Source organism: Symsagittifera roscoffensis, chromosome 3 (genome assembly GCF_963678635.1).
Source record: "Symsagittifera roscoffensis chromosome 3, txSymRosc1.1, whole genome shotgun sequence".
NCBI lineage: Eukaryota > Metazoa > Xenacoelomorpha > Acoela > Convolutidae > Symsagittifera > Symsagittifera roscoffensis.
Window position 1 is genome coordinate 73,879,075 of NC_087064.1, and position 72,089 is coordinate 73,951,163.

At 34.6% G+C, this 72,089-nt stretch overlaps 1 protein-coding gene across 2 annotated transcripts; it reads left to right on the forward strand.

Annotated features, from left to right (window-relative positions):
- The first annotated feature begins 30,043 nt into the window (after positions 1-30,043).
- LOC134842185 (uncharacterized) lies at positions 30,044-46,154 on the forward strand. Of its 2 annotated transcripts, XM_063858403.1 has the most exons (8): positions 30,119-30,137; positions 30,332-30,596; positions 35,931-36,454; positions 37,278-37,403; positions 41,647-41,817; positions 43,149-43,360; positions 44,091-44,440; positions 44,944-46,154. In XM_063858403.1, exons 2-8 carry the CDS (start codon positions 30,333-30,335, stop codon positions 45,094-45,096), a joined length of 1,800 nt encoding a protein of 599 aa, XP_063714473.1. In that variant the 5' UTR covers positions 30,119-30,137; position 30,332; the 3' UTR covers positions 45,097-46,154. The 2 variants fall into 2 exon arrangements, with proteins under 2 accessions (XP_063714472.1, XP_063714473.1); XM_063858402.1 differs by having other exon boundaries at positions 30,044-30,596.
- The last annotated feature ends 25,935 nt before the right edge of the window (positions 46,155-72,089 follow it).

Consider the following 72,089-nt stretch of genomic DNA (forward strand, 5'->3'; position numbering starts at 1 on the left):
CAGTCTTGAGCTATTATCAGATATTGATTTGTTGCTTTTTCGTGAGAAAGCCATTACGGGCAGGGGGACAGAATTGCATCGGAGAAAAACGGTTCACGAAAGCGATTAATATATGTGTACAAGATTTTGACCGAACCAGGACATCGACATATGGACTGTTTTTGGATGTTGTCAACTTGTACGGCGGGACTGTGACAAAGCACATGTCAATAGGAGGTTTCAAATGGTTAAACACATCTTTAAGCGAGTTTCTTGACGAACCAAACAATTTGACCAGGGACAGTTCATTATGGTCGACTTGATGGTCCCCAAGATCTGTACGATGATCATAAGGATTTTCCGCTGCGAGCAAAAAACTAATACTTCGCAAAAAAATTTCTTTCAAAGAACTAGAAGCCTATCACCCGCCAGGAAGCAAAAACAGAGAAGTTATTGGAGACACTGTTGGACAAAAAAGACTATATCTGTTATGGTTCAGTCTTGAAGTTCAGCAAGATTTGAAAGTAACGAAAATCAGTAAGATGCTTCAGTTCAAACAGTCAAATTTTTTGAAGCCATGTGTTGAAATAAACACTCGATTGCGGCAGGAACTAGATATATCGGAAATTCGAAACAAATTTTTTCATGTTTTTTCTGGTTTCTTGTGTCGGGAAAACTATGGAGAATCTGAGACGCAGGATACAATTAACTATGGCAACAGCAAGCTAAGTTTCACTGCAACAAGTTCAATTTCAACTGTTCAAAAACCTTTTAAGGGGGGTATGGTAGCAGTAACAATGCTTAAAAAGTCTATTCTGTGGAACAAACCAATTTACCTTGGAGCTGCTATAATAGATGTTTCAAAGCTTCAAATACATAAATTCGAGTGCCCAAAAATACTCCTAATCTATGGGAAAAAAGCACGAGTGATGTACTAGGACACAAACTCCCTTTTTTATGAAACTGAAACCAAATATGTATATGAAGATCCGAAGTCGCTGAGAGAAGACTTAGATTTCAGATCCTATCCAAAAAACAATTTCCTATTCAGCAACAAAACAAAAAAGTTCTTCCAAAAATTGCTGACGAGTTGAAAAGGTGTATCGTTACCGAAGCTGTTTTTCTGAAAACCAAAGCATACTCAATTGCATATAATCTTGATATTTGTTAACGGAGATTCACTAGAAACAAATCGGAGCGCAAAGGGGTAATCAAATTTGTTAAAAGCACGCTACACCATGTTAAACTCAAGTCGACATTATTTGACATCAAGATTATCAGGAAACCTATAAAAACATTGTTAGCTAGGAACATGTGGTGTCAATCAACGAAGTAAACAAAACAGCTCTATCTCCTTTCGACACTACGCGATTTTACCACGATGATGGTATCAAGTCTTTAGCTTTCAGACATTACAAAACTGGGCAAACTAGAAAACTATGTATTGATTTGAGAGAGAATACTTTTGACAAAAATGTTAATTGCGAGCAAATTTACACCAAAATTTTTGATGGAGGTTTTGCTTTGGAAGGTCAAAAAGAGGATGCATTGCAAAATATCGAACAAAAACCCGGCAAAGATAATGAGTATAACTCTGACTATTCATCTTCTGGAGAATCTTGTTTTTTCCTTCATCAGATCGAGGACTTGTTGCAACTGCTGATATCACCAGTGATGAAGGCAATACTGTCGATTGGAACGCTACGATTCACGAAAAATCATACCCTATATGTTCTTATGTTGTAGATATACCACCGAGAAAACGATATGAAAAAGACAGTTTCGAAAACCAATGAAACAACTCTTAATGCAAGCTCGCTTTAGAGATGTGGAAGACTATTCATTCAACGCAATCTTATTTCAGAGCTGCGAAAGATCAGTGTCAAAAACATATTTGTTGACTATTTTGTAAAATTAAAACAGTTTTAATGATTTTATATTTATTTCTTTATTAAAGTTTCTTCTAACGGATTAGAAATAATAGTTTATCGCAATAATTAATTGAACGATTCAGAATAACTTTTTATCTGAAAAGTTATTAAATTTAAAATTTACCTCATAATTTTTGTAGCGATGGTTGAATTTCATGATTTTTTTAGAATAAAAATATCAAAAAAAAAGATTAATGCTCTCGATTTCGTCTACTCATGTCCTCGGGAAATATTAGACTCAAACATGTCACTTTCCACGCTTCAAAAAAGAAAATTTTGAAAAAGTTATAATGTATGTGTTTACTAGGGGCAGGGTATGGAAGTTCTATACTAGTCAAATACCCAATTGTGCTACAAAACAATCTGAGAACATTTTCATGAAATTAGTAGAACTAAGTTTAGGAGCTTAAATTAAAATCACTTTATACTGGCATCAACGCGTTTTTAGAAACCATTTAAGGTAGGTCATCGTTTCAATTTTTGTTGAAAAAAATTTGAAACCCCTAACGCCTCTAGGTCGCCATGAGTATAATTTTTGGGTAAAATATTATCCTCTTCTTAATCATCATGTTCTATGACGCACGTAAGTATTTCTCAATTAATCAGTTCAACCCCGTCCCGAGTCGAGATTTTTCACTTTATTTGAAGCAAGATTTGAGCGGTTTGAGCGGTTTTTTTAGACAATTACGCTCAAAATCTTGCTTCAAATTGAGCGGTTTGAGCGGTTTTTGAACGGTTTATCTAAAAAAAACGCTCAAAAACCGCGCAAGATTTGAACGGTTTTGAGCGGTTTATCTAAAAAACCGCTCGCAAAAACCGCGCAAAATTTGAGCGGTTTTTTTAGATAAACCGCTCAAAACCGTTCAAATTTTGCGCGGTTTTTGAGCGGTTTTTTTAGATAAACCGTTCAAAAACCGCTCAAACCGCTCATTTTGAAGCAAGATTTTCAGCGTAATTGTCTAAAAAAACCGCTCAAACCGCTCAAATCTTGCGCGGTTTTTGAGCGGTTTTTTTAGATAAACCGTTCAAAAACCGCTCAAAAACCGCTCAAATCTTGCTTGAAAAACCGTTCAAAAATCACCGCAAGAATTGAGCGGTTTTTGAGCGGTTTTTAAAGCAAGATTTGAGCGGTTTGAGCGGTTTTTCCAAAAAAAAACGTCCAAACCGCCAAAACCGCTCAAACCGCTCAAATCTTGCTGAAAAACCGCTCAAACCGCTCATATCTTGAGCGGTTTTTGAGCGGGATCTCGACCCGGGGTGTGCTAATTGTCCAATTGAAACATCAACATTCTTTTTGTCTTTTTTATTTGCTACAATCCATAGAATGTAAAATAGTTAGTAAGGGGCGAATCTAGGAGGATCTAGGAATTGGAAGAGGGCTGGCCAGATGCCCGGATGATGTGGCACCTGAGATCATGAACTCGATTCCACTTTGAAGAGTGATAAGGAAGTAGTCCAGAGTATGAAGATCCTCATCGGAATACACGACCCATAGAAAATAGCTGTTCAAAATAATCGACACAACACTCATCACACCCTAAAGGCACAGAGGGGATAAATCCTACTTATACACCTCATGTCCTTTTAGCATGGTGGCCTTCATACCAGACACTTAACCTGTATACACTTAACCTTAAGTTTTTAATGATTTGATGGGAAACGCTTTGTACAAATTTGTTACAAAAAAATCGCATTGCAATTAAAATAAAATTTTTGAAATTATAAAAGACGAAAACACAAATATGCTTTTTTAGTGACTGCGAACCTTTTTATATTAAATTGTCTTAATATACTCTCATTGCATCTCGCGTTTTGCATCGCAACATAATCGAAAAATTTCAACAACGACAATCATCGCGACTTCGAAATCAACCACGAAAAGATTACAAAACCTTGATTCCACAATTTAAAATTTTAGATAAAGTTGAAATCCAAAAACCCCTTTCTAATTAATTAATCAATTTAAACTTTCAAAAAATTAATAAATCATTCCTCTCTTTTCTAAAATTCATTCTGACATTCTTGAACAACTGGTTGAGTTTTAAACAAAAAGAAACAATCTAAACATCACCTCATTCTGAAACCACTTCTTTAGCCGACACTTTGCAGACTTCAAACATATATAAAACTATAACTAAAAGACATCCAGGTCAAAAATAAGCAACAAACTCATATTTGAAAACCGGAATAAACAAAATCTTAATAATACAACCCTCCCCTATCAACTAGTACAAAGATCAACAATATTGTCCTAACTTACACTCCAAATATCCCTTAAGGAAAAATCCTGAATTTGTCGAAAAAATAGGACATGATCATTTAGCTTAAAGACCAGTTAGCCAAGAATAACTCCTGAATACCCCCGATCATCCCATGAAAAAAAACTAGAAAGCTAAATCTTAGACACTCAGATTTTTTTCCCCAAAAATTGCCTATATCCAACCCACTTGTCAAAAATCAATAAACAATCCAATCACACTCAAATTTAGCCTCAAAAAAAATAATTCGGCAAGAACAAATCATTTCTCAAAAGCATCTTTCAAAATCAGTCAATTTTCTCAAAATCAAAACTTCAAAACTGTTTTCACTCCTATCAATTCTCCTATCCTTTTTTCGATTCAGTATATTTTTTATTATAGACAGTTTCGAAATATTTCTCTTTCTCTGCGTAATTTTTTGCGGTTTTTCATAATTTTTTATTCACAACCCAAAACTTACCTCAACTTTGCAAAAATTCTTGACCATTCTAGACATTTTTCTTCTTTTAGTGATATTTTTCACATTTCTAAAATTCCCAATTCTGACAATATGCAAATGCAAATGTATAAAAAGCAATAATAATTTTTGCACTAGCAACAATACTTTTAACCATTTTCAAAGAATAATTTTATAATCAACATAAGTTTTCTACATAGGTAAAAAAAATAAAGAACTTTTCAAAATTGCTAATCAACAAAAAACACAACAGTCCCCACCGACTAGGACATCCCAGGAATCTCCAACAACCCCAACATGCAGTAAGACAAATCTACCTCTATCATCAACACGTATTTCATTTCAAGAAAACCCATGTACATTTGAGGAAAGACATTCACTATAATCAGAACCTTTAGAACCTGTAGTTCGCCACGCTTCCCTAAGCGAACCACAATACAAACCAATATACAATATATACCCTTATCTTCAGCAAGACCCCAATAGAACAAGACATACTAGTCAAAACCGAAACACATCCACAAAAGATAGACAAATCATACATCCAAGACAAAATAGAAATTTTGCAACTCCCAGATCTTATTTTAATATACCCTCATCACTTATCACAAATTCTTTATATCTTTTCAGTAGTACAATTTAAAGTACCCCCCATCATCACAATTTACCTCACAACAAAATATTCCGAACATACCATCGCATTACTTAGGATCAAATCCTTACACAAAACAATTTGACACTTTAATTTGAAATAACAGTAAAATTAAACAATTTATTACATCATCCTCTCCCCTTAGCTCTACCAAATATAACAGCTCAATTATACCTCCCACATTCATCACAACAGAAATCATCTATAAATATAAAAGATATACAAAAAAGACATGTGGATACATCACATTCTATAATCCATACTCAGGACTATCCTACACTTGTTTTTTTTTTAAAACTCCTTCTCCTTCAAACCCTCTCCCCTTTTACTTTTCGAGAACAAACAAATCATAAAAACCCTTCTCCTCGAACAAGACCCCAAGATTTACTAGTCACACACTATGATTGTGAAGAAAACGAACAAAAAACACTACAAAAATACGCCATAAACCAAGTAACTGAATGCGATTCCGAACCTCAAGAAATAGAAACAATAAATATATATTAGCCAAATTTGATTCAAAGGCCGAGCCACAACCTCAACAGGATACAAATTCACAGCAAAATTCTCAAAAAAAAGTACATTGTTCCCAAGTTTCAAATGGAAACAAAAATAGACCTGATCACGAATCTTTCTATCAAAGTAATATAGAAAGACTTTTACATCTAAACCCTGAAACATTAAAAAAACTAACTTTATCGATTGAAATTAATTACAAATAAAGGCACAAACCAAAAATTGGTAAAATTTCAAGTTTTTCCAGACTCTGCACGTCAAGCGGAACTTGAATGATACCAAGGTCATATAAAATTAGATGATAAACACCCGTTTCACGGCGCACATGGACGATTAACTTATAATATCCATGATAAAAATTGGATACCACACATTGGAATAAACAATCCTTCTAACTACAAAGCTGACACAAAAAACAAAAGATTTTAAGAATTTATGTTTTTTGATTGCAAAATCCAATTAGAAAAGGTACAACTAACACGAGATTTAATTTATCAAGGAATTTATAATTAAAATGACCAAGGATATTGCGATTCAACAACAAGAACACAAGCAACTATTGTTTGGTTCCTCGAAGACACATGTACCACATTTCAAGATGCAAGAATACACGCAAGATCGAGCAAATTTCATCAAAAAATCTTTAATGAATCTGTTCATTATGATAAAGTAAACCCTGAAAAAACCCGACAAAACAATAATCGTTACAACAATATCAATAATATAGAAAAAAAATTGACACGTTTTCAAATCTATCCAAAAACAGAACTCGGTTGCAAATATAACACTCCACTTAATAAAACACAATACTCAGAAATGCTTGTCGAGTACGAAAAAGGTTTCAACAAGAATACAGAAAAATAAATAAATAACACAAATCCAATACATTAAACTACAAATAATGTTAGAAACTCACACATCCCAGTAGTTTTTCGAAAGCACCGGAAGAACTGGTGGAAAACTTTGACCACAAGACAAAAGCAGTACAAGTTTACAGGGACTATCACCTATGAACAATACCTATTTTGGTGCAATTCACTATGACATCCACTTAGACATGAAATTAGACTATACAACAAGTAGAATTTCTCAAGAAAGGTCACTATCAGAAATAGAAATGCTTGATCACTTATGTGAACTTGAACGAACACAAATTTTACAATCACTTGCTCTTGCAGTATTAAAAACTCCTCATGCAGAAAATTTATTGTCAGAAAATAGATCAAAAGTTATTAACTACGAAAGAAATATATTATGGTGAGAACATGTATGAAAAAAGTATCTTCATTATATGTATTTGAAGACAAAATATGTTACAAATGAATCCCCATATTCTACAAAAATAAAGTACATTTTGTTGACACACTCTCTAGAAGAACATAATTCTGGGATACAGCCGTCCTATGTGGATCTAAAAATAGCCACAATGTTGTACAGTTAAATCACAATGAAGATAAATACTATCTTCTCACACCATATCCTACACATATGCCACCATTAAAGAAAGTTGAATTCCAAAAACCCCTTTCTAATTAATTAATCAATTTAAACTTTCAGAAAATTAAAAAATCTTCCTTCTCTTTTTTAAAATTCATTCTGACATTCTTGAACAACTGGTTGAGTTTTAAACAAAAAGAAACAATCTAAACATCACCTCATTCTGAAACCACTTCTTTAGCCGACACTTTGCAGACTTCAAACATATATAAAACTATAACTAAAAGACATCCAGGTCAAAAATAAGCAACAAACTCATATTTGAAAACCGGAATAAACAAAATCTTAATAATACAACCCTCCCCTATCAACTAGTACAAAGATCAACAATATTGTCCTAACTTACACTCCAAATATCCCTTAAGGAAAAATCCTGAATTTGTCGAAAAAATAGGACATGATCATTTAGCTTAAAGACCAGTTAGCCAAGAATAACTCCTGAATACCCCCGATCATCCCATGAAAAAAAACTAGAAAGCTAAATCTTAGACACTCAGATTTTTTTCCCCAAAAATTGCCTATATCCAACCCACTTGTCAAAAATCAATAAACAATCCAATCACACTCAAATTTAGCCTCAAAAAAAATAATTCGGCAAGAACAAATCATTTCTCAAAAGCATCTTTCAAAATCAGTCAATTTTCTCAAAATCAAAACTTCAAAACTTTTTTTTACTCCTATCAATTCTCCTATCCTTATTTCAAATCAGTATATTTTTTATTATAGACAGTTTCGAAATATTTCTCTTTCTCTGCGTAATTTTTTGCGGTTTTTTCATAATTTTTTATTCACTACCCAAAACTTACCTCAAATTTGCAAAAATTCTTGACGATTCTAGACAACTTTCTTCTTTTAGTGATATTTTTCATATTTTTTAAGTTCCTAATTCTGAAAATATGCAAATGTATAAAACGCAATAATAACCTTTGCACTTGCAACAATACTTTTAATCATTTTCAAAGAATAATTTTATAATCAACATAAATTTTCTACATAGGTAAAAAAATTTAAAGAACTTTTCAAAATTGCTAATCAACAACAAACACAACAGTCCCCACCGATTAGGACATCCGAGATTTCTCCAACAACCCCAACATGCAGTCAGACAAATCTACCTCAATCATCAACACGTATTTCATTTCAAGAAAACCCATGTACTTTTGAGGAAAGACATTCACTATTATCAGAACCTTTAGAACCTGTAGTTCGCCACGCTTCCCTAAGCGAACCACAATACAAACCAATATACAATATATACCCTTATCTTCAGCAAGACCCCAATAGAACAAGACATACCAGTCAAAACCAAAACACATCCACAAAAGATAGACAAATCATACATCCAAGGCAAAATAGAAATTTTGCAACTCCCAGAGTTTATTTTATTATACCCTCATCACCAATCACAAACTCTTTAGATATTTTCAGTAGTACAAATTAAAGTACCCCCCAAAATTACACTTTACCTCACAACAAAATATTCCGAACATACCATCGGATTACTTAGGATCAAATCCTTACACAAGACAATTTGACACTGTAATTTCAAATTACAGTAAAATTAAACAGTTAATTACATGATCCTCTCCCCTTAGCTCTACCAAATATAACAGCTCAATCATTACGACCCACATTTATCACAACAGAAATCATCTATAAATATGAAAGATATACAAAAAAGACATTTGGATAGATCACATTCTATAATCCATATTCAAGACTATCCTACACTTGTATTTTTAAAAACTCCTTCTCCTTCAAACCCTCTCCCCCTTTTACTTTTCGAGAACAAACAAATCATAAAAGCCCTTCTCCTCGAACAGGACACCAAGATTTACTAGTCACACACTATGATTGTGAAGAAAATGAACAAAAAACACTACAAAAATACGCCATAAACCAAGTAACTGAATGCGAATCCGAACCTCAAGAAAAAGAAACAACAAATATATATTAGCCAAATTTTATTCAAAGGCCGAGCCACAACCTCAACAGGATACAAATTCACAGCAAAATTCTCAAAAAAAACTACATTGTTCCCAAGTTTCAAATGGAAACAAAAATAGACTTGATCACGAATCTTTCTATCAAATTATTATAGAAAGACTTTTACATCTAAACCCTGAAACATAAACACGAACTTCATCGATTGAAATTAGCTACAAATAAAGGCGCAAACCAAAACTTGGTAAAATTTCAAGTTTTTCCAGACTCTGCACGTCAAGCGGAACTTGACAGATACCAAGGTCATATAAAATTAGATGATAAATACCCGTTTCACGGCGCACATGGACAATTAACTTATAATCTCCATGATAAAAATTGGATACCACACATTGGAATAAACAATCCTTCTAATTACGAAGCTGACACAAAAAACAAAGGATTTAAGAAATTATGTTTTTTGATTGGAAAATCCAATTAGAAAAGTTACAATTAACACGAGATTTCATTTATCAAGGAATACGATTACCTTGTAAAAATGACCAAGGATATTGCGATTCAACAACAAGAACACGAGCAACAATTGTTTGGTTCCTCGAAGACACATGTACCACATTTCAAGATGCAAGAATACACGCAAGATTGAGCAAATTTCATCAAAAAGTCTTTAATGAATCTATTCCTTATAATAAAGTAAACCCTGAAAAAACCCGACAAAACAATAATTGTTACAACAATATCAATAATATTGAAAACAAATTGACACGTTTTCAAATCTACCCAGAAACAGAACTCGATTGCAAATATAACAACCCATTTAATAAAACACAATACTCAGAAATGCTTGTCGAGTACGAAAAAGGTTTCAACAAGAATACAGAAAAATAAATAAATAAACCGAATCCAATACATTATACTTCAAATAATGTTAGAAACTCACACATCTCAGTAGCTTTTCTGAAAGCACCGGAAGAACTGGTGGAAAACTTTGACCACAAGACAAAAGCAGTACACGTTTACAAGGACTATCACCTATGAACAATACCTATTTTGGTGCAATTCACTATGACATCCATTTAGACATGAAATTAGACTATACAACAAGTAGAATTTCTCAAGAAAGGTCACTATCAGAACTAGAAATGCTTCATCACTTATGTGAACTTGAACTAACACAAATTTTACAATCACTTGCTCTTGCAGTATTAAAAACTCCTTATGCAGAATATTTATTGTCAGAAAATAGATCAAATTTTATGAACTACGAAAGAAAGATATTATGGTAAAAAAAGGTACGAAAAAAGTATCTTCATTATATGTATTTGAAGACAAAATATGTTACAAATGAATCCCCATATTCTACAAAAATAAAGTACATTTTGTTGACACACTTTCTAGAAGAACATAATTCTGGGATACAGCCGTCCTATGTGGATCTAAAAAAAGCCACAATGTTGTACAGTCAAATCACAATGAAGATAAATACTATCTTCTCACACCATATCCTACACGTATGCCACCATTAAAGAAATTTTCACCAGAAAGTATCAGAGCTATAACTAGAAACCCAAATATAGATTAACAATCAATAGGTACATACTCTAGATCAGATATACAACATAAACTCCGCAAACAACAATTTCAAGAACTCCTTACAAAAATGGATACAATTTAAAGACAATCCATTGACCAAAATTTAAGAAAACTTGCAGAAACTGCAGGATTTTCAAACATCTATTCACAAGACTACAGTGGATATTTTAAAGATATAAAAGACTACATTTATTTAAACGGTAAAAACTACCATCCACAAGATATACTACCCATAAATTTTTTTTGTTTTATAAACTTGTAGGATGAACTTCTCGCCTTTCTAGGATAGCCCTACTACATCTTAGAAAGATTGACTATATTATATGCAAGGTTTCAATTTCTTGGTTTTCTTTTCGCATTATTGAGAGGAATCTATAACACATGCGCAATACACACACAAGTGAACAAACAAACAAGGGTAGCACGCATACTATTCGCAGGATTTTTCAACCTCAATTAACAAAATCCTTCTAGACGCTCAAATAATTGAATACAAAAAAAACTATCAACCCACACCAAATGCATATGATAATTCACAAAACAACAAAAATACAACACCTACTGCACCACAATTACACATTTTACATAATAACCATCCTTTATCTTTACTACCACGATAGCCCTAACAGAGCACATCCATACAAGCCATAGTTATCCACAAAGTCCAGTTACTCACATAATAGCCCAGCAACCAAATGTAAAAGAATCGTGTGAACAGATCATAGAACAGCCACATACCACAAATTTCCGTTCTCAGATCAACCATTTTTTTAGCCCACGATGAGCCGCCAGATTGGATCCCTCAACCGCTCCCTCTATTATCCATCCAATCTCCAACGTCACTCTCCAAACATATCAATTTCTGATTTTACTCTCTATCTTGTACCATCATATATTAATAATTCACCAAGCATGTATTCAGATGAGACTGCCACAAACACAGTCATTCATACCATTTAACAATTTAACAATTCTGATATTGAAACCCAAGATGAATTCGGAGATTCCGAGCCTAGCTCATCCATTTTTTCCCAACCCCTTCCTCAGCCTTCTCTTTCTACACTGATGCAACTCCAGTTTTCTCCCCAATGACCAGCTAGCCACCTGACCGCCCTAGCCCCGTTGATGAAGAACTCGAAAATGAATTAGACAATTTTATAACCCTACGACAACAGCTTCAAAACCCTAACACACTAACAATTCTCCACCTATCACAAACCGAACATCCTCCAAATCGGCATTCACAACTGAAAAAAACCCGAGCCCACCGAGTATTAAAACGCAAACATCTCAATTTCCAAATGCTTCCCAACCCTCGACCACCTCGAATGTTTTCCTTTCACCCACTTCACACTTACACAAAAAAATTCCCACAAATGTGCTTAACATTTTCCCCACAATACACTTACTATCAAACTACTTACAACGATCAACGAACTCAGGTTGACGAACATGCCTTGTTTCCCACAGTCTCATGGACCTCATACTATCATTTTAGTAACCCATTATCAATCCCATTTTATATTAACCCAGACGACAATGAATTGTGTCACACTCGATTACATCACCTAACCGCAGCACTTCATGAGAAACAATTCACAACAATCGGACTAACCCAAACACTAAATAGATTTATTACACAAAAAGCAAACCGATTTTCCATTAACCACTATGATCACGCTATTGCACGATATATGGAAAATACCTTTTTAGGTGACGATACTAACGCTAACCCCCAACTGACTAAAAAATTTTTCTTAATTTGTCTTTATGTATTTGTCATTAACTGCATGAATAAAAAATTTGATCATATTTTTTTCACAGAACTTCGCGACACAAAAACCTCCGACCCCTATTTTAATAAATTTAACCATTTCTCCCTAAATTTCATTTTTCTAACACCAAAAGAGCGCGACTTACACTGCTCACATCAATTAAAACTACGCACAAAACAAACTCACACATACACTTATTATAAATTTATCCAACACCACTACACAACTAATACACCATCACGAAACCCACAACATCAATTTCAATTCATTAACTCAAAACATTCTTCACCCTTCTTCATAAATTTCACATTATATATAAAAGACACCAAATTTGCAGGGTATAATCCGAGATTACGACGCCATAAGACAGATGTATATATTTTTCCCACTAACCAGAACTTTCAACATTGATGAATCTCGCCCACTAATTGTCCCCCACGAATAAATACAACCCGTCGAAGTCCAAATCTTGGAATATATTCACAAATCTAATTATAACCATTAGCTTTATAATCTAATCCAAAACACACTGCATGAAATCTCAACAAGAAGTGAAGAGCAAAAGATCATGAAAGCACTTGAACTCCCATGGCCTCTACTGCAAACTAAATACATCACCCGCTTGCTTGCTAAACTTCTAACATCATCAGACACTATTCACAAAATTTTCCCAAATGGATTTTTTGCCGACGATGAGTAAGTATAATCTACAAACTAATTACATCAACCGCTTGCTTGCTAAACTTCTATCGTCATCAGATACTATTCACAATATTTTCCCAAATTGGCGTTTGGCCGACGATGAGGAAGTATAATTAGGTTTTTTTAACTAAAAAATTCCAAATTACAACTAAACATTTTTTATAAAGGTTTCACTTTTATTTTCAGATTTCAACACTCAATCATCTAAGAGAAAACACTTTTCAGACACTTTTCTAGAATCTTTAAACTCATTTTAAAAAATTGCAGTATATATGAGAGCAGTAACATTTACCTCCAAATAGCAGTAAATTCATAAAAAATTCTCCAAAGCGGCAAAATTCCTTTTCACCAAGCAATAAATTAATAAATTAAATCCCCCAAAAGCAGTTAAATTATTATATCAATGTAGTAAACTCAGAAAAAATTGCAGATAAATTAAAAGAGAACTAACTTTGTTACAAGACGCTTCTTTTATAAAAAAACTGAATCATTCACTCGCCCATAAAACACATAATCTTTCCACAGTCGCTCAGCTTCCCCACGAAGAATTGTTTAAATAATGAATTTTAATTTTTACTTTTCACTGATATAAACTCATAAAAATTTTGAAACTCCCAGAGTTTATTTTAATATACCCTCAACACCAATCACAAATTCTTTAGATATTTTCAGTAGTACAATTTAAAGTACCCCCTAAAATTACAGTTTACCTCAAAACAAAATGTTCCGAATATACCATCGGATTACTTAGGATCAAATCATTACACAAGGTAATTGGACACTGTAATTTGAAATAACAGTAAAATTAAACAATTTATTACATCATCCTCTCCCTTTAGCTCTACCAAATATAACAGCTCAATCATTACCTCCCACATTTATCACAACAGAAATAATCTATAAATATAAAACGTTATACAAAAAAGACATTTGGATACATCACATTCTATAATTCATATTCAGGACTATCCTACACTTTTAAAACTCCTTCTCCTTCAAACCCTCTCCCCTTTTACTTTTCGAGAACAAACAAATCATAAAAACCCTTCTCCTCGATCAGGACCCCAAGATTTACTAGTCACACACTAATTTTAATAAACAACCCAATTGACGTTTCATTCGATACAACACTATCTACTTTACCCGAAAACCTTCCCATCCTTCAACACCTTCTGTAAGCCAAATATCACCATCAATTTTTCCCCTAAAATTTCCTACAAATATTGATTCACGATATCAAGAACATTCATCTCAGAATATACCACCACGATTAGATTGGAACACATTCGTAGCACCCCCACCATTATTTGGTCAACATCGAAAAAGTAGTAGATTACACAACTGGGCACTAAACAGATTACAATATCGACACGATATTCACAAAGACATACAAGAACATAACATCCAAATACTACTACAAAGCAGTCTCACACTAAAGTTCGAACTTACAGTAAGACTAAATAACATTGTTCAACACCCATTTCCATTAGACCCTCCTAATATAACAGTTCAATCTTTACCTCCCCCATTTATAACAACAGAAATATTATACAAATACGACAGATATACAAAAAAGACGATCGGGTACATAACCTTTTATAAACCATACTGAGAATTATCATACACATGTATATTCTAAAGATAATCCAATTTCAACACCTTTTTTTCTCATTTTTCCGAAACAAACCAAAATCCCTCTCCTCGCACAGGACCTCAGGATTTATTAGTAACACACTAATTGTGAAGAAAATGAACAAAAACACTACAAAAATACGCCATAAACCAAGTAACTGAATGCGAATCCGAACCTCAAGAAATAGAAACAACAAATATATATTAGCCAAACTTTATTCAAAGGCCGAGCCACAACCTCAACAGGATACAATTCACAGCAAAATTCTCAAAAAAAGTACATTGTTCCCAAGTTTCAAATGGAAACAAAAATAGACTTGATCACGAATCTTTCTATCAAAGTAATATAGAAAGACTTTTACATCTTAACCCTGAAACATAAAAACGAACTTCATCGATTGAAATTAACTACAACTAAAGGTACAAACCAAAAATTGGTAAAATTTCAAGTTTTTCCAGACTCTGCACGTCAAGCGGAACTTGAAAGATACCAAGGTCATATAAAATTAGATGTTAAATACCCGTTTCACGGCGCACATGGACGATTAACTTATAAACTCCATGATAAACATTGAATACCACACATTGGAATAAACAATCCTTTTAATTACAAAGCTGACACAAAAACCAAAGGATTTTAAGAATTTATGTTTTTTGATTGGAAAATCCAATTAGAAAAGGTACAATTAACACGCGATTTAATTTATCAAGAAATACGATTACCTTGTAAAAATGACCAAGGACATTGCGATTCAACAACAAAAACACGAGCAACTATTGTTTGGTTCCTCGGAGACACATGTACCACATTTCAAGATGCAAGAATACACGCAAGATTGAGCAAATTTCATCAAAAAATCTTTAATGAATCTATTCCTCATGATAAAGTAAACACTCAAAAAACCCGACAAATCAATAATTGTTACAACAATATCAATAATCTAGAAAACAAATTGACACGTTTTCAAATCTACCCAGAAACAGAACTCGGTTGCAAATATAACACTCCACTTAATTAAACACAATACTCAGAAATGCTTGTCGAGTACGAAAAAGGTTTCAACAAGAATACAGGAAAATAAATAAATAACCCAAATTCAATACATTAGACTTCAAAAAATGTTAGAAACTCACACATCCCAGTAGCTTTTCTGAAAGCACCGGAAGAATTGGTGGAAAAATTTGACCACAAGACAAAAGCAGTACAAGTTTACAAGGACTATCACCTATGAACAATACCTATTTTGATGCAATTCACAATGACATCCACTTAGACATGAAATTAGACTATACAACAAGTAGAATTTTTCAAGAAAGGTCACTATCAGAACTAGAAATGCTTCATCACTTATGTGAACTTGAACGAACACAAATTTTTACAATCACTTGCTCTTGCAGTATTAAAAACTCCTTATGCAGAATATTTATTGTCAGAAAATAGATCAAATTTTATGAACTACGAAAGAAAGATATTATGGTAAAAAAAGGTACGAAAAAAGTATCTTCATTATATGTATTTGAAGACAAAATATATTAGAAATGAATCCCCATATTCTACAAAATTAAAGTACATTTTGTTGACACACTTTCTAGAAGAACATAATTCTGGGATACAGCCGTCCTATGTGGATCTAAAAATAGCCACAATGTTGTACAGTTAAATCACAATGAAGATAAATACTATCTTCTCACACCATATCCTACACATATGTTACCATTAAAGACATTTTCACCAGAAAGTATCAGAGCTATAACTAGAAACCCAAATATAGATTAACAATCAATAGGTACATACTCTAGATCAGATATACAACATAAACTCCGCAAACAACAATTTCAAGAACTCCTTACAAAAATGGATACAATTTAAAGACAATCCATTGACCAAAATTTAAGAAAACTTGCAGAAACTGCAGGATTTTCAAACATCTATTCACAAGACTACAGTGGATATTTTAAAGATATAAAAGACTACATTTATTTAAACGGTAAAAACTACCATCCACAAGATATACTACCCATCAATTTTTTTTGTTTTATAAACTTGTAGGATGAACTTCTCGCCTTTCTAGGATAGCCCTACTACATCTTAGAAAGATTGACTATATTATATGCAATGTTTCAATTTTTTGGTTTTCTTTTCTCATTATTGAGAGGAATCTATAACACATGCGCAATACACACACAAGTGAACAAACAAGCAAGTGTAGCACGCATATTATTCGCAGGATTTTTCAACCTCCATCCTCAATTAACAAAATCCTTCTAGACGCTCAAATAATTGAATACAAAAAAAACTATCAACCACAGCAAATGCATATGATAATTCACAAAACAACAAAAATACAACACCTACTGCTCCACAATTACACACTTTACATAATAACCATCCGTTATCTTTACTACCACGAAACTACAGGAATATAGCCCTAACAGAGCACATCCGTACAAGCCATAGTTATCCACAAAGTCCAGTTACTCACATAATAGCCCAGCAACCAAATGTAAAAGAAACTTGTGAACAGATCATAGAACAGCCACATACCACAAATTTCCGTTCTCAGATCAACCATTTTTTTAGCCCACGATGAGCCGCCAGATTGGATCCCTCAACCGCTCCCTCTATTATCCATCCAATCTCCAACGTCACTCTCCAAACATATCAATTTCTGATTTTACTCTCTATCTTGTACCATCATATATTAATAATTCACCAAGCATGTATTCAGATGAGACTGCCACAAACACAGTCATTCATACCATTTAACAATTTAACAATTCTGATATTGAAACCCAAGATGAATTCGGAGATTCCGAGCCTAGCTCATCCATTTTTTCCCAACCCCTTCCTCAGCCTTCTCTTTCTACACTGATGCAACTCCAGTTTTCTCCCCAATGACCAGCTAGCCACCTGACCGCCCTAGCCCCGTTGATGAAGAACTCGAAAATGAATTAGACAATTTTATAACCCTACGACAACAGCTTCAAAACCCTAACACACTAACAATTCTCCACCTATCACAAACCGAACATCCTCCAAATCGGCATTCACAACTGAAAAAAACCCGAGCCCACCAAGTATTAAAACGCAAACATCTCAATTTCCAAATGCTTCCCAACCCTCGACCACCTCGAATGTTTTCCTTTCACCCACTTCACACTTACACAAAAAAATTCCCACAAATGTGCTTAACATTTTCCCCACAATACACTTACTATCAAACTACTTACAACGATCAACGAACTCAGGTTGACGAACATGCCTTGTTTCCCACAGTCTCATGGACCTCATACTATCATTTTAGTAACCCATTATCAATCCCATTTTATATTAACCCAGACGACAATGAATTGTGTCACACTCGATTACATCACCTAACCGCAGCACTTCATGAGAAACAATTCACAACAATCGGACTAACCCAAACACTAAATAGATTTATTACACAAAAAGCAAACCGATTTTCCATTAACCACTATGATCACGCTATTGCACGATATATGGAAAATACCTTTTTAGGTGACGATACTAACGCTAACCCCCAACTGACTGAAAATTTTTTCTTAATTTCTCTTTATGTATTTGTCATTAACTGCATGAATAAAAAATTTGATCATATTTTTTTCACAGAACTTCGCGACACAAAAACCTCCGACCCCTATTTTAATAAATTTAACCATTTCTCCCTAAATTTCATTTTTCTAACACCAAAAGAGCGCGACTTACACTGCTCACATCAATTAAAGCTACGCACAAAACAAACTCACACATACACTTATTATAAATTTATCCAACACCACTACACAACTAATACACCATCACAAAACCCACAACATCGATTTCAATTCATTAACTCAAAACTTTCTTCACCCTTCTTCATAAATTTCACATTATATATAAGAGACACCAAATTTGCGCCAAGGAACGAGCAGCAAAGGAAATGACAACCCAATCACATTCCAACTTCGGAATGGCAAATCTATTCGATTTGCTGCCTAAAGTCACTACCCTCAAAAGATTTAAAGTATGGACTCAACATTGCAGCAAAGGAAAACCATTCAACCAGATCAATGGCCATCTCGATGTTAACTACACGTACCAATCCTAGTCACTTGCCACTTCACACGGAAAAGTCAAACTTCACTCTGCAAACAGTCTCGTTCTAAACTTAACGAAATCGATACATCATTGCATTAATCAGAAGTTTTGCCACAATCACCCAAGACTACCACGATCAACGAGACCCATCCACAAACACGAACATAACAATTTTCCTCCGTCGAACACAAACAGCCACACTTCTCCTTCCTCCAAGAAGTCAGTACTCGCAACTCCAAAAGAAACTACATCACCCGTCCTTCACTTTATCAAACAATTAAAAACTAAAAACTCTCTAAACCTCGGATGGGTGGAACCAGTTCTTAACTAGAATTTATAGACCAATTTTATTTATGATGGAATATCACTATAAAGTTTTTATAACTAACTAATCATATTCCATCTCTAACATTTAGACTTATTTGTAAGTGCTGAAACTACTTGTTGCTTCAGCACCAGAACATTTTAAATAAAACTTAAAAAACAGTTGTTCTCTCTATGGCAACTAATTTGCATAAACTAGTATACACTAGATCTATTGAGACTAGGAGATTTAAGAGTAAGATTAAGACCGGTATTAGACTAAGAAGTTACACGAATCTATCCGGCCTAAAATAAGTTAGCGTGACGAGCAGACCGTTTACCTTATCTGAAATAATCTATGAGTACAGTCAATAGAACATATTTCAGAAATCTATTTTTTTCAAAGTTTTTTGCAAAACTATCAACAATTTCTTATATATTCCTCGAGATCTAGAGCTTACAAACAGATGAATTAAAAAAGAAAACCCGAAAATTTCTCCTATCCGTTCTAGTGTTGAATCTTCCCTGCGAGTCTAGGCTACCTTACGCCATTTGACACTGGAAGCGGACTCCGCAAATTCTAAGTCGATTCCGCAAGTTAGTTTATTAAACGTAGCAAAACTGATTTTAGCGTATGGAGAATTAAAGGCTAGAGAAATAAATTATTATCAAGCAAAAGCGATTTTTAAAAGCATGGATTTAACCATTGTTAGCGGAAAGCACTAACAAATATTAAACTTTTGGTTAACTAAATTGTAGATTTACCCTTCAGAAATTATTTTTTCTCTTCGCCTTACAATAGTTCGTTTAACTAAAAGCGCTTCTGGTAAACAAAGCCTCTTGGCAAAAATAATTCTCTGGTAAATATATCCATTGATGGTAAGAATCTTGTTAGAATCCTTACAGTTCTGTCTGATAACACATGGTGACTAATTGATGACTATCGAGGCTTGACAAAAAAGCAAAATCTAATTAAATAAGGTATATCAAAGTTGTTCAGGTAATTTCAACGGCATACATCACGAGGCCACACTGTGCATTTTGAGAATTTTAAGTGAAATTCGCAACAAGCCAAAAGCCGATTTGACGCGGAATCAGCAACACTGCCACACTTTGGTCGTCTTTGCTGGTTGGTTTCAACAAACAAACAGCTAAAAAACTGAGCCGCTCAAAAATGCTCCCAAAATAGACAAATTTGCGGAATCGGCAACAGTATTTGTGGAATCTGGAAGAGTTTATGGAAACTCCAAGCAAAAAGCGTATGGCTAGTCAGATTGCTCTGTTGCGGATTTCGTTATTGTAAGTTTCCAAATCCTCAAATTTTACCCACAAGTTTTAAATAGATTCCGCACTTTATTAGCGGAATCAGTTTATTGTTTGCTGATACTAGTAACAAATATAATAGTGCCTTTAAGTAAATCGGTATTGTAAGCTAGAAAAACAAAACTATTAATTGACATTTTTGAAAAGCTTTTCTTATACCGAAATGTCTGCCGAATTTATTACATGCCACAATTATTTTATGAAGAAAAATAAACAGTAAGTTCCGAAAGCGGAATACATTTCACATTGACCAAAAGGGAGCAATAATTAACAAAATATATAAAATTTTTCTCTGAAACACAAACAATTGCTCTGTTCAGTTCGTTCAATTACACAGCGAAGCACACCGTAAAGTCTCAAAAGCAGACAATACGTTCAGATCGATCCAACAAACCGCCCGACTTCAAACCTCAAACGCTATGATTTGTGTTGCTATTTTTTCAAAATAACGATCCAAAAAATTGTCTGATGGGAATTTTATCTTAACTACTGATGAGTACACCCACGATGCTATTAACCAATGAGTTAAGATTGTTGGTGGATTCCGCTGACTTTGGTTAAATCCTTGCTTTTAAATTCCCCTGATTCTGGATAATAATTGTTGATCTAGCTTTTAATTAATCATACGCAAGAACTGGTTTAATTTAGCTTTGAAAACAAAGTTGTGAGATCCGCTTACAGTTTGTAGAGTCCGCTTACAGATCAGGAATCCAACGCACTTAGCTATATTCGCTTGCAGTGGTTTCGGAGACAATTAAATTGCCATAAAAATTTACGTTCAGGTGTTCGTGCCTTGAATCTGCGGAAAAATTGTAAATTTGAAGACTTACCGAAATTCTATGCCTCGTAATGTATTCAAAGTGAATATCCATGTATACAAGCCTTTTTATTGCAGTACTAAGTTTTTTTGCTAGTTTTTGATAGTCGGTTTAGTATCTTCTTTTTTTAGTTTAGTAAAAGTTTCTCCTCGTCGTTCTAGTGTTCAGTCTTCCCTGCGGTTCGAGGCTTTCTTAGGCCGTTCCAGGCTGGAAGCGAACTCCGCAATTTCTTGGTGGATTCTTCAAGTTTGTTTATTAAACTAAACTAAATCGATTTTCGTGCGTATGGAGAATTGAAGGCTAGAGAAATAAATTATTTTCAAGCAAAAGCTATTTTTAAAAGCATGGATTTAGCCATTGTTAGTAGAATCCAATAACAAATGTTAAGTTTTTGGTTGACTAAACCGTAGATGTACCCTTCAGTAAACATTATCCGTGAGGTTTTTCTGTCCCCTTTGCTTTGCAAAAGCTCCTTTAACTAAAAGCGAGTTTGGTGAATAAAGCCTCTTGGTAAAAATTATTCTTTGGTAAATCTTTCCAGTGATGGTAAAAAATCAATGAGTTTTTGTGTCTGCTTTTTGCGCTGCGTCATCTAACATAATTTGACCCGTTTCATAATGTCTAGTTCTGAAACAAAGTTGACATGATTCCTTGGGTAGATAGTTGTTTTGACTCATTATAATCAATGCTTTCTAGAAAAAAATATGATAAGGGAACCATTCTAAGCGACAAATCCACGCAGTTGTTAGAGTCATTACGGTTCTGTATGATGACACATAGTGACTAATTGATGACTATCGAGGCTTCAAAAAAGCGAAATCTAATTAAATGACCTATATCAAACTCAAGGGTGTTTATCTAATTTAAATGGCATACATCACGAGGCCACACTGTGCATTTTGTGAATTTTAAGTGGATTCGCAACAAACCAAAAGCCGATTTGTGGCGGAATCAGAAACATTGCTACATTTTTGATCGTCTTTGCTGGTTGGTTTCAACAAACAAACAGCTAAAACACTAAGCCGCTCAAAATTGCTCCCAAAATAGACAAATTTGCGGAATCGGCAACAGTATTTGTGGAATCTGGAAGAAATCATGGAAACTCCAAGCAAAAAGCTTATGGCTAGTCAAATTGCTCTGTAGCGGATTTCGTTATTGTAAGTTCGAAATCCGCAAAACGTACACACAAGTTTTAAGCAGATTCCGCAATTTGTTAGCGGAATCAGTTTTTTGTTTGCTGATACTAGTAACAAATATAAAAAAGCCTTTAAGTAAGTCGGTATTATAAGCTAGAAAACAAAACTATTAATTGACAGTTTTGAAAAGCTTTTCTTATACCGAATTGTCAGCCAAATTTATAACATGCCACAATTATTTTATGAAGAAAAATAAACAGTAAGTTCCGAAAGCGGAGTACATTTCACATTGACCAAAAGGGGGCAATAATTAACAAAATATATATAAAAAAATTTCTGAAACACAAACAATTGCTCCGTTCAGTTCGTTCATTCATACAGCGAAGCACATCGTAAAATCTCAAACGCAGACAACAAGTTATGTTCAGCTCGTTCCAACAAACCGCCCGACCTCAAACCTCAAACGCTATGATCTGGGTTGATGTTTTTTCGAAATTACGATCCAAAAATTGCCTGATGGGAATTTTATCCCAATTACTAAAGGGAACCTTCACTATGCTATTAACCAATGAGTTTAGATTGTTCGTGGATTCCGCTGACGTTGGTTAAATCTTTGCTTTTAAACTCCTCTATTTCGAGATAAAATTTACAGCTCTAGCTTTTAATTGTTCATACGCTAGAACTGATTTAGTTTAGCTTTAAAAACAAAATTTCGGGATCCAGTTACAATTTGTGGTGTCCGCTTACAGTTCAGGAATTCAAAATACTTAGCTATATTCGCTTGTAGCGGATTCGGCGACAAAACAAATTGCCGACAAAATTTACGTTACAGGTGTTCTTATGCGTAATCTGCGGAAAATTTGTAAGTTTGAGGAATTGTCTCTGGCTTCCATTGACCTACAGAGGCCAAATTCTACGCCTCGTAATATATTCAAAATGAATATGAATATTTATGTCTACTAGCCTTTTTTGCTGTACCTATTTTTTTGTTAGTTTTTGATAGTCGGTACAGTATCTACTTTTCTATAGTGAAGGATTACCCATGATGTTGTAATTTGATTGAATTTTTTTCAAAAATTTGTCCAGACAGGGGTGGATCTAAGGTTTTCTTGAGGAAGGGACGGATTTTCAAAAAAATTCGACCTTTTTTAGGTCGAACAACTTGATTTTCCGAGCATTAAAAAGATTTAAAAGACCAAGTTCTGGTAAAACTTTATGCGCCGCAGGCAAAACTTTGAAAAAAAACAGGCAGAAAAAGGCATTTTCAGGCAGTTTTTTGGAAAATTTTGACCAAAAAAACGCGCTTTTCGGCGCGCGGTCCCCCCTCAAAATTAGTGTATATTGGCGCCAAAGGCACTTTTAGAATTTTTTTAAGGTCCGTCACCAAATATGGATATCTCGAAACAGTACAACGGGGGAACCTTTGGGTCGGCAGGATTGGAATTGCTAAGGGAAGTAGGCGTCCGCCCCCCCCCCCCCCTAAATCCGCCCCTGTCCAGACTAAAAATTGCGCAGAAAAAGAAAAAATGAACTTATAAAATATGGTAAAAACTGAACCCTTGTTTACTTTCTGGTAAAAAAAAATTGGTAAAAGACCATTTTAGAGTAGCGTGAGGCTGGTACTTGACATTAATATAATACAACTCCTCCTCGATTCTCAGACATAAAATTGAGTCACATTAGCTGAACGGTTGTTCAGAAAAATGTATGCTAACATAATGTTAGCATACATTTTTCTGAACAACCGTTCAGCTAATGTGACTCAATTTTACGTCTGAGAATCGAGGAGGAGTTGTATTATATTGTATTAACAAACTCATGTCACATTGTTGAACTTTAATATTCTGATTTGACAATCGGTTGAGCAGTTTTTGATCTGTATACTGCTAGCTACATTTCATTAGGCACTCACCATAACAGACTCAGCACACAACTTCCAGCTCAGAAAACCCGTGTAAGTATCCGGAGAAGCATAGTCCAGCCAGATTTGGCTATCCGGGTCCGCCCAAGGTGGCGGCACGTCGGTAGAGTTTTCACTCCCCATTTAGAAAAATGTGCAATTTTTAACGGTAGTTATTTTCAATTTTTTCTGCAGTTTTTTGAAATTTTGAACCTTTTGATGTTTATTCTTGGTAAGTTTTAAATATTCGGCGTTAAACAGTGTTGCTATAGGTGCCGAAAGCTGACGGCTACTGTTGCAACTTCAGCCGTCACATAAAATCATTTTTTGATCATATTTCCCCAATGTGAAGCCACAATTTAAATAATATTCAATATTTGCTTTTTTTATATATTGGAAGCTCTGTCTGATGTTTGTCGGAACCATTTTGCCTTTTGCAAGTCTACATACTGTGTGAATTTATTAAAAACGACAGAACTAGTTCATTTTCCAATATCATAAATATATTAAACTATTTAACGAATAGATACAAAAAAAAAGATATTTCCCCCCTTTCAAATTCAAATTTGAAAAGTCTATTTAACGTTGTCATAATGCAATGAAATTTGGCGTGGTGAACAAATCGACAATTCTGAACAGATTTGTTTTTCATATTACAGCGTAACATCACGCATTTAGCCGTAATAACACGTAAAACAAAGGCAAAACTCGGTATTTTGAGGGGGGAACTGGAAAAGAGCCGAGATTTGTACAATGATATTTACTGTATACATGCAAATCAGAAGAATACCGTTAAAACATTCAAGACTTGACTTACAAGGTTTTGAGGAGGGCTAGATTACGATATTAATATTTTCAGCAGTTAAATGTTCATTAGAAGTGAATAGACCAACAAATCATTTTGGGAAAAAGTGGGCATGTTAAGTACTATAGTTGGTGGTTTTGCGGGAAATACTTCATTTTTTGATTTTTTTACTTACTTTATTGCTTGAAATTTTAAAACCAAATATGTAGCTATTACTGATATTTTGGTTTAATTCTTACGCTTCTATGCTGTTTTTATCAATTTTGGTCTTTTTCAATAAAACAAGGCCAGGTAATAAAAAATCTTTCCAATTCGGATTTTTATGTCAAAAATTAAGCAAAAAAAGTTTTTAAGGTGCACATGAATTGTACAATATTTGGGTATTTTTACATATTCCGCCCAAAAATCATCATCTTGAACTGAAACTTTTTTGCTTCAATCTGAAGGTCTGAACAGCTGGAATTAGCCAATAAAATTTCAGTACCATCTCAATATGTCTTAATCACAATTTTAAGACGAATTATAAACAAACCGAGGTGGCCTAAAATGAGGAAAATTTGGTAAACTACCTAAATTTATTTTAGATACGCTCCAGAAGTTTGCCCAGTGGAGAAAAAACACAAAAAAACAGGTCCAGAGAAAAACAATTTCATATCTGCTCAAATTCGGCCTTGTTAGGGGTCGGTTTAAGAATAAAGTAATCGCATTTGTAATAACCAAATCAATTAGTGCTATCAATTTGTTTTTCTCAGCATTTATACATAAAAAATTATAAAATCGGAAAATTAAGAAGTTCAGGCTGAATAAGTAAAAAGACTCCTTTTATCAAAGAAAGCAAAGAAACTTTGAAAGTTTTCCGGCATTTTTGAAGGTATCTAAACATCCAATCTAGACGAATACACCCTAAGAAACTTATACAATGGCTCCGGCAGCTCAACAGAGGAAATGATTTTTTTGTGTAACCTTGACTAAGTGGGTGCAATCGAGTTTGAAAACCAAGCGTTCTGGAGAATTCTCATTTCTTTTTTTTTCAGAAAATCTTGAATTAAACTTCAAAAAAAACTCTTTTGAAATCTTAGTAAATCTTGCAAGGAACATCGCCCTTCTTCTTCGAACATCGTCAATAATCTTTTTTAAAAAATTACGTTATCTTTGGCTTCTTCTATCAAGTTTCCTTGAACTATCTTGGAGAAATTTTGATATCTTGCAATAGTCTTTGGCAAGAACTTGCCAAGACAGCCATGATGTTCTTTAAGTTTTAACCAAGGTTCTTCGAGAGTTTTTAAAGATAGCAAAGATGAATGGATTTGGGTACATTTCCCACATGTTCTACTTTTGTTCGGATTAAAATGGGTATAGTCGGATATGGAAGAAATCTGAAACTCGATCAAGGAGACTCTATGAAATTATTGGAAGATCTCCGAAACGATGTAACAGTTTTTCCGCATTGCAAATTGACATAACGTTCCATATTCAGTTTCTTTCAAACGTTTCATTATCATATTATCTTTTTATAAGTTATCATTTTCCGTTTTCATGCGGCAATAATATTGAGCAATTTGGTAAAAACTCGCGAAGAAAACAAGTAATTAATTAAATTAGTTCAGCCAATTGTTTATTTTTATTTAAAACCAAAATTTATTATTGCTCTGCAATGAAAGTGAAGGCATATTAAAAGAGTATTTTAAAAATTATCGATGCAATAAACCACAAAACTTCAAAAAGCGGTATCTTTTTTTTCTAAAAAAAATTTCAAATAAAACTTTAAGGTAAATGGTGCTATTTTTTATTCATACTTTTGATCAAATTGATCAGTGTCTCAGATGGGTTTTTTAACGGGGGATCAAATTTGGAGAACCGGCATCTAGAAACTTTTATCAATGATTCAGTCTCTGCTCAGCGTCATTATGTTCATGAGCATGAGAATTTTTTTCTGATTTAGCGCTGAAAAAACATTGATGTAGAACCGCTGGGAACGTTGTTGAATCTTTTCTGTTTTTAACTGCAACAAAAAGTTTTCATTCCTGGATTTTTTATGATTAGTGAATAAGTTATTACAGCACCATAGACGCACTATTAATAGGTTGAGAAGTCTTAAGCTAAAAACTCGGCCCATCAAAATCAAATCGATAGACACTGTTTAAATTGAATACAGATGAAAGCAAAAAAAATGTAAAATTCTTTGTCAAAATCAATACTTGAAATTGGATGCGATTTTTTTTGGCACATCACTATAACTACCGTTTTTGGTTACGAGAACGTTGATTGTTTATTCTGAGCTCCAGCTGGGGATTTTTTTTCACAACCCAGCTGTTTCAGGACAACAGATTGCTCTGTAAAACATTTCTAAAAAAAAATCGTTCAAAACGGTGACACCTAGAAATCAGTCGGCACAAATCATACTTCTGCCAAAAAAATGCTTTTAAAAGCGTCACAATGACTTTTACAGGCCTCGGATTCTTTTTTGTCTATTCTAGTCAATTTGTTTAAAATGGGGATAGTTTTTGAAGATTTTGCCAAGCTATTAATCAGAAAAACCGTTTCCAGGTAAAATAAAACACTCGGAAGAAACTTTTAGTTTACCACTAAAACTTTGAAAACAAAAGATTTCAGTTAAAAGAGGTGATCAGCTCGTACATTAATACACTATAATTAACCTTGAAAAATTTGTACTTTAAATTTTTAGCAATAATTTAGCTTTGTTTCATCTCAAGGGAAAATTGTACTTCATAGCTTTGATTCGTCAATGAAAAATTGCTAAATCATCAATGTTGGTGACCTTGAGAAAATTATTGGTCAAAAAAATGATTTTATTAGGGAAATTAGGTTTTTCGATATGGCTTTTTACGCGCTCAAATGAAAGAAAGACAATTTTAACTACAAAAAATTAGCAGTTTTAGTTTACCCGGGTCGATATATAGATAGATAGATAGATATATATCTATATATTTTTCATTTGAGTGCGTAAAAAGCGTTATCGAAAAATCTAACTAACCTAATAAAACCATTTTTTGTCCGACAATGTGCTCAATGTCACCGATAATGTCAACAATTTAGCATCAACTTCAATTGCTCATCAAAAAATACGCCCAATTTTTTTCAGCGATGCTTTCGCTGTTTCTCATTTCTCATCGATGACTCAGAGCTGAAAAAAAAACAAATTTTTGATGCCAAAGAAACATCATACTATAAAGCTGAAAACTTAAAGTAAAAAATTTCCAACTTATATAATGGTACCAAATGTACGTACTAGTCACCTGCTTTAACCGAAGTTTTATGTTCTCAAAATTTTGGTGATGCTTTAACTATTTTTTCTACAGGTGGTGTCTTGTCTTAGCTGGAAACGGTTGTTCTAACGAATAAGGAAACCGGAATGTCCAAGAGATGCAAAAAAAATGAGATCAAAGTTGTTGCAGTTTTACAAAAATTTAAGTTACAAATAACCAAATAAATTTTGAAAGAGTTCTGAGATATTAACCAAAAAACATAAACTATAATGTTGAAACGTAGATAACCAAGAATAATTCAAAGTCAAAACATACACAAATTCGGTCTAGAGTGTCGAAACATATCTCGCTTGGGCGAGCACGGTTGAGCACAATCTTTCCAGTTGAGCAGGATCAAAACATATCTTGCTAGCGTCGAGCACGGTTGTGCAGCATAATTTTTTCGGTCGAGCACGGTTGATACATACCCACATTTGGCCGATACGGTCAATTTATTGAGTTAGCACTTCGACCCGGGCAAACTAAAACCGCTAAATTTTGTAGTTAAAAATTAGTTTTCTTTCATTTGTGCGCGTAAAAAGCCATATCGTAAAATCTAATTTACCTAATAAAATCATTTTTTGACCAATAATTTTCTCAAGGTCACCAACATTGATGATTTAGCAATTTTTCATTGACGATTCAAAGCTATGAAGTACAATTGTCCCTAGCGATGAAACAGCTAAATTATTGCTGAAAATTTAAAGTACGAATTTTTCAAGGTTAATTACATAAGCAGTTTTAGGTTAAATTCAGACTCGTTGGACCAGAAGTATAATGCCAACAATTTGGTAATATTTAAAATTCAGCGTGTATCTATGTAAGAACACTGGACCATACATGAAAATGTACTTAAAACTGTTTTTTTTTTGAATAATTCATTAACGATTTCTGACTTTTTGAAAACTTTTGATTAATGACAATCAAAGGGAGATTAACAAGGGTCTCCTGCTACATGACAAAACACAATCGATTGTAGCTCCTGGAACTCAGGTTGTATCAATATCTTTCAGATAAATTGAACAAAACTTTTAGAAAGGCTAAACCGTTGAGAAATCTCAAGACGCGAAAACTTGAAATAAGAAAGCTTCGTCAATTGTTCACAAAAGGCAGACGAAAGTGAACTTACGATATGCACAGAGCAAAAACTTAAAGTGTTTGCTGTCTGGTTCTCTTAAGTTCAGTATTGAGATTTGGAGTCATTAAATAATTTTCAAATTTATGATAATTTTCATTGAATAACTTTCTTCAAAAGTGCCCGATCTCCCCTCTCCCTCATTTACCCCTCCCCCCCCCCCTCTCTTTCCCTCCCCCTCCCTTCACAATCCGCTATTGAAAGACTTAATGAATCTATCACAATAACTGAAGAGCGTTTTATCGAAGTTTGTGAACAATTATTTCAATTAGAAGCACATGTTTTACGCTCAATTAAACGAAAAATTGTGAGAGGCCTCGTCTTATACGTTTATGGCCAGCTGCGTAAATTTTGATTAAATAGTGAACATAAAACTCAAATGGTCGCAGCATCACTTCAATACATAATGATCATTTGTTATTTATATTTTTAGTTTTACCAGACAATAAACTGTTATTAAAAATAATTTGATATTTTTTTACCCAACTAAACGATCTTTTACTTTTTGCACCAAAATAACAGATCACAGTTATGTGAACTTTTTTCCTTTTTAGTTTTAAGTTAACTTGCTTTACTCTTTTGGATTTTAACAACAAACGTTTTAAATTAGAATGTACGCAGAATCCCAAGAAGACAACACTTATGGTTTGATGAGCTCGATTTTAGAAGATCCCAGATCCTCTCAAACACAACCGGCTCCGAGTTCTCACGAGAAGCAACTTGAAAGTCTTGAAGGTCAGCTGGAACATTCGTCTGAAAACAACTCTAACTTTAACGATGCTGTTGATGATGTTGGTTATCGCGGATTGGACATTGATGATGACGGAACCAGTTTGGAGCAAACAATTTCTCGAAGTGAACAGTCAAACAAACAAGTAAGTCTTAATCGAATATATGGAAAAGAAGTATTAAGTCAGGTTTTTGAAAATTTCAAGTAGAGTTATAAAAGATTAAACACTTCAATTACTGGCATAAAAGTTTGAAAATTTATTTTAAAAAATAAAATAAATATAAAAGGTATAGACAGAAAGCAAAAACTTTTTGAGAATTCATTCCAATGCCAAGTTGGTGAATAAAACCTGCAAAAAAGCCAGCAACATTTTTACGCGATGACTGAATTCGAGATTAAAATAAAATAAATCGGATGCCAGTAAAATTATTATTATTTAGTCGCGCTTTTTATTATTTATTTTTCTTTTATTATTTATTTTTCTTTATTATAATTCTTCTTCAAAAATATGGCTCGTCAGCGAGAGTTAACATCGGTAAAAATTGCATGTCACGCAAACGTTTTCGTGTGCTGCAAACGCGTTTACCTTCAAATCATGTGAAATTCCCAGACAGCTTCTCTTTCAAATTTTGTGTTGATCAGAACTTAAAAAGTAAATTTATAATACTTTTTTTTGGGTTTTTCTCAAAAGTTACAAAAAATAAAAGGAAACTCGAGCAAAAAACTTTTCCGAAATACAGCTCATTAGGACTATCAGTTTTCATAACTAAATTAACTTCGAAAATTTTTTTCATTGAAGTATGTTGCAGTCAAAATGGGAAGTGCGGAGTACAAAAATTTGTTCAAAACCATTCGAAAACTGTTTGATAAATTATTTCGCTCAAACTTTTTCAATGATGCTTTTCTACTGATCAATTTTTTTATTAGTTCAATAAACGTAGCGTAAGAAAGTATTTTGAAATATTTGAATTTCAATTGAATCACGACTCAAGTGCTGTATTATGGTATGACAATCAAGACTATCTAAGTTTTGTTTTGGTACACAATTTGCGTGAGAAAACTAGAAGAAAAAAAAACTAGAACCAATAAACTTTTTTTAACAAGTGGGTCGTTTAATCGTGAAGTGGGGTTTTCGTGTTCGTTTTCTTATCATTTTTTTTGGCAGCTTGTGTATCCAAGCAAAATCTAGATGGGTTTGATTGTCATCACACCAATTAAAGCGTTTGAATCTAGATTCAGTCAGCATTAAATTTTTTCTAAATACTTTCTCATCGGCAAGAAAACCATTTAAAAATTACATCAAGCAAGCGGAGAGCTTCATTGACTGGTCAAGCTGATAAAAATCATTTCTGAATCACAAATTGTCGAAAGTTTTTGTTAGTTATTTTCTTTTTTTTGCAAAACTAACATTAGTCAATTGAAGACCTTACTACTGATTCAAGCTTATTTTTAGTCCCTTTCCAATACCAAGAAATGAAATTGGGGTTAGAAAACTTCATTACAAATTTTACTTTTTGTCAGCTAATGATTGTGTTTTCTTTACCTTTCAATTGTTTTTAGTCAAATTGGTTTAACAAGGGTTAGTTAAAACAATACGGTTGAAGATTGAATACAACTTGTTTCTAGTTCGCATAAATAGGACACTGAACTAGAGGTCAACACATAGCAGACTAGACAGACCTAGACTGATTGACAGGCAGGTACCAAATTCACACTTAGTCATAATATGAGAACTCTCAAGAATATAAATAAAGATGGATGGCAACTAAATTGATTGACATCTAAATATGTAGCCCTCACATTTCCGTACAGATGTAAAATTTAAATACATAGTAATTTAAAGTTAATATAATAAGTAGTGACCTTTCAACCTGCCGCCGTAACTAACGCATCAGAACTTTAACTTTGAATTTTTAGGCTTATGGCCATCCCTATCCATGAGTTATGAGTTTTAATGAGTTTTAAGGTCTACTTGTTCCCTTCCCCTGGATAATTCCACTTTTTCTCCGCCCCTTGGATATTGTCTATCATCACTCCTCCCATTTTGTCGACTGGCTTCCTTCTTCTTGTGCTCTTTCGTGTTCCCGAGCTTTTGCTTTGGCTACCTGATTCTCCTTCTTCCTCTTGGCTGCTGTTTGTAGGACACTCTCTTGCAACTAACGCCGGTCTGTCCTGATTCCCTTTTCCTCGTTTCACTTTTGTAGGTTTAGCTCTCACCCCCGTTCCCGTTCCGTGTTCCTCCTGATTTGTTCTGCCACTTGGTCCTTGTCTCGCCGCAATTGCTTCCTGCCTTTCAGAAATATCGAGTGGTAGTCGTGCTGGTAAAGTTTTTAATGGCTGGTAATCATCGCTGTCCGAGCTTTCAGATTGATTTGTGGCTATAGGTGCTGGCTGTTTTGCTTTAGGCCGCTTTGACTTTGGGCTTTCTATTGCCCCTTTTTTCGCACTTGCGAGCATTTCTTTGAGTGTGGCCGGCTTTCGTTTCTTTGGCAGGGTCTTCTTCGGTTTTACTGCCACGGCACTTTTCCTAAGCACAGACCCATTTTTCAGCTTGATGGTATGTTTAGACTCGCAAATTACAACCTAACTGTTTTAAGAGCCGCTAAAGCATCGATCGGCGTCGTTTTACATTTCAAAGGCGTCACTCCCGTTTCTGTTATACGATGGCCGAGCCATTCGCATTCTCGCTTTGCGAACTCGCACATAGGTAGTTTTAGTGAGATAATTTCGCGATTCAATTTTCGAAGGATGTTTTCAACCAAGGATATGTGTTCCACCTCTGTTCCCTTGGTTGTAACCAAAATATCATCAACGAAAGCGTTCGCTTGAGGGAATTTGTTTAAAATTGTGTCCATTACCCGTTGGAACTCTGCTGGCATCGACGTTAGCCCGTAAAAACCTGTTCGAAATCGGTACGTTCCTTTCGACCGTCCGGCCACCAATGAGAAATTACAATTTACACTTGTTTCTTCACTGGGTGGTAGTTGTCCATACGCGTACGTTAAATCCATTGTGGTAAAGCACACCTCCCTTTGTTTTTTCTCGGAAATAAGTTGTCCTATTGTATCTACAAGTTCTTCTATGTTGGGCATTTGGTACATGATTTTGTGCACCTGTTGATTGAGTTCCCGAGATTCCAACGCTAATTTCACGGACCCGTCCTTTTTCACGGTGATAACAATCGGAGAAACAAAATATCGACCCGAACATTCCTTTAATTTTTCTATGTAATTTGGGCCAGTAGCTTATCGATCTCTTCATCCACTTTGTCTTGGAGCGTTACCGGCACTCTCCGGCCCTTTTGCTGCACCGGTACGAGATTTTCGAAAAACTCCGCTTGGACCTTGTAATTTCTAATTTTTCCAATCCTAGTGAAAATTTTGGGAATAGCTGGCTAAAATATTGTTGCCAGGGGTCCATTTCCTTCTCACATGTACTGTTTTCCATTCCTTGGATATTCATCACTGCTCCCCTTGGATCTGCTTGCATCAACTGTAGCCCGAGTTTCCCCATCAGGTCACGTCCCACGATTGATGGTCTGGACCTTCCGATGACTCTAACTTCCGCTCTCGTCTTCCAGCCGTTTGATGCTAACTCAACCTCCATTCCCCCCACATTTTGATCCGATTGTGGCTGTAGTCCCGAAATTCGTCATCTTCCATGTTGTCTTGTTTCAAGTTGATTCCTGTTCTTCCCACTGTTTTCTTCAAGTCGTCGAGTGTTAGTAAGGATATCGGTGATCCGCTGTCAATCCAGATGCTCATTGGGTGTCCATTAATGTAGATTTTACTTTTAGGCCCGGCAACTTTCAATAGTGTCTCCTTTCTACGTTTAATCGCCATAACCATATAGTCATCTGAACTCTCCGATGACCAGCTGTGGTGTTCTCTCTTGACAAAACCTAATGAATTTGCAGCATTCTGTGACCCAACATCATCCGAGGGAGTATCCTCTTTGTCGAACGGTTCGTCCCCTTGGATTAGTCCAACTGGTTGTCCCCACGTGACAGCTGTTTTCCCCGACAAGTCTTATCAAAATGCCCGACCTTTTTGCAGAAATTGCATGTGACGGCTCTTGCTGGGCCTCGTTGTCGGTGTTCTGGAGTGAAATTCGGCTGATCACAGTTGTAACATCTACGTTCTTGCATTCGGCCTCCTCACCGATTCTGGTATTGTCCCCGTCCCCTTTGTATTCCTCGTCCCCTGTATCCACGAATATTACTGATTGGTTCCGCCTTGATCTGTAGAGAACCCCCTGCGGTTGTGTAGGCCGTTCCCGTGGAACCTGGTGCACTTCCCTTGTAAGCCTTTGCGTATTTGTCGCCTCTTTCATACGATATTGCGATCCGTAGTGCTTCCTCCGGGGTTTCCGTTTCCCGGCACAGCTCGTTCTGTGCGTCCCTATTCCGCATATTAAATATAAATATGTCTCTCACCATTTTCCGATCTTGGGTACCCAGGTTGCATCTCGCAGCCATTCCGCTGAGCTCTGCGTAGAACGATTCTAAACTCTCTCCCTCTTTTTGCTTCCTGGACAACATTTGGTACATCTCACAAGTTTCATTTCGCTCTTTCTGGAAAAGAGCTACACATGTATCCAAGAGTCTCGGGTATCGTATTTCTTCCATAATCAAGTGTGGATGCTGGTTATGCAAGGCCCACTGTCCCTCGTGTCCTAGACATAGATACAGATTCGATATGAGCATGCGATCATCTTCTTCCCCCGGTTTTCCACCAACATCCCCCAGTCCGGTAATATGCCAGAATGCCACAATTCTAAGGGGGTTTTCCCCCTCCATCCGCTGGCTGCGCCATAACAAGGGTTAGTTAAAACAATACGGTTGAAGATTGAATTCAACTTGTTTCTAGTTCGCATAAATAAGACACTGAACTAGAAGTCAACACATAGCAGACTAGACAGACCTAGACTGATTGACAGGCAGGTACCAAATTCACACTTAGTCATAACATGAGAACTCTCAAGAATATAAATAATAATGGATAGCAACTAAATTGATTGACATCTAAATATGTAGCCCCTCACAGGTTTAAATTTGAAGTCAAATGAATACTGAAATAGAGTAGTCACCGCTACATGGTAGAATATAGAAAAAAGTATATACGGCTAACGACTGTGTTTGAACCGCTGTCTAGATAATGCTCGACTTTCAAGCGCTCGGACAGTTCAGTTCTGATCGGTCTATGAAACTACTGAATTCAGAGATCAGTAGATCTCTCCTGTGCTGTATAGAGTAGAAAAGGGGGGCTTATGGTCATAGAGTCGCCAGATGGATGCTTAAAAACGGTGCAGCCCTGAACTAATAACCCAAGCAAGGGTAGCCCTCGACTAATAATCTCGAAATGTTAGAAATTTGGTTTCATTTTCTTCATATACGCAAACTTGGGTGTTTTTTTTTTTAATTTTAATTATGAAGTGAGCAACTCTTTGTTGTTTATCTACCTCACAATTATTTCTGTAGGGTGAAAGTGGTCTCAATCGACCCAAGGAGCTAGACTTGGAATCAGTCTTGACTACCGACACAAGTTTCTGCATTCAAGAAAAGCAACCATCAAATCGCGCAGATGAGAATCCGTTCGCCGCATCTGATGTTTTAATCAATCATTTACTCGATGGTGGAACGGATAATTCAGCAAATCAGAGAACAGGTTACTCAATCGATGATGCAACTTCAAATGCATCAAATCACCATGAAAGTTATACCAGAAATGACGCAACCGACGTCAAGACTCATGTTACATCAGATGACGCAATGATGTCGTCGCAGGAAGTAGTTGAAAGTGAAGGCGGTAATGAAAATCACGAATCTTCAGTGACGGTTGACGGAAACGAAACAGACGAAGATGATGAGATTCCTGAGATCCCCGCCGAGCTGCGAAACAGATCCCCGAACATCGCAAATCTGCTGCAGAGGAGGCACAGTTTGGGCAGGTCGTCTCCGACCAAAATGATTTTCAGCAACGCAAATGACGACAACGAAAACAGGTAGATCACTTCATTTCAGTTTAAACATTCGAACGAAATTTTGTTCAAATAAAGATCGTCTGGTCCAGCGTTTAATTTGATTATAGAAGCGTGTAAAATTGTCAATTTTGTTATGCTGAAATTTCGATTTCAACTCAAAACCAAGTTCAAACGAATTTGAGGGAATATTAATTGATTCCATAAATGTTTTGGCAGTGAATTTCATGATATGCAGCTCATGCTCAAAAAATTGCAGCTAATTTTCTAAGATTACTTACTTTCGAGTCAGAAAATAATCATTGAGATACTTTTATAAATTGAGCTAATTAGTAAAAGTTTCAAAATTACTTTTAGTTTTTTATTTTTACTGATAAAGCTTCTAAGGATTTTTTAGGGCTGGGACACCTTGACCCGTAGTGAGTTTTCAATAAATGAAAAGCGGAACTTCTTTTTCACAAGCGATATATCAACTTCACACGTCCCTGTCAAAACATGAGGTTGAGCAGACACTTCAAATAGCCGGTGGATACTCATTGATTAAAACCAAAAGCTTCGAAACACCAAAATTCTGGATTCTTTCATTAATATTTTCAAAAAGTAGTGTTTTATTTTAACCATTTTGGGAGAAATCGGAAAATAATTTAAATCGATTTTAGAAAAACGCCATCATAAAATGCAATTTTTTGGTCAAAGCCTAGTAAAACTGCTCTAAAAAGTACTCAGCTCCCATCGCAAAAATCAAAGATCTTCGCCTCTTTAGAATTTTTCTAACTTCATTTTTTCTCGTGATTTTCTGCCCAATCCCCTTTTTCCCCTCTCGGTGTATCCTTGGTGTGTAACTTAGGAGGTGCTCTGCCAGCAACACTTCAGTGGGCGTGTTCATCAACGGCAAACTTTCCGGACACTCTGACCAGAGGAGCATCCTCACCAGTCACTATCTTGCAATCAACAGTCTGGGAGTACTATCCAGGTAACACCTGCAAAACCAACACTATATCTGCCCTCATCCCTCCCTCTCCCCCTTTTTTGTATTTTATTAACCAATCACTGGTCCTTTTATTTAGAGTGTGTTGATATCCGTTCCCCCACCTCACATAAGCTATCAATTTTATGCTGTAACGAGCTAACTTACAAGGTCAGGTGTGAGGACTAAATATGTAGGTCATAGCCTAATTGGTCAGCATGTCAACTTCCGTATTAATCAATAATGCCAACCGAAAAATTAATTATGAAAAATCACGGGTGGGAGGGGCTAGGAAAGAAAACCCTGGAAGTCAATTATTTTTTTTTAGTCAATTCCGCATTTTTCTCTTAATTATTCTCAGATTTCAAAAAAAAAATACTTCAAACGGTGGCGGGTTTATGTGGGACGGATCCCCTTCTCAAAGATTCGACACCGTGACGGCCGAAATGGGGGAAGGGAGGAGCGCGCGCCAAAAAAAACGCGAATTTTTGGTCTAAGCTTTTCCCGGAAAGTGCCTAAAACAAAAAACCTAAATTTTTTGGTCGCATTTTTTTTCCAAAATGTGCTATTTGTGGCCTGTTTTTAATTCAAAAATTCGTCTACGGCTTGGAAAATTTTGCCAAAAAATGGTCTTTGTAGCGATTTGAGTGAGCTCGGGATATCAATTTGGCCAATCTAAAAAAAATAATTTGATTTTTTAAAAGAAAATCGCTTTTAAAAAAACCGCAAAGGTAGCTTTTTAATGTACGCAGTTGCTATTTTAAGGCTATCCTTTTTTCCAGGAAATATCTGAAGTAATGTGCTGGTTTATTCGTTTAATTGTAAGAGTTTGGTGTCAGAATTTTCAATCAACCTTACAATTCAGTTTTATTTGCGCGGTTGTACGAAATGCATATTTTAAACAGAATTATTTTTCACTACATGCTTGGATAAGGCATTCTACGATAGGCCACTTAGGGGGGAGATTGTACGGTTGATCCAAAATTTTCAAGCAGACGGCTCAATGGCATTTAAATTACAGTTTACTGACAACAATTTAAACCATAAGTTTGATGTTTTTTACATAAATGGGTGCAGGGTATGATCTACAGTTTTTTTAAAATTAGGTTTTTCATCTAGGCCAAAACCCATCGGATTTTTTATGGCCGCAGGCAGCAGCATCACGTTTAAGAGCAATTTTAGTAGTAAAAAAGACGAAAAAAATTGCAGTATTCTTTCAACGTACTCATGTGAGAGTGAACACTTTTCACTCGTTCAAATGTTGAGCTGGCAATACCTGTCCCGGTTTTGAGACTCTTTCAATCTAATTAAAACTGCTCATGCTAAGAAAGGGGCTAAGTCTTTTACCAGACCGACCTTTCATCAGATCGACCTTTACCAGGACCACAATGCAATAACTCAATTAGTATAACTTGAAATTATTGGAAGACTTCGAAAGGAAGCGGCTAGAACAAACAAAACTTTGCTGAGAAACCCTGAAATCATTGTCTTATAGAAAATTGCTATTCATACACTTTTCATGCAATTCTATAAGTACAGAAAACTGCATGAAAAGTCTATGGCTAGTCATTTTTTATATATGGAAATTGTACGACTAGCGTTTTTCCATAAACCAAAAAAAAATGATTTTTTTTAAAATTTTATTTCTCAAAATTTTTGGTGTGTGTTCCCGACCGAACACAAGTGACAAAAACTATGGTTTACTCAAAACTAGAGTCACCAAAGGTTTGATCGTCTTGCATTTACAACGTATTGGAAACGACCTGAAGTAGGGAAGTGTGTGTACTCTTCACAAATCATATATTGAAAGCATCAATCTTTTAAATTTTGGCAGAAATTCAAAGATGATTAATTTTTAAATTATCAGACCTTGATCAAGGCACATATAAACATGCCATGCAAAAAAAGCAGGAGTTTCTAGCCTGTTTGAAAAAGTTTTCTAGAAAAATGGAATAAAAATCCAAATTTTTTGTATCCAGGATTACGTTATGCAGACAAAAAATATACAACTTGCATGCAAATTTCTTTTTTTGTAAAATGTTTTTTGAGTACTAAATTCGATTTGCAGTTGAAAAAAAAACAAAAAATATATGGGGCAATTTCAATATTATTTCGAAAAAATTTTGTTGTCGCCATCCAAAAAATGGTATTGATACAATTTCCATATATGGAATTTGTATGATTAGCTTTTTTGACAAATTTTTTTTTAGTGCGATACGCTGACTTTTATGACAAAACAAGCAAAAAGTTCATTGAAAAGTCGATGACATCATTTTATCGAAAGGTAGGAAATTTGTATTAGTATTTTTTCATAGACTTATTTTATTAGTTTTCATAGGCAGGAAAAACAGAAATAAATTAGCTCTAAATATCACAAATGAAGCTTCAAAAGGATTCTAAGCAGTTCAAGGTTTTGACGTCTTCTTTTAAATGTTTCTTCCCAAGAGATTTTTGGAGCTTGCCTGCAGACACTGGGATGGTTTTCAGAGAAGAGTGTTGAGGTGGAGTTTCGTCGACTGCTTTGATAGCGTGCTTGGCCGGGCTACCGAAACATAGCGTTTGAAGCTTGTTGCGTCCAGATGCTCTCGAAGAAACCGCCAAAACGTTGTCTTATTCGTCGTCTTTGACCTGATCTGACGACTTGTTGGAAGAAGACACTAAGGGTTTTGAAACCGGTATGAGAGGCGGTCGGCTTGTCTTGTTCCGAGGATATCGGTATGCTTTTCTGGCTTTGGCGTTTTTGACTTCTTCTGATTATGTGCTGGTACATCCACTCACTGGTCGAAAAGTGACAAACTTTGAAACGGGGGAGGAAGGAACTCGCCTGAGCTGAACGAAGATACGGTCGATTCAACAACTGGTACGGTTTTGGTCACTATCCTTTGAAAATTCAAGTTGATGTGTTGAAAAAGGGGAGTTTGTTTGGAAGTTGCTGTCAAGTCTCGTCTATATGCGGTGTTTGGCGGGCACAAGTTGTTATGGTCCGACGACAATGATGACTGCTGATGGGCTCTCTTGCTTAGAATTTTCCAACTGATAGGTTTTGAAGAAATCTGTTTGCGTTAAATTTTTCAATTAGTAATTTATTATAGCGTAACAGAAATGTGTTTTTTTGTTTTGTTCTGAATAACTTTCCATTTTAGTGTGAAAAATGTGTTTTTGGTAATTTCAGATCTTTTATCCTTAATCATTTTTGATAGGGGTTTTACCAGATTTACGGTCAAGGACCTTCCTGAAAAATTCAACCCAATGGGCTTGGGTTCAGATAATAAAATGTCTTCCAATTGTTTGTCAGTTTCACATCGGCTGGTTGATCAGCATCGACCAAAAGCTGAAAGAGCCAGATTTCAAGTTGTTTCATAGAGATGAGGCCAGTAATATCTTTCGTTTGGATAAGGTCATCAGCGATAGAACTCCTTCATCTTTCAAAAAAGTCTGCCTCATCGGTGTCTTACTTAGGCTTGCTGTTTTAGCGAGTGGCTCAAGGGTCTTTTACTGAATCTTTTCTGCAATGAATGTAGACTTAACCTAAAATGAGGGTCTGGCATCAGTGCTATCTTCGTTTTCATGCACAATTTTCACTAAAAACTCTTTAGTGTTTTCTGCTGTTAAAGGCCAACCTTTATTTGGTTTTCTAACGATTTGAATTCGAAAATAGAGGCGTTCGTCACTGAAAGTTTCGCATTTTTCAACTGTTCAATGATTGTTGGAGCTTTTTGAATATCTAGAGGGCTTTCTTCTAACTGCATAGCACCAAATATACGTTTCAAGGTAGAGTTTTGACGAGACCCCATTCTCTATGGTCCCCCAAACAGCCAAATATGAGATTAATACCATTTTCTTTGCAGATTTTTGAACCTAAATTGATATAAAAACCTGGATATTGAACGGATCGAATGATTTTAGCAAAGGAGTGGGTAGATATTTAAAAAGACATGAATTTTGTGATCTGTTTACACAAATTATGTTTGCAGTAATCTTTCGACGTATAAACACAGTTGAAAGTAAAAACTCTTCACTTATTCAAATGTCACGCGCTCGGAATACGTGTCCCGACCTTGATAATTCATAATCTGCCAGAAAAAATTAATGCTAAGTGCAATACGCTGTGCCGTACCACAATAGCACGCTTCCGCAGCAGCACGCTTCCACTAAGTCAGCCAAACCAGGATGTCATAAAATGGCACTAAAATGATGTTGGGTGGGAAAGGAAAAGTAGGTGTCTCCCACGTCTGATCCCTCTTTGTAGATTCCACTACCGTCTAAGAGTGACAGAAGTGCCTGACTGTGTGGCAGCCCTGGCCAATGGGGAGATCATTGTGGCCGACAATCACAGTGACGTCAGGAGACTGAAGATGTTCGACTGCAACCAGAGGTACCAGAGGGCACTTCCACTAGTCTCAGAGGAACACACCTTCCCGTAAGAGACATCATTCAGCTCTATTTAAATAACCCCTCCCCCACCCCCACCACATACACTCACTTACACTTACGGTACCTAGAAACGAGTTACGGTTCCGAAACACGCGCACAGGGACGGATTTAGGGAGGGGCGGAGGGAGGCGTACGCTTCCCCTCTCAGGTATTCGACCCCTTGCCGACCCAAAGGGTCCCCTCTTTGTACTATTTTGAGATATCCATTTTTGGTGACTGACCCTAAAATTTTTCTTTAGGCGCCTTCAGCGCCAGTATATACTAATTTTGAGGGGGGGGGGGGGGGGGAGCGCGCGCCGAAAAATTGGGACTTTTTTTGTTGAAATTTTCCAAAAAGTGCCCAAAAACACATTTTTTTCGGCCTGTTTTTTTCAAAAACTTTTGATTTTGCTCGTGTTGTGATGAGAGTATCTGAGTTCATGCACAGAACTTTGGCATATTCAAAAGTAGTTTTAAGGTAATCATATTCGCATATTTCACTAGTTTTTTTTCAAAAACTGAACAGAAAAACAGAAAATCAGAAAAAATTCAATTTTTTTCTAAGTTTTCCAGTTTTTTTGGATTTCTTCAAATTTCTACTCTCAAAAAAGCGCTAAATGAAACTTCGTTAAATATTTTTTGGAGTAAATCTAAGTTTTCAAAGCTTACATAAAAGCCTATCGCCCTAACGATTGAACCATTCTGCTGATTATTCGGGGTTGCGTGAAATCCAATTTGCGTGAAAACAAAAACTTAGAAAAGACGTTAGAAATTTTAGGGAAGTTTTTTGTTGTACTCTAAGAATCCAAACGGATTTTAGAATGGTTTTATTCATTTAAAAGTTTTTTAAAATCAAGCTTGGATCTAGGATATTGTCAAAATCTGAAGACGAGTTTTTTTAAATTCAATTAATTCATTAACTATTCCATTGCCTTAATCATTGACTTAAAATTCAGCATTTGATTCCCGAGTTAAGAATTTTGCGCCATCTGCTTAGCTCAACGACCAGAGCTAAATTAGTTTTGATCTCGAGATCGAAACTAATTTAGCTATGGTCGTTGAGCTAAGCAGGGTGAGCGAAATTCTTAACTCGAGAATCAAATGCTGATTGGAGAAGAAAACATTTCCATACTTATTAATTAATTTAGTCAAATTACATCGGCATACTTGCACCCAGGAGAAAATCATCAAAACTTTGCACCCACATAAAATATGAGATGAAACTATGATCATATTCGATGTGGGTGCAAAGTTTTGATAATTTTCTCCTGGGTGCAAGTGTGCCGATGTAAATTGACTCAATTAGTTAAATATTATGATAATGTTTTGCTCTCGTAGGAATGAGCCGTTCGTGACAGACATCCAGCTGTCCAACAATGACTGCCACCTGTGGGTGGTGGACAGTTTCAACCAGACAGTGAGGGAAGTGGACCTCACCTCAGGCCATACACTACAACTATGGACCAATGAGAGGCTTGAGAGAGGCCATGAGTTGATCAGACCTGGCAAACTGGCCATCAGTCCGGAGTGGGTGTATGTGTGCGATGCAGGTGACATAATAATTTTTATGATTTTTTTGAGAGTTTCAGCCTGTAATTTAAATTTTAAAAGAGAGTGTTCCAGCAGCGACGTATTTAGGGAGGGGGAAGGCTTCCATTGAAATTGACTATCATAAAAACGAAAGGCGAGACTTCTCATTCATCTAATCTAATCTGATTGTAAGTTTTTTATATACTAAGTTTTTTTTTTCAAATCAAATCTACAAAAAAAATGTAAAACTATCAAATAATGTTTTCAATCAGGGGCGGGTTTAAGCGGGGGAACTGAGTAATCTTTCTCCCCGGGATCTTAGCAGTTCAACGCAGCTCATGAATCTTTTGGATTTTCTTAACCAACTAGCCGAAAGTTTTAGAAATATATTCTTTTTTACAATAGAGCTCAATGTTTTGTCTCAAATAATTCAAAAAAAGTCCAAAAAAATATATCGTTTTTTAGCCATTAACTTGTGGCGCCGAATTTGTTTGAGCACATCAGAAGCTTTTTAGTGCTTTCAGAATGTTCAGAAAATCAATCAACGCAAATCCACCCCTTCGCCAAAAAGTCTTAGGTTCAACCCTGGGGTAAATTTTTAAGAACCTCTTGAAACACTTGACTTCAATTGACGTTTAAACAAGGTAGATAGATTTATTGCGTCGGTAAACCCGAATTGAAAAATACTTTTGGTTATCCAAAGAAGAAATTCTTTTTTGTTGAGTAAAAAATAGCATTTTACTACTTCAGGTGACGAAACTGTGAAGACATTTGACAGGTTTAACGGACAATTCTTATTTAAATTCAAAATCGGAACAAACGATCAAGACAAACGAGGTCTTATTTCTAATCATGCAGAATCTTCCCGTGAAAGCATTACATATAACGACGACGACTGTGGATGTCCCTGGTCCATACATTGGACTATGGACGAGACTTTGCTTGTGGGGGACATTAGACATGACTTTGTCTACATTGTGGACAAGCGGGGTCAGAAATTGGGTTGTTTTGGAGGCAGTGGGTGGGGACCCAACAGGTTCAACGGGCCAGTCGCAATTTGTTCAGACGGAGACGGAAATGTTGCAATTGCTGACTCTAAGGTAAGAGTCTTAAAGAAGGAAATCGTAAAAACACATAAGACTATCGTGCATTTTAGATAAGTTACTACTTAACAGAAAGTTATCAGCGGCATTTTAACAGGTCGAATCACCTTCTGCGTTTGCTCAATTTGGTGATAAGTTCAGTCATAAATTCTTTTCGCTTTTGAAAATAAATTTATTAGGATCTCTTTATACAGAAGCAATTCAATGGTTAAGCATGTGAGAGTTCTGTACCTAGTAACAAATCTCCCCATTTTGCAAAGGTGGGGGGGGGGCACCTTTGCAAAAGGTGAAGATTCGTTACTAGATGCAAAAATCTCATATGCTTAACCATTGAATTACTTCTGTATAGGGTTGGCAATTCGGTACTAGGTACCTTAGGGCAGAAATAAACAATGAGATCCGTTTTAATTATGATTATCATCAGGGCAGATTGGACTTATGGTACGACTGTTGATTTCCTTCTCCAAATGAGACCTCTATTATAAGTGCATCTGTTTTAGAATGGGCGAGTGCAGATGTTCACGCGTGACATGATGCTGATCACGCACATATTCCCGGTAGAGGAGGGCGATGACGTCACCTCCATTGCCTTGACTGCAGATGGGATGCTGGCAGTGATAGACCACCACACCAACCAGTGCCTCATTTTCTGATCACTCAACAAAACCGCACGAATTAAAACACAAAAAAAAACAATCAGAACAACATATATTACTACATGTATAACTAACAATATGTTTCATATCGAGATAATATATTTCGGATCTTGTTAACTATTCGCCCCCTTTTTGCAAAAAGGGGACAAATTCGTTACAAGGTGCAAAAATCGTATTTGCTCAACAAGTTCAACTCTTTCTTTATCAGGGCGCCAATTCGTTACAAGGTAAACATGGGATGAAATAGTTAAAAAGATCAAATATTTCGAATCCTGAGCGGGTGTTCGTTATTTTTTTCCTCCTAAAAACGACATATTTAGGTGTAGAGGAACTATACAGGGCTGCATTTTCCACCAGGATTTTTTGGTATAAATCCAAGACTGACACCAAATCCGTTGCCTTTGGTGCATTCCGAAGAAACAATTTTGAACAAGAAGAAAAAAAATTCTTATGAAGTTCAGTTTTATTTGACTTTGATCGTAAAAAGTGAAAAAAAATTTGTTCCAACCCAGGGCCGAATCTAGGTTTTTCTCGAGGGGGGGGACGAACTTTCAAAAAAAAATTAGAACATTTTGACAAATTTTTTTTTATTTCGACAAAATAGATTTTCCGAGCTCTTCTAAAGCCTTAAAAAGACAGTAATTTGGCCAAATTTTATGCGCAGCAGGCAAATTTTTGAAAGAAAATTTTAGGGTCAGTCACCAAAAATGAATTTCTTAAAAAGTACTTAAGGGAGGACCCTTTGGGTCGGCAGGGGGTCGAATCGCTGAGGGTGGGCCCTAAATCCGCCCCTGATCTCCACCCATTTCAAGAAAGACTATTTCCCCCCTATGGTACCTTGTAACGAATACCGCCCCACCTATAAAAAAAAAGAATTGAACAGTTAAGCATTGCGAATTTTGTACCTTGTTAACTATTTCTATCCCTATTTCACTAAGGGGAAAATAGTTAACAAGATTCGATTTTTCGACCAATCAGAATGCAGCAAAATTAGAATTCTCATTTCTCATTAAATTTCTCAGAAGGTCAGTGCTAATTAACTGTATTTATTTGTAGGGGTGGATACCATAGAGCGGAGGCGTTGTTAAGTAGATCCCATAATAAAGCAGCTTTTCAGGAGAACGTTTAAACCGAAAACGTTCTACAAAAAAAAAACGTTTTTAGGCACTTTTTGGAAAATTTTGATTAAAAATCGCGTTTTTTTTAGCGTGCGCTCCCCCTCAAAGTTAGTATATATTGACGTCGAAGGTGCCTTTAGAAAAAATTTAGGTTCAGTTGGCCAAAAATGGATTTCTTAAAAAGTACCAAAGGGGGGGGACACTTTGGGTCGGTAGGGGGTCGAATCCCTAAGAGAAGGCGTCCGCAACCCCCCTCTCCGCCCCCCCTAAATCCACCCCTGTTGCGACCATTGGAAGTGGGGAGAAACTACAGAGTTTGGAGTTTTCCATTATTTTTTGAAAATTTCCCGAAAAAACTGCCCACCGATTCACGTTTATAATTTAATTGAAAAAACATGGTGCACAGGTTTTTTCTGCACAAACGGTCACATCATGTTTGTGAAGCAAAACCAGCATGGCCTTATAAAAAGACTTTTTTTATGAACTATTTAAGTTTTACAAAAAATTTCCCTGCCACATATGATATTAAGTTTAATTGATAAAACTTTTGGCAGGCATTTTCTTTGTATGAACGGCTAACACCTTATTTAAGAAGAAAAACACTTATTCTGGGTATAAGACAATTCTGGGATTCTGGGTATAAGACAAATTCTGAAAATTTGAAAATTACGCATTTCAAGTACAGCAAATTCTAGAAAACTTACACTGCTTAAGCTGGGTCCCTAGTTTGATGTACAAACTGTCATACATTAACGCCGTTTTTACTTTTTCAGGCAACTTCAGCCTATCGTTATTTTTTTCTTCCAGTTAAACAGGCAAGGGGTAAACGATGTATAAAAGACCAAATAATAAAGATTGAAAAGTGGAATGCAACATTTTATGAAGCCTAAAAACCTAATACGTAGCAACTGCACTAAACAGGAAATGCGATAACTTTGAGAAAAAATTGTATATACCATGACTATTCTCTCGGAAAAATTCATTACAATCGATTATAATTGATTATAATGGGTTATTTTGCCTCGAAAGCAAGTTTCATTTTCTTTCAAAAATAATTGATTATAATCAATTATAATCGATTATATTGGATTTCATTGATTAGAAAAATAGCTTCATTATAATCCATTTTTAATCGATTATAATCGATTATTATCAAAATTTATTGAGACAGACCACGAAAATTCAATATAATCGATTATTATCCATGGAACTTCGGTGCGGGATATCTACAATATAATGCTAATGAAAATTGTCTTAAATTTGAATTTAATTCTTTTATTTGTTAAAACGATCGCAAATTTATTTTGTAAAATTTATTAAAGCTTTCGTAGAAAAAAAAACATTTTTCAAAAAAAAATAGCTTCATGTGTATCTTCGGAGCCAGTTTTTTTGTACGACAATATTCATTTATTTGAGTATTTAGATAGTCTGAATTAAAATAAGCTGGTATCATAAGTTTTCAATTTTCCAGAGGGGAATGACAATTTTCAGACTACGACAAAATTAATCTATAATTTTTTTATTTTACTTACAAAACTGAAGAAAAACTGTACTTGGGACTGTTATAGCAAATTTTTCAGCCAATCTATATACTATATTTAAATGCTAGTGACAGATATCTCCCATGGTTAAGCTTGATAATTTTGCATGTTTAACGAAAGAGTTTTTTCATGTTTAAGCTTTATCATATATTGCAATGCTTAAGAAAAATTTCAGTTAGTTTTCCGCAAGATCATCAATTTTTCAGTAGTTTTTTCGAGGCCAAATTAAGTCTGTCTGTCTGTCTGAATACCTGCTTTTTTAATTAATTTGATTATGTCTGTCTACCCGTCTCCTAATTTTCCGCAAGGTCATCAATTTTTCAGTTATTTTTTTCGAGACCAAATTAAGTCTGTCTGAATACCTGCTTTTTTAATTTTATTTGATTGTCTGTCTACCCGTCTCCTAATTTTTCAACTTTGAATTTGGTTTTGACGATTTAGTTCAAAATACTACTACTGTCAAACGGCTGTTCCAATCTCTCCTTATCTTTATCTGGATTTTGTTTTATTTTTTGGATCTTTTTTTCAATTCAGAACACTCAAATTACAAGAACATGAATTTCCAGTCCCGGTAGTTGGGTGCTGTCAGAGTACTCTCAAGGATTGCAAATCTTGCCTCCAAATGAGACGACTCAAATCCTTGTAGCTTTCGAGATATCACGTTTTTCAGAAAAATTGATTTGAACTTTGTATTCAAAGTTTGAAAATCTTTACCCTGTTTTCGGATGCTGTCAGGGTATTCTCATGAGATGCGAATCTTGCCTTTAAATTTGACTGCTTAAATCCTTGTAGTTTTCGAGATATGACGTTTTTTGTGATTTTTTAAAAACATTTCAGAAAAATTAACGATTTTTTTTTCTTCAAAATTTGAAATTCCCAACCCTATAATTGGAGGCTATCATAGTACTCTCACGTATTGCGAATCTTGCCTCCAATTTCAACTGCTCAAATCCTTGTATATTTCGGTAATGCCTTTTTTGCGATTTTTTGAAAAAAGTTTCAAAAAGTTTAAATTACATTTTTTTTTCGAAATTTGAAATTCCTTATTCTGTCACTTTCTATTGTCTCGGTATGCTTTTGCTTCAAAACTAGGCTGATTCATTATGATAGATCTAGTATATATTAAATGTAACTCCGAATGCGCTGTGGACGCAATAATTATTTGAACGCAATGTTTTAGCTTTGTCGATTGCAATGTTTAAAAAATTCTTAAGAATGTACTAGAACTTTCAATCTTTCTTAAGTCTGGAATATTCTAGAATTGTTTTTGGCAAAAACTCAATTCTCTAGACAAAATGAACTCAATTCATTTTCAAGGCTAGACAGTGCCTGTCCATTTTTTGCCGAAATTTGCGTTCTTAGCTTGATTTCATTCTGAATCAAACCAACTAAAAAGAGCAACCTTCTTGCTAGAAAAACTAGCTGTTTTCAAACCGATTTGCACTATGCATTGTTTTGAAAATTTTTAATGTTTCATTGCTTGCATAGCTTGCTTAAAAAAAACATAAACTTTTCGCCAATCGATTTGCTCTGTGGAAACTTGAGATAATTCAAGGTTTCATCAAATGAACAGCGTGCTCAGAAGTGTTTCAAGTTATTTCATAGACCATATCGTTTTGCCAGAAGCTTGAGTTTTAAAAAGTGTTCGAGATCTTAAGCAAACTTTCGGCACACCGATTTGTCCTTTGAAATAAGTTGAAATATTCAAAACTTAAGAGTTTTAATAGCTCGATTAGATAAGATTAGGCTTTTCGCAACTTCAAAAGTAGAAAACTTCACTTTTTTGTGATGCGATTCAATCTATGGAATAACTTAAAATAATTCGAAATTGCATAGCTTTAAAAGCTTGCACAGAAAAACTTCACCTTTTCGCGAACCGATTCAGTCTATAAAATAACCTGAAAAAATTCGAAATTTCTTAGCTTTAAAAGCTTGCTTGGAAAAATTTCAACTTTTCGCGACCCGATTTTCTCTTTGCAATAAGTTGAAATATTCAAAATTTAAGAGTTTTTATAGCTCGATTAGATAAGATTAGGTTTTTCGCAACTTCAAAAGTAGAAAAACATTAACTTTTCGAAAACTGATTTGCTCTATGAAATAAGTTTTCGGTTGAGTGACCCCGAAAGAGACTTTTCGCCATCCAATTCTCTGCATAAAAACGTTTCGTGAACTGATTTTTTCCATAAAATAACTTGAAATAATACAAATTTTCATAGCTTAAAGCGCTTGCTCAAGAGAAACCTAAGCTTTTTGTGAACCGATTTGGTCTAAGAAATAAGGTGAAGCGTTTCAAAGCTTAAGCCAACTAGCTAGCATAACAAATCGTTTTTCTGCCAATCTATTTGATCTATTCAAATATCTATCAAATATAAAGTTGTATAGCCTGAATAGCGTGCTTAGAAAAACTCCAATTTTTCGGGAACCGGTCCGTTTTATGAAATCTCAAGTCTTTCAAACGGATTTACGATATGGCTCAACTTGAAATTGTTCAAAGTTTCAATGCTTGGATAGCTTGATCAAAACAACAACTATTTTTTGCAAGCAAATCGAATATTGGATGCGGGCTTGCTAGTTCAATTGATTTCCGAGGAAAATTACCAGTATTAATTGCTCAAGGCACGGGTATTCTTTCGCAGCAATTTGTTTTTTTGAGGAATTAATATGTTTTATTGCCCGAGCCAGTTTTTAGTATAGTCTTACAGCCAACTCAATTGTTAATTGTTTTTGAGAAAAACTACTAGTTTTATTGGCTCAAGACAACGGTTCTCATTTTAAACAACCCGGTATTTTTGAGAGATTGTTATTTTTAATACACCAAGCCATTTTTAGTATGTTTTTTGTTGTTGATCATTTAAGGTTTGATTGTTTACACCTCCAAGATACTTAACAATTGATTTTTTTTCATAACTTTTCTTTTTTAGATGAATGAAAATTATTTTTTTTCTTAGTTTTATTGCTTTATTGATTATTGTGATTTTCATTTTTTAGCGTTCCATTTTAGTGAAAAGGTTTTGTAGTATCTTGGCAGAACTTCACAGTTTGTTTAAACTGTTTTTTGGGTTGTTTTTTCAACAAAATGTGTGGAATCATCAGTGTTTTGACTGACTTTGCAATAAGATTATAGTTCGTTTTTCAGATCGGTTTTGTGTAATCCAAAGATAAGTGATCCAAGGAATGAGTGATTTGTGGACTGTACCTTGCAGAATGCTGAGTTAGAACCGATGTGGTTAACTCATAGAGTAATTTCGGATAGGGTACACCGTCTGCTCGTCACGCTATATTATTTTCGGCCGGATAGATTCGTTCAACTTCTTAGTCTAATACCGATCCTAGTCTTACTCTTATACTTTCTAGTCTCAGGGTGTTTAACTAGTCTCTGCTAGGCTCAATAGATCTAGGGTATACTGGTTTGTTGCGGCTGCTGAAGTTCTCTTGGAGAGGCAACTAATTTCCAAGTTAAATTCAAATCTCTCTGGTGCTGAAATTACAAGTAATTTCAGCACTTACAAATAAGTGGGTTGTTAGTTAGATGGATCATGATTGGTTTATATTAAATGCTTTACAGTGGTAAAACATCTAATTTATCCAATCATAAAATATAGTTTAGATCAGGTTCCACCCATCCGGGTTTTACAGAGTTTTTTAGAATTATCTTTCTGCAATTCAAAGGATGGATGATGGACGTTGGTATTTGGCGAACATCGTATTCTTGTCCGGTTTCTCTTGTTAGAGAAGTTCCAGGACGCTGGAGTTAGGGACATCAATCGTTGTGTCTTCTTGTGACAACGACGGTGTTTCCCAATGAAATCAATCTGATTTCAGAATGGTTTGCTATGACGGGTTTTTCTGTTTTTTGTAGAGAACTTCTTTTGTGTTCGACCTCATCTGGGAATGGCGTGGAGATTGTGCGTGGAGGGGATGCCTTGTAACTCGGATCTGTACGTATACTTGAACATCGAGGTGGTCATTGGTCTAGTTCAATGAAGTCCTTTTCTGCGAAGTCAAGTCGTACTCTAAATCCTTTGAGTTGTGATTGTGGACGGCATATTAGTTGTGGTTTGCCATTCTTTTTCGAGTGTAGTGGGGTCATTTTGTCTTTGGATGTTCGTCTTTGTTGTTGTATGCTGATCTATATACTGCAAAATATAATTTACATTTTATAAAATTTTTATTAGTTCAGTGTTTTAATTATGATCTTGGTTAGTTGTTTTCACAAAAGCATTTTGTTTTAGTTCGGTTATTTTGAAGCGTTACTCACCCTTGAGTACCTCTTATTAAAAATAGAAGTGTGGTCACAAAGCGTGGATGTAGCGCGGTGGGTTAGGCCGGCTATAGAGCATGCTCAGGACGTCCTCTCTGGTGGGTTAGGCCAGGAGTGGGAGTATGATTTCGTGCGGTTTCTGTGAGAGGTCCTGTTATGTGATAACGTTTTATGTTGGGTTTATGGTGGTCTTTCTTATGTTCCGTTGGTTGTGTCCTTTTTTCAAAAATCAAATTGTTTTTGTTATGGGTTTGTCTTTTGACTTTTTTGTGTTTTGTTATTTCTTTCTTAGACTTTATAATAGTCTTCAAAAGAATAAATTATCCAGTTTTAAACTGAGTTAATCCGGTTTGGGTACTGTTGGTTTTCTTTTTTTAGTCATGCTGTTATTTTATGATTTGTGGTGTTTAGTAAGCTGCGTTGGTTAGTTTTGTTTAGTATATAATTCTTTTCCAACCGGGTTAAAGGAAAGTTTGAAACTTGTTATCGTTGAGTGTGAAAACTTCGTTATCGTTAGAGTTGTTGAGTGTGAACACTTGAAACTGAAATTGATTATTTAAACAATTCTTCGTGGGCGAGCTGTGCGGGTTTGGATAGAATTCCTGTGCGAGTGAATGAAAATATCAAAAGGTTAGTGTTGCGTTTTCATTTTATCAATTTACTACATAGAATTTTAATTTTACTGCTAGTTTTTGGGGGAAAGTTAAGTTACAAATTTTCATCATTATGAAATTTACTGCTTTTGGGGAAACAATTTATAAATTAATTTACTACATTTGATATAAATTTTATCAGTTTATCTTGTGGAAAATATTAATAAAGTTTGGAAGAATTTCAACAAGTTTTATTTTTTATATTGCTTTTTTGTATTTTGCAGATGATCGTGGTATGAAGACTAAAAATCTAAATGAAACATGAGTAAGGAAAGGTTAGTATTAATTTTAAATTTATTAGTGAAAAATATCTATAAATTATACTTACCTGTTAGTCATCGGGGAAAAACCGTGGGGGAAGATGTCGTGTATCATGTCGGAATTTGTTAGTAATTTTGCTAGTATGCGAATGATGTTTTTAGTTTGAAGCAGTGGCCAAAGCAATTGAAGTGCTTTAATAGTTTTTAGTTCTTCGGTGCCAACTGCAAACTCATAAGGTGTGTTTTGAATGAGATTATATATTTTGTGATTGTATTTAGTATTGTGGATGAATTCTAATATAGGGATTTCTATAGGTTGGATAAATTCATGTGGGATAAGGAAGGGTCGGGATTCTTCTGCGTTGAAGGTCTTGGTGATGGGACAAAAAATATACATTTGGGTTATGGGATCATAATTTCGAAGAATACCATGAAGGTTAGTATCTTTGATGCAATATGTGAAATTTAGAAAAAATGGCGAAGTGTACTTTGAGTTAAGGAACTGAAAACGGTCGGTGGTGTGGTTGTCTTGACGGAGTGTGTAGATCAAAATGATTTTGTATGAAGCGATAATATGTATTTGTGTGGGTTTGTTTAGTGCGTAACATAATGTCGTGTGAGCAGTGCAAAGCGCGTTCATGTGGTGCAAGGAAGTGAAAGGTTAGTGAAAATAATTAAAATTTTTCTTTAAAACTTTCGTAAGCTTGCATGTCAGTTAGTGCTTCAGAAATGATGTGATCAAATTTTTGGATCAAATATATTGAGTGTAAATACATATGGTGTTTTGATGAAAAATTTTTCTGTTAGTTGTGGGTTAGCGAAGCGGTCGTCATCTAAAAATTGGTCTTGATTTGTTCGGATGATATTATGATCGTTATATTCTAGTGTAAATTCGTTAGCTCGGGGTGCAGTGAATGTTTTTAGTGATTTTTATATCCTATATAAGAAAATTGTCTATGTGTTAGTGGTGTGGTGAGTCGATATAGCATATCTTGATTCCTTTCTATATCGTTATGAGTATTAGATAACGGAAGGCAAAGGGGATTAGTAAAATTGTAATATGATGTCCAATGAAGTGTAGGCATTAAAACATGTTCATCTACAAAACTACGTGTGTCGTTAGTGTCATGAGGGGTGTTTAAAGTATATTGTGGAAATGAAGGTAAGGTGATTGCTAGGAAATCTTTCGTGTTGGTGTGATGTGGATGATTAATATGTTCACGGGCTGTTCCTGGTTTGGTTGGGAATGGATGGTTGGGGAATTTTCTTTTAAAAGCGCGATAAGCTCTATTAGTGCTATTTGATGATTCGGTGGATGTGGATGATTGTGCTAATGATGCAGTATAAGCTGAAGAGGGTGTAGGGGTAGGTGGGTTTGAGGATTCTATTGTGGAAGAAATCTGATTTATAGTGAGGGTGTTAGGGTGTAATAGTTGTTGTTGGAGGGTGATAAAATTATCGAGTTCATGGGAGATTTGTGGAATATCTGGAGAATTGGATGATCGGTCTGAATGAAATGAAGAGTAGGTTGGGGTTACTTGTGAAGCATAAGAGGGGGTAGAATTGGACGGGAGTGGGTTATTTGGTGGGATTGGTTGAAAAGGGGGTTTTGAAAAAACTGAGGAGTTGGTTTGAAAATTATTGGATGGAGATGGTTCGGAGTCTGCAAATTCATCAGGGGTTTCTTTATTAGGGTTATTGAGTTGTGAAATGGAGTATAAAACTGAAATATTTGAATTAGTGTCTGAATTCATGCTTGATGTTATATTACTAGTTGGGAAATCGGGTGGCGGGAAAGCAAAAAGTGGAATTATTGTAATTGGAGTGTTGAGGTTGGTTGGATGGGAAATTGAGCGGTGTAGGGATCCAAGTTGTCGGCTCATCGTGGGCTAAAAAAATTATTATTTTGAGACTGAAAAGCGGTGGTATGGGGTTGTTCGATAATTTGTTCAGATGTATTTTCATCTTGTGAATGATGTGTCATTATATGTTGTATGGGACTTTGCGATATGTTTGGTCTAAAATTTGGATTATGTGTTATTGCTAAATTTCGAAAATTTCGTGGGACTAAGGATAAAGGATGGTTATGTGGTAGGGGTGGCAACTGTGTTGCTGTAGGCGTTACTTCTATATTATTATGTTCTCGAATGGCGTGGAGATTGTGCGTGGAGGGGATGCCTTGTAACTCGGATCTGTACGTATACTTGAACATCGAGGTGGTCATTGGTCTAGTTCAATGAAGTCCTTTTCTGCGAAGTCAAGTCGTACTCTAAATCCTTTGAGTTGTGATTGTGGACGGCATATTAGTTGTGGTTTGCCATTCTTTTTCGAGTGTAGTGGGGTCATTTTGTCTTTGGATGTTCGTCTTTGTTGTTGTATGCTGATCTATATACTGCAAAATATAATTTACATTTTATAAAATTTTTATTAGTTCAGTGTTTTAATTATGATCTTGGTTAGTTGTTTTCACAAAAGCATTTTGTTTTAGTTCGGTTATTTTGAAGCGTTACTCACCCTTGAGTACCTCTTATTAAAAATAGAAGTGTGGTCACAAAGCGTGGATGTAGCGCGGTGGGTTAGGCCGGCTATAGAGCATGCTCAGGACGTCCTCTCTGGTGGGTTAGGCCAGGAGTGGGAGTATGATTTCGTGCGGTTTCTGTGAGAGGTCCTGTTATGTGATAACGTTTTATGTTGGGTTTATGGTGGTCTTTCTTATGTTCCGTTGGTTGTGTCCTTTTTTCAAAAATCAAATTGTTTTTGTTATGGGTTTGTCTTTCGACTTTTTTGTGTTTTGTTATTTCTTTCTTAGACTTTATAATAGTCTTCAAAAGAATAAATTATCCAGTTTTAAACTGAGTTAATCCGGTTTGGGTACCGTTGGTTTTCTTTTTTTAGTCATGCTGTTATTTTATGATTTGTGGTGTTTAGTAAGCTGCGTTGGTTAGTTTTGTTTAGTATATAATTCTTTTCCAACCGGGTTAAAGGAAAGTTTGAAACTTGTTATCGTTGAGTGTGAAAACTTCGTTATCGTTAGAGTTGTTGAGTGTGAAAACTTGAAACTGAAATTCATTATTTAAACAATTCTTCGTGGGCGAGCTGTGCGGGTTTGGATAGAATTCCTGTGCGAGTGAATGAAAATATCAAAAGGTTAGTGTTGCGTTTTCATTTTATCAATTTACTACATAGAATTTTAATTTTACTGCTAGTTTTTGGGGGAAAGTTAAGTTACAAATTTTCAATCATTATGAAATTTACTGCTTTTGGGGAAACAATTTATAAATTAATTTACTACATTTGATATAAATTTTATCAGTTTATCTTGTGGAAAATATTAATAAAGTTTGGAAGAATTTCAACAAGTTTTATTTTTTATATTGCTTTTTTGTATTTTGCAGATGATCGTGGTATGAAGACTAAAAATCTAAATGAAACATGAGTAAGGAAAGGTTAGTATTAATTTTAAATTTATTAGTGAAAAATATCTATAAATTATACTTACCTGTTAGTCGTCGGGGAAAAACCGTGGGGGAAGATGTCGTGTATCATGTCGGAATTTGTTAGTAATTTTGCTAGTATGCGAATGATGTTTTTAGTTTGAAGCAGTGGCCAAAGCAATTGAAGTGCTTTAATAGTTTTTAGTTCTTCGGTGCCAACTGCAAACTCATAAGGTGTGTTTTGAATGAGATTATATATTTTGTGATTGTATTTAGTATTGTGGATGAATTCTAATATAGGGATTTCTATAGGTTGGATAAATTCATGTGGGATAAGGAAGGGTCGGGATTCTTCTGCGTTGAAGGTCTTGGTGATGGGACAAAAAATATACATTTGGGTTATGGGATCATAATTTCGAAGAATACCATGAAGGTTAGTATCTTTGATGCAATATGTGAAATTTAGAAAAAATGGCGAAGTGTACTTTGAGTTAAGGAACTGAAAACGGTCGGTGGTGTGGTTGTCTTGATGGAGTGTGTAGATCAAAATGATTTTGTATGAAGCGATAATATGTATTTGTGTGGGTTTGTTTAGTGCGTAACATAATGTCGTGTGAGCAGTGCAAAGCGCGTTCATGTGGTGCAAGGAAGTGAAAGGTTAGTGAAAATAATTAAAATTTTTCTTTAAACTTTCGTAAGCTTGCATGTCAGTTAGTGCTTCAGAAATGATGTGATCAAATTTTTGGATCAAATATATTGAGTGTAAATACATATGGTGTTTTGATGAAAAATTTTTCTGTTAGTTGTGGGTTAGCGAAGCGGTCGTCATCTAAAAATTGGTCTTGATTTGTTCGGATGATATTATGATCGTAATATTCTAGTGTAAATTCGTTAGCTCGGGGTGCAGTGAATGTTTTTAGTGATTTTTATATCCTATATAAGAAAATTGTCTATGTGTTAGTGGTGTGATGAGTCGATATAGCATATCTTGATTCCTTTCTATATCGTTATGAGTATTAGATAACGGAAGGCAAAGGGGATTAGTAAAATTGTAATATGATGTCCAATGAAGTGTAGGCATTAAAACATGTTCATCTACAAAACTACGTGTGTCGTTAGTGTCATGAGGGGTGTTTAAAGTATATTGTGGAAATGAAGGTAAGGTGATTGCTAGGAAATCTTTCGTGTTGGTGTGATGTGGATGATTAATATGTTCACGGGCTGTTCCTGGTTTGGTTGGGAATGGATGGTTGGGGAATTTTCTTTTAAAAGTGCGATAAGCTCTATTAGTGCTATTTGATGATTCGGTGGATGTGGATGATTGTGCTAATGATGCAGTATAAGCTGAAGAGGGTGTAGGGGTAGGTGGGTTTGAGGATTCTATTGTGGAAGAAATCTGATTTATAGTGAGGGTGTTAGGGTGTAATAGTTGTTGTTGGAGGGTGATAAAATTATCGAGTTCATGGGAGATTTGTGGAATATCTGGAGAATTGGATGATCGGTCTGAATGAAATGAAGAGTAGGTTGGGGTTACTTGTGAAGCATAAGAGGGGGTAGAAATGGACGGGAGTGGGTTATTTGGTGGGATTGGTTGAAAAGGGGGTTTTGAAAAAACTGAGGAGTTGGTTTGAAAATTATTGGATGGAGATGGTTCGGAGTCTGCAAATTCATCAGGGGTTTCTTTATTAGGGTTATTGAGTTGTGAAATGGAGTATAAAACTGAAATATTTGAATTAGTGTCTGAATTCATGCTTGATGTTATATTACTAGTTGGGAAATCGGGTGGCGGGAAAGCAAAAAGTGGAATTATTGTAATTGGAGTGTTGAGGTTGGTTGGATGGGAAATTGACCGGTGTAGGGATCCAAGTTGTCGGCTCATCGTGGGCTAAAAAAATTATTATTTTGAGACTGAAAAGCGGTGGTATGGGGTTGTTCGATAATTTGTTCATATGTATTTTCATCTTGTGAATGATGTGTCATTATATGTTGTATGGGACTTTGCGATATGTTTGGTCTAAAATTTGGATTATGTGTTATTGCTAAATTTCGAAAATTTCGTGGGACTAAGGATAAAGGATGGTTATGTGGTAGGGGTGGCAACTGTGTTGCTGTAGGCGTTACTTCTATATTATTATGTTCTTCGTCGTACGTGTTCTGTCTTGTCGCTATTTTTGTGTTATATTCTTTTATTTGTGCGTCTAAAAGAATTTTGTTTATTGATGATGAAAAAAATTCCAAAAAATCCTGCAAATAGTATGCGTGCTACACTTGCTTGTCTATTTACTTGTGTGTGTATAGCACATGTGTTATAGATTCCTTTTAAAAGTGAAAAAAGAAATCCTATTAAGTTAAACATTGCGTATAAAATAGTTAATTTTTCTAAGATGTAAAAGGGCCATTCTAGAAAATCGAGAATTTCATTTTTTAGTGTAACAAAGCTAAAAATATTTATAGGTGAAATATCTTGTGGTCTGTATTTTTCACCATTTAGATATATATAGTCTTTAATGTCTTTAAAATATCCGCTATAATCTTGTGTATAGATATCTGCAAATCCTGCTGTTTCGGCAAGTTTGCGTAAGTTTTGGTCAATTGATTGTCTTTGTATAGTGTCCATTTGTGTTAATAATTCCTGGGATTGTTGTGTTCTAATGTGATGTTGGATATCTGATTTTGAATATATTCCAATTGATTGTAAATCGATATTTGGGTTTCGAGCAATAGCTCTAATGCTTTCGGGTGAAAATTTTTTGAGTGATTGCATTAATGTGGGGTATGGGGTAAGAAGATAATATTTATCTTCATCTGGGTTCAATTGTACTACATTGTGGCTATTTTCTGATCCCCATGGGACTGCGGTATCCCAAAAATATGTTCGTCTTGAAAGTGTGTCAACAAAATGTACTTTATTCTTTTATAGCATCTTTTATCTTCAAAAACATATAGTGGTGATACTTTTTTGATACAAGTATAAAACCATAAAATGTTTCCTTCGTAGTCTAACAAATTTGATCTATTTCCTGATAGTAAATATCCTGCGTAGGGTATTTTTAATACTGCTAGTGCAAGTGATTGTAGGATTTGTGTCCGTTCTAATTCGCATAGTTGGTGAAGTGTTTCTAATTCAGAGAGTGACATTTCCTGAAAAATTCGACTAATTGTGTAGTCTAATTTCAAATCTAAGTGAATATCATAGTGGATATTACCAAAATAAGAATTGTTCATTAGTGATAGTTCTTGTAAACGTGTGCTTCTTGTGTCACGTGGCTTTAGATGTCCACCAGGTTGACCATTACTTTTTTGAAAATTGACTGGTAAATATGATGTTCCCTCGTGTAAAGGATGACTTGTGGCATAGGGGTCAATTTTTATTTTTCCAGTGGTCATGTCGAAACCTTTTTCGTATTCAACTAATATTTCAGTATATTGTGTTTTGTGAAGTGGATTTCTGTATTTGCATGCGAGTTCTGTTTCTTGACATATTTGAAAACGTGTCAATTTATTTTCTATATTGTGGATGTTTCGAAAATCAGTACCCTGTTTTCTTGATGGATTTACTTGTTCGTATGGGATTGATTGTATAAAGAATTTTTTGTGAAATTTTATCATTCGAGGGTGTATTTTTGCTACTTGAAATGTTGTACATGTATCTTCGGGAAACCAAACAATTGTTGATTGTGTTCGTGTTGTAGGGTCACAATAACCATGATCGTTTTTACAAGGTAGTCTAATTCCTTGATAGATCATTGTGTTGTCAGATAAATCTCGTGTGAGTTGTATTTTTTCGAGTTGTATTTTCCAATCGAAAAACATTATTTCTTGATATCCTCTATTTTTTGTGTCTGCTTTGCAGTTTGATGGATTATTTATACCAATGTGTGGTATCCAGTGCTTATCGTGTATGTCATAAGTTAATCTTCCGTGTGCGCCGTTGTATGGGTATTTTTCATCTAGTTTTATATGTCCTTGATATCTTTCAAGTTCTGCTTGATGTACAGAATCGGCAAAGACTTGAAAATATACTAAGTTTCTGTCGGTGTTTTTATTTCTTGTGATATTTAGTCTGAGTAACTCGTTTTTACAATCGTCGGGATTTAGATGTAAAAGTCGTTCTATATTACTTTGTTAGAATGATTCGTGGTCAAGTCGGTTTTTATTTCCGTTTGAGACTTGCGAACAATGTACTTTCTTTTCGGAAAACGTTGCTACAAATTTATATCCTATGACTGTTGTTGCTCGGGCTTTTGAATAGAGTGTCGCTATTACATTTGTAGTTTCTATAGCTTGTGGTTCTGTTTCGCATTGTGATACTTGATTTATTGCATATTTGTGTAGTGTTTTTTGTTCATTTTCTTCACAATCGTAATGTGTTACTAATAAGTCTAGGGATCCTGTGCGGGGAGAAGGATTTATGTTCTGATCGGAGATTATTAGAAAAAGGAGTTGGAGAAAAATCAATATTTTTAGAATATACATGTGTATGATAATCCTGAGTACGGGTTATAAAATGTGATGTAACCAATTGTCTTTTTGGTATATCTGTCGTATTTATATACTACTTCAGTTGTTATAAATGGTGGTGGTAGCGATTGAGCTGTTATATTTGGTGGGTTTAATGGGTAAGGATATTGAGCAATGTTGTTTAGTTTAACCGTGAATTCAAATTTTAATTGTAGACTATTTTGTTGGAGTATTTGAATGTTATGGTCACGAATGTCTTCGTGGATATCTTCTCTATATTGTAATCTATTAAGTGCCCAGTTGTGGAGTCGGTTATTTTCTGGGTGCTTTCCAAATAATGGTGGGGGTGCTGTGAATGTATTCCAGTCTAATCTTAAAGGGATATTTGTTGATGATTGTTCTCGATATCTAGCGTCGAGGTTATTTGGAAAATTTAAAGGAAAAGGTGTCGGTGAAATCTGGCTTATTGATGGTGTTGATGGTAGTGATAATGTTTCTGGTAGTGATGATGATGTTGTTGTATCTGTAGAGATATCTATAGGATCATTTATTAATTTTGGTTCACCTTGTGTGAATGATTGTGTTGTCCAATATGGTAGTCGTGATGTTTGGTTTGGGGGTATAAAGGGATTTTCACGTATTTGTTTAGATGTTGGTGTTGAACCTAAGTAATCTGAGGGTAGACTTGAGGGGCTACGTTGTGAAAGAAGCGTAGGGGTTTTCGTTAATATGCTCATTGGATTTTCCGGAGTTCTTGGTGATGGGGATTGGGGTATATCAAAATGAACTCGGGGGGTTTGAAAATTTCTATTTCGTCGTGGATGTATAATTTGTCTATTTATTTCAACTGTATTTTGGTTTTGACTTAAATTCCGTATTCTACTTAATTCTTGTGGTAGTGTTGGGTACAAGTTATATGTTGGTTGACTTAGGGGTGCCTGTCGCTGAACTGGTTCTAGTGGTTCAGATAAGCGAGCGTGTCGTTCTTCAAAGGTATATGGGTTATCTTGGAAAGAAATTCGTGTAGATGTTTGGGGGTTTTGGGTAGTTATAGGTGGTGTCGGGTTTTCTTGGGATGATGTCGGTGAAGACTGACTGTGTGATTGTTGGTTAGCAATTTTTGAGGGTTTTTTATTGATTTCTTTTAGTGAAAAATTTTATGTTTTTTGTAGTATTCTTCTAGAAAAAGAATTAAAAGGATTGTTGCTAAGGCGAATGTTATGACTGCCTTCTTTATACATTTGCATATTGTCAATATGAGGGATGATAGAAATGTTATAAAAATTACAAATAGTAAAAAAATATCTGTTCTACTAAAAATGGTTCGTATCATTTAAATAAGTTTTGGGTTTTCGTACCTGTAAATATGGTCAATGGTTTTTTTTGAAAGCTGGAGATTTAGTTCAAATAAGGAATAGAAAATTTAAAAAACATTGCAAAAAATGATTAAGATTATTACAAAAGCTTCAAAGGTATCAAAAAGAAATATGAATAAAAGTTTAAATATTGTTAAAAAGTTTATGAAAATGTTGAGAATTATGTTGACTGATCGAGAGAAGAGCATTTAAGAAATGGCTTCTTGATCGAATATTTTTTGTTGTTTGGGGCAATTTTCAAGTGTGGTCGAATTATTTATTGGTTTTTTGACAAGTGGGTTGAGTTTTGTGAAAAATTGTTGGGGGCGAATTGTATGGTGTTCGGGAGGTCTTCTTTTACTTTATTTTTATTTGTCAAGTGATCTGGGGTATTTTTGAGATTTTTATACTTTAGGCTAATTTAATATGGTCGTTCTTTTACTTTAGGCTAATTTAACATTTTTGTTTGGGGGGTTTTTGAGGTCTGAGTTGGGAAAATATTGTTGATCTTTGCGTTATTAGATAAGGGAGGGTTTTGATATTATGGTGGTATTTATTTTAGTTGTAAAGTTGGAGTGGTTTGCTTATTTTTGACCTGGAGGTTGTAAACTTATAGTTATAGATATGCCTGGAGTGTAATATCTTTCGTCTAATTGGTTTGTGTTAGAGTTATAGAAGGTGACGGATTGAATGAATCCTATTGGCTAATTGTGAACTAGATTCGTTGCGTGTTTGTCAGCATGTTATTTTGAAAAATGAAAGCTTAAAATGTTTCAGAGGTGCAAAGATTATTAATTTTCAAATTAAAGCTGTTTTTGAAATTCAACTTTCTTTAATATTTTAGATTGTGGAATGAATGTTTTGTAGTTTTTGCGTGGTTGATTTCTAAGTCGTGATGACTCTCTATGTTCTGATTTTTCGACTTGTTCTTGGGGTATAATTTTTTCTGTCATTTTTCTATTTTTTCTTTCTTTTTGAGGTATGTTTTGATCTAGCTTTTTTGTATTGTTTTTGGATGTAGTTGATTTTTTATTTTGTTTTTCGAGGTGAATGTCATTTTGTTCTTTCATTTCATTTTCCGTATGTGGGTGATTTTGAATAACTTTTAAACCTGTGAAAGAATATAATTGAGTTCGTTCACGTAGTGCTTATTCTTTTGGGTAATAAGGTAATGGATTGTTTCGATGTTGAACAATTTCTTTTTGGTCTGAGTCGGTGATTTTATATGTTACGTCAGTGGGTTTGGCGATTATTTGGTATGGTCCTTTACGAAGGGGTTGTAATTTTTTAGAAATTCCTTTTTGAGTATTAAAATTAGGTATTAAGACAAATGTTCCAATTTTTAAATCGGAGGCTAGTGTAAAGCGTGAATTTATTTGTTCGTTAATGTTTTGCCTTTGTAACAACTTTTTTGTTACTTTTTGGTAAATTTCATTGTGTTTTTTATCTCTATTTAAAATCCATTCGGTGTGTGTACCGGAGGCTAATTTAAGAATTTGTGGGTGATGAAAATGATCTTCATCATGTGTGTGTGAAGGTAGGTTATAACAAATTGAGTCTTTATTCGGTTGACAATAACTTTGTGCATTTTTATGAGAGTTTGCTGTAAACATAATTGGTTTACGTGGCTTTTGATTAAAAACCATTTCATATGGTGACATTCCTAGAGTTGTCGTGATTTGTGAATTATATGCTAAGGGAAATATTTTTACATCTGCTGACCACTCGGTGTATCTTGTATCATTTCCATTTATGATACATCTAAGATATTCTTGTAGTGAACGGTTCATACCTTCGACTAAACCGTTTGTCCAAGGTGCATGAGATGTACGTGGTTTGTGCTTAATGTTATATAAATGACATAGTGTGATGATTTCATTATTTATGAATTCTGTACCGTTGTCTGTAACTAATATTTCGGGTAATCCGAACTTGGCTATCCAGTGTTCATAAAGTGTTGTGTAAGCGTAATAAGCGTTACAATGTGGTACTGGGTTAAGTGCTACATAATGTGTGAATGCGTCAACAATTACCATAATGTAGGAGTTTCCTTCAGATGATGGTGAAATTGGTCCTTTTGTATCGAATGAGATACGATGGTTAAAATATAAACTTTGTCCTTTAAAATCTTTTTTTGTGCTATTTGTTTTTGATTTGGATAAGGTTTATTTAGCTGACATACTATACAATCATTGCATAGTACTTTTATCCATATTGGTGCATTTGGAAAATAAACATTTTGTATAAAATTTGAATATGTTTTCTCTGATCCAGAGTGTCCTTTAATGTTTTGTGTATGTGAAATGTTAAAAGCTATGAGAATCATACTTAAAGGGAGACAGGGAACTGTAGATTCATTTAATTGATATTCTAGAAGGTCTGTGTTTTCATTAATTGTTGTATTATTAAATTTTCGAAAATATCGGAGGAGTGTTTTATTTCCTAAAATTGTGGTATCTGCCTTTACGGGTTTAGTTTTGTATTTGTGCCATGATTTTAGTTGTCTAATTACTGGGTCAAGGTTTTGATATTGTTTCAAGGTATTAATTGTAATTTTATCTGTTGGGGGAGAAAAATGTTTTCAATTTCTAATTTAGATAAAGGAATTGTGTCAAGTGGGTCATGGAGGTCAAAAACTTGATTTATCGTGTATTTTGAATCATTTGTTTGTGGTCCTGATAAATTTATTTTATCAGTTAAGTTTTCTTTTTCAATTAACAAAAAAAAGTCTTTTTTATGCGAGTGTTGTTTTACTCGTTTTTGTTGGGTGTTATTTTTTATCCATTGTGAGTATGGAATTGGTTTAAAAGTTGATGTTCCAAGTTATTTTTCTGTGATTTATTTTTCTGTGATTGTTCAATGTCAGTTTTTACTGCATATTTGCATTCTAGTCGGGGTGATGTTTCGTTTTCTGCAAGGTAAAATTTTATATTTTTGGGTATTTCAACTGTAGTTTTTCGTGTAAGTAATTCAGGTGGTGTATTTCGACTTAATGTATCTGGTAATGCAAGTTTCTTTCCTGCTGTCCAGACTATATGTAAATTTGGAAATGTCGTTAGAATTAATTGAAATCTATAAACTCGGTGATTTGGATTTGACTTTTGTGTAAAGAGAAAAATGATTGGTTAATGATCTGTGAATAGAACTGTTGGATGTTTTGATCCAAGTATCAGAAATTCATATTCTGTAAGTGTATAAATTATAGCTGTACATTCTCTCATTAAAGTTGAGAGTCGTAGCTCTGCTTGAGTGAATAATCGAGAATTTGCTGATATAAGGTTCATTTTATTTGTACCATTGTGTGATTGTAATAATGCTGCGCCGATGCCAAAATTTGAAGCATCGCACATTGCATAGAATGGTTGATTTGGATCTGGAATTGTATTTGAAATTTGTTCAAGAAGAAGTTTTTTAATTTCTTCAAATCGTGTTTGATGTTCAGTATTCCATTCAAAATTATTTTGTTGTCAGAGGATATTATAGAATGGTCTTAAATATAATTGCATTTTATAAACGTATTTGCTTAAGAAATTTAACATTCCAAGGAATTCTTGGATTTTCTTTTTGTTTGTTGGTGGTTGAAGTTTTTGAATAGCATCAATGCGTGATTTTAATGGAGTGATTGTTTTTCTTTCTATTTTATGTCCTAAAAAATTAACTCGTGTTAAAAAGAAGTGTGATTTATCGGGGGCGGCCTTCAGATTTTCGTTCTGAAGTATTTTATGATAGTGTTCTAAAACTGTAAATATTTCTTCTTTTGTCTGTGATTGCAGAAAAACATCGTCTAAATAGGTGATTGTGTTTTTCTTAAGTATTAGTGGTCTAAAAATTTTGCTCATAAAAGCTGAAAATGCTGCTGGTCCTATGGATATTCCATAGAATAGGCGGTTGAATTCATATTGTTGATTTCCAATAACAAATTGTGTTAAACGTCGTGATTGTTCATCTAGTGGCATTTGATTGTATGCACTATTCATATCTGCGGTTGTAAAGTATTTTCCGTTTATTTTTGTTAAAATAACTTGTATTGGTTCAATAGGCCAATTGAATTTTGATTCGTCTATTAGTGAATTGAGATACCTAGCGTCTAAAACTATTTTTAATGATTCTCCTTTTGCTAGGATGATAACGGGGTTAATAAATGTGTTACCTTTTGGTTGTTCTTCTTTTTTTACCGGTGAGATAATTTTGTATTGCTCTAAAATATCGAGTAATCTATTTACTTTATCGTGTAAATGAATTGGTACTTTACTTGCTCTTTGTTTTTTGAAAACTGCGTCAGGTTTATACGGGAGATGTAGTGATGAACTGATTTTTCCAACATCAAATTTTGATGCTGCATAGACTGATGAATTTTTTATTAGCTGTTTGGCTAACTTATCAAATTCGTCTTGTGTTATTTGTGAATGTTGGAAGTTAAACATAGTTAAAAACTTCTGTTGATCTTCTGTATAGTTGGTTATGTTGAATGTAGGTTTGAAATATGGGGTTTTTGTGAAATAATCTGTATTTCTTTTTTCATTACTTATTATATTATTTATGGATAGTTCTTCGTTAAGAATTGTGGATTGACAAATATCTAATAATTGGAGTATGTTATTTACGCGGTATGCTTTTTCATGTATGGGTGATATTGTAGCGTTTGTTTCGCAATATCCTAAGAGTCCTAAGGGTAATGTTACTTGATACGGTGTTTTGTTATATACATGTAACGAAATGATGTCTGAATTCGTATTTTTCAAATATTTTATGGATGAAATCGTGATTTTGAAAAACTTATGGATGGGTTTGAATTCAAAGTCTGACATAAAGAGTTGTTGTTTATTTTGATTTTTATCATATTGGTGAACTTGTTTTATTGAAAAGTTATATATATTTCCTGATAGTGGTTTCAGGTGTTTCCGTTGTTGGTTATAAATAGGATAAAATTTTGAAAAGAATGGTGGTTGTTTATTTAATCTTTGAAAAAATGTTAGAGCTGTATTTTTTGTTTTTGTATACTTATCTTTGATTAGTATTTTACTATTCAAGATGTTGATTGTTGGTATATATTTCGATATAAATGGTATGCCAATGATATTGTGTTTAATATCTGTGATATGAAATATTTGTTTAAATGGCTTGTTTAGAATTTTATTTTGCTCCATTGTTCTTGTGGGGAGAAGGAATAATTGAACTTTTCCATAATTTACTAAAGTTGATCCTTGTGCTGTTGCTAGTTTACTAGAGGTTGCATGGGGCGTTAATTTTGGATGTAATGTTTTGATTTCATTCCATGTGGGAATGTTAATTATGTTTGATTCTGCTCCTGAATCAATTAAAAAATCAATTTCAAGATCTGGTGGTTGAAATTCTTTGTTTTTTGGACTTTCTAAGAGAAATGGTATTGTCCAAATTTTTTCTCTGGGTTGTTCTTTTTGTATATTTTGATAAATATGATTTGTGTTTAGACATTTTGTTTTGTCATTTTCATTGGGTTTGTTTACCGTGTTAATTTCGTTTATTTCTTGTGCCGTTTGTGTAGTATTGATGGGTTCAATATAATAATTGTGAAGGAGTTCCAATTGATTTTCATATATATGTGATGCAAAAGGTTGTTCATATATAATAGGTTCGTAGTCGTTTTCGACTGCTATCATATTTATGGAGATAGTGTTTTCTGTATCACTTTCTGTGTCTGATGATCCACAGTTTATTTGATTTAGTTGTAGTTCGTTATTTCCTGTGTCATCAATACCTGGGGGGTCTGATGTTGTTTCTTCATTTGATTGTACTTGATTAATATGTCTTTGATGTTTGGGTGTACTACTTCTGTAGCGATGTTTAGAATTATTATAATGGTTATTATTTCTATGTGGTGATTGAGAATAATTTCTATATCGATTATTATAACTTGAATTTCGATTTTGTGAATTATTTTGTGATCTGTTTTGATAATTGTCGTTTGATCTGTGATGGTTTGATCTGTTATATGAGTTATTTCTTGATCGATTGTTCGGGTAATTCTGGTTTCGATTGTTCGAATAACTTCTATTTCGATTATTTGAGTAGTTTCTATTTCTGTTATATGATGAGTTTCGTTATTGATTGTTTGGATAGTATTTGTTTCTTGTGTTTGATTGGGGATTGGATCTAGAAACAAATTGTGTTGTATTTGAATTTGATCTCGAGTAGTTATTTCGACTATTTGGTCAATTATAATGATTTTGTGAAGAATTCTGTGTATTTCTTCGTTCTGGTGATCTTCCTCTATAACTTAAGTTATATGGTGATTGATTCCTTGTGTAGTTAGTGTGGTTCGGAAGTGGTTTTCCTGAACTGTTGTTGCTGTATACATTTTTGTTTGGTAGATTTTGATCTTTCTTCATATATTGATAGAATGATTTATTTGGTTTTTATACTTTTGAGGTTTTTTCTGGTTATCTTGTTGTTTTTGTCTACATTCAGAAATAATATGTCCGTATCGTCGGCAATAATTACACCATTTTTTGAAAGATGGTTTGCCCTTAAAATTTGGGTGTTTTTCATAAATATTTAATATTTCAGTGATTTTTTCAACTAGGTCTGTATCTGATTCTTGTATGTTATTGATATTTGTAGTGTTTGTTTCGATTCGATTAACATACTGTAATTTTAGATTTTATGTTTCTTCAAGTTTCATTGTGATTTCCGCTTGCTCTAGTTTATCTACTAGTTTTCGAAAATCTAAAGCGGGTTTTCGAATTGAGGAAGGATGAGATGCTCTCTTTTTTATTGCTATTTTCCTTAATTGAGGTGTTAAGGTCATCATTAAAATTTCTGTCATTTTTGTGCTTTTGTAGTCATGTGTATTTAATGAATATGCTTTTCGAACTAGTGTTACGATACGTACTGCTAATTGTTTGATGGTTTCATTTGGTAATCTGCGAATTTCATTACATAAAACTCTTTGGTGTTGTTTATTTCTTTCGGAGTCAAACATTTTTGAAAATTCTTGTGTAAATCTTTTCCAATTTGATTTTATTTCTATAGGTAATACTGAAAACCATTTTTGGGCTGCGCCATCTAAGGTTGTTTGTATCAACGCTGTGCGTCTATGTATCCAATTTTGAAGTAGTGATGTATTAATTGGTTCAGGTCCTATATTTAAAATTAAATTTGCTGTTACTGCATTTAAATAATCTTATACAGAATATTCAGGGTCTGTTCCTGTGAATACCATTAGTGGTTTATTTGATGTTATTGATGATCCACCCATAAGGTATGGATTCATTGTCATCTGTAGTGATTCTGCGGCATTTGGCATGTGTGAAAAATTTGAAAGTTGATTTTTTGTTATTTCGTGTTGTTGAAGGTAATATGGGAGTGGTATTTCATTTTGCATTTGAGTTGGTTGATACGAGTGTGTGATCAATGGGTTTTCTGGTTGAATTGGTTGAAAAGATTGTGTATTAGTTGGATTTTGCATTTGTATTGGTTGTTGATTTTGTGTATCTGTTGGATTTGGAGAAAAAATTCTATGATATGTATAAGGTTTTTGCACTCCTTGTCCGCGATATTCTTGAGTATACGGTGCAAAAATATCTGGTTGTAAATAATCATTATCAGATGATAAGTAATCCGTATGATGAGGTGTTTGCTTTTTATTTTTATTTTGTTGAAAGAATGGGTATTTTTCACTACGATCCTGTGGAGGATGTGAATTAGGTCAAAAATTTACTGAGTTAGTTGTTGTCATTGGGTTATCCCAATATTGAGAACTTACATGATTATTATTAGTTTTTCGTGGGCGATAGTTTGTTTTTGACGAATGTGCGTAATTATAATTGTGTTCTGCAAAAGTGTTTCTTGTGAACGTTCTTCGTGTTTTTGACGGTACTGTCATAGGTCTATATGTTTGATAATCCATATGTTAATATTTTGGAGCAACCGAAGGTTTAACGGTTGATTGTAAGGTTACTTGTGCTAGTGAAGTGTTTGTATTTTTTGGTGTTGTTAAATTTGGACGTATCGGTGAGATACTTTGTTGTGTAGTTGTTGTTGTTTGGACGATTTCTTCATTTATGAAGTGTGATGGTGTTTGGATATCTTGTTGTGTAAGATTCCTAGTTCCATTAAGGTTTTCATTGTGTATGACGGTCGAATTTAAACTGTTATTTCGCGTATCAGGTAAAAATGTATTGTAGTTTAATGGTGTTGCATCAATAGTCAGTGGTACTACTCTCACATAATCTCTTTGATAAGATATTGTACTTATTGTTTGACTTGAGATTGATTGTGGGATATTTATAAATGCATGATCAGACCATTCAGGGTCCCAAACGTAGTCTGACTGTTCTGTGATGGCAGTATCATCGTTTGGATTTTGAGGTCTAAAATTTTTTCTTGCTTGTGAAATTAAGTCTATATTATGTGTGAAATAATCTATTGTAAACCATGCCAAAATTTTTTGTAAGTCATGTTTTGTGTGTTGTGAAACTTCGTCTTTAGTGAAATTTTCTTTGATTATATGTAGAAAAGTTGAAAATAATGTGATTTCTTGTCGTACTTTTGTGTGTTTGGATGTTTCAGTTGGTGAGATACTTTGAAATTCTGTTTTTACTAATATTGAAATATAGCTATATATTATTGCAAAAACTTCGTTAGTAAATTTGGAGTTTGCTCTTTGTGAGTTATGATATTGTATGCTTTTAATATATTCTAAGAATACTTTTGAAAATTCTAATTCAAGATCGTCTGTTTGAATTACATATTTGCGGTGATTCGGATTTGGTGTGCTGAATTCTATGGTGTAGATTCCGTATTGTTGTGTTAAATTACATATATCTTTCAGATAATGTTCAATAATTTGTCTTTTGATTTTTACATCTGGGAATTCTGCTTTGCAGGGGCTGATTCCGGGTTCAAACAAATTTAGGAGTAAATTCTTGCAAAAGTCATGTTGCCCTCTATTATCGGGTGCATCTATGAGGAAGGGGTAAACCTCTTCGTCATCTGGACTATCGTCACTTTGAGTGTGGATGTGGCTCATTTTTTCGTTTAATGACTGTTAATATATAACTATCGATGTGTCTAATTGGTTGATTCCAATTATACAAGTGTACTGGTTTGTGTTTATATTGCTTTTTTATTCTTCTTTTTCCTCTTTTTGATGAATTTGAAGTTGTTTCTGAGACGGAAAAATATAATTGATCGTGAATGGGACAATTTTTATCAATCGATTCATTTAACTTATAGAGTTCATCTAAATTGCTGGCTTCTGATTCTGAAAATGCGTTTCTATTTTTTAAAAATCTTTTTCGTGTGATTTGTCTTGGTTTGTTTATGATTTTTCTTTTTACTGTTAGTCGTTTTGTTCTAATATATCCAGTTGTTTGTGTATGAGGTGTGATTACAAGATCGTATTTTTTGTTATCTATTTCACAGTTGTGTAAAACGATTGTTTGTTTATTTCCTAGATTTTTGAATGACATAAGGTTTAGGATGAGGGATGCAAAAAGTTGTTAGATGATGTCTACTTTCTTAAACTGTTAGTCCTTACAATTTTTTGGTTAGCTTAACCTGGGTCTATTTTTTCAGGGTTGGAGAGAAAAGTATATCGATTCCGAAGAAAGATTTTTTACTTTGTCGTGGCTAATATAAGCTAAGGTGTTAAATTACTTAATCTTACTTAGGGGTAATGATTGTGTTCAAGGGTTGGAGAATAGTAAATCGATCCACAAGGTTCAGGTATAATTAGAACGCGAGTAGTTCGTTAGATACTATTTTAAACTTACTAAGTCTAAGATTTATCCTGGGTCTGGTAAGAGGAGGGTTCAAGTGAAGGATGAGTAACCGAAGTTCTTCACTGTTTATCCTAATTTGAATGGTTAGTTTTGTTTAAAAATTTCTATTAGTCTTGGGTTTTTTGGAAGGGTTGGATAGTGAA

What these genes read in the sequence shown, in the direction of transcription:
- LOC134842185 (XM_063858402.1), top strand. Translation starts at nt 30,333, where the DNA reads ATGTACGCAGAATCCCAAGAAGACAACACTTATGGTTTGATGAGCTCG. An exon ending in GTGAACAGTCAAACAAACAA is followed by an intron (nt 30,597 to 35,930) that starts GTAAGTCTTAAT and finishes TTATTTCTGTAG; the next exon opens with GGTGAAAGTGGTCTCAATCG. An exon ending in TCAGAGGAACACACCTTCCC is followed by an intron (nt 41,818 to 43,148) that starts GTAAGAGACATC and finishes TTGCTCTCGTAG; the next exon opens with GAATGAGCCGTTCGTGACAG.